We start from the raw sequence: 72089 nt of genomic DNA on the forward strand, positions 1-72089 counted from the left end.
GAGCTGCAATTTGGCCCATTTTTGTAGCTGTTCTTTAACGGATCTCCAAAGAGGGGGGATATTAAAGTAGTAGAGTCCAGAGGGATATTTGCGTATCATAACGCCCAAATATTTCACTTTGTGTTTACACCATACAAATGGGTATTGCTTGCTCCGATTGGGCTTAGTGTATTTATTTAAATATAGGGCCTTTGATTTATCTAAATTGATTGCATAGCCCGATTGTCACGGTCCCTTCCGTGACAGAAGTTTGAGGATCTGTCAGACTAGCTGCATGTGTGATTATCTGACAACCTCTTTGGTTTTACTTGTTGCTGTGTTGTTGTTTGTAATGACCACTCCCCTTGTATCAGGTGCAGCTGGGGCTCATTACTGCTCTTCCATTTAGTCTGGCCTCACACTTCATGCTGTGCGGTTAATATTCACTACTGGGATGTGAATAGCTGGAGGAGTTCCTGTTGATTTCTGCTTATAAGATAAGTTGCTGTTCTTTTGGTGTATTGGTGTTTTGTTTAGGTATTTGTTGTTTACTAGGCCTCAGGGAGACACTGGGTCCTTCATAGGGGAAGGGACCAGCAGTCTCAATCAAGACCCTACTGCTAGGGCTGTGCAGGGCTAGCAGGGCCTTGGTTCCTGGGTATGAGTATCCCTACCTTCAGGGGATGCTCATATGGTTAGGAGTCAGGGCTAGATTAGGGTTTTGCAAGGGGTGACCATTCCCTTTTCCCTAGGTATTTGAGGCCTAGTAGTTTATACACCTTCCTGTTACCCTCCCTGTCATTCGTGACACCGATATGGTTCCATATTGTTGCACCAATTCAACAACAGCCGGCAAACTCCTTTTCGGTTAACCACTTTGTCTCCAATCTAAATACCTTCAAAATTCTTTGAAAACTCTGGAAGACGCAACAAAGGGTCCAATACTAGATTAAACAAAATGGGGGATAGTGGACATCCCTGGCGGGTCCCTCCAAGCAGACACCGGGGCCGACAATTTGCCATTTATAAAAAATGTTTTGTTTTTGGAGAGTTGTAAATGTATTGAATAAATGATGTGAAAACCTGACCAAATGCGCAATGTGCCAAAATTGCATACAATAAGGGCCATTCCACTCTGTCAAAGGCCTTCTCAGCATCCAGGCCTAATAGCATTGATTTGGGGGCGTTTGGTTTTGCCTATACTATCGTTGCTGAGATTGCGGAGCAAACCCCTAACGTGGAGTGTTTCCCTTTAACAAAGCCCAGCTAGTGTGAAGTAAGTATAGAGGGCAGGAAACATTGCAGTCTATTAGCCATTATTTTGGATAATATTTTGTAGTCACAGTTGAGCAGGGAAATCGGTCTATAGGATGATACTAGTAGTGAAACCCTGTCCTCCTTAGGAGTAAAAATGGTGTGAGCTTCAGTAAAATCTGGGAAGGGTATATTTTGTGTTAATATAGAGTTATTTACCTCCGTTAGGAGAGGGGTAATTTTTATAAAATTCTGTGGTGTAGCCATTAGAGCCAGGGGTTTTATGGTTTGCTATCGACTAAATTGTTTTATAAATTTCCTCGGCAGCTATGGGTCTGTTTATTAACTCCCTGTGGTCCGAAGATAGTTTAGGGAGCCTGGCTTTTTGAAAAAAGGTCAATCAAAAGATTGAGCTGTGTATAACTGTTTGTAGAATCCTTCAAAAACACAGTTGATTTTATCCTGAGCAGTTAGTGTGTCCAATGTTTGGGGGTCTTTGATGGTCAGGATAAATCTTTTGGATTGGCAGGGAGCCCACTTTGTTACCCCATCTGTAAAACTTATGTTTTAGAAAATGAGATTTGGTTTCTACATTAAATGCCACATGCTCATTGAAACATTTGGTTGCGTCTTGCCAGGCTTGCTTCAAGGGTTCTGTTCTCTGGTACAAATATTCCCTATAAGCTTTGATCACTTTACTCTGCAAATCAGTGTACTGGGCGCTGTATACTCTATAATATTCCCCCTATCGCTTTCATGGTACGCCATAGCAAAACAGGGGTGTCCCAGTGTTCCAAGTTGTCATCTAAACTGTTTGCTCATTGACATTTAACCATAATAATGAAGTCAGATGATCGTGCCAAATAATTAGGGAATCTCCAAAGCTGGGTAGTTTGGAAAGGATCTGGAAGTGTAAGGGTCATCCGGGTCGGAGCATGATCTGACAGAGTAAATTCTGCGATTGATGTATGCGTTACCCGAGAAAAAAGGGACTCCTCCACCAACATGAGGTCAATTCTGGAAAAAGAAATGTGTGCCTTGGAATAACATGTATAACTCCTCTCTGTAGGATTGGGGAGTCTCCAAGGGGTCTACCAAAGAAACTTGGGCTATTAAGTTATGAAATTCCCTTGGAGGCGCGTTGACAGTATTTGCAGTTGAAGATCTATCCATATTAAGGTCAGGTACTTTTAGGCAAATTTTTCCGTAATATAATTGCCACCCCTCTTTTCTTAGATTAAGTGGTGGCTAAGACCTCTTCTATCCAGGAGTCCCGCAAGGTGGCTGTGTCACCTGATTTCCAGTGTGTTTTCTGAAGGAAGACAACATCTGGAGATTTACATTTCAGGTATATTAGCACTTTCCTCTGCTTTTGTGGTCTATTAAGTCCCGCTACGTTCCAGGATACTAAATTTACCTTGGAGTGCAGAGCGGAATTAGGTTGGGACGTATTTGTTTCTGACAGGTTTACAGCCATGGCCTGGGAAAAATAGTATACACATGATCGCTAATTATACAATGTAGTCCAAGTCTCAATGAGTCCAGGCCTAACGTACAACAGTTTGGGCTCCACCCATTGTAACCAAATTTCACAGTCAAAAGAACACAAAAAAAGTACGATCCCACATTCATGGAGCTCGTCTGCAAAACCAATCAAAATAAACCATGACACACATTGCATTTTTCCTCATTTTTAACTTATCTTTAAATGCCATCTGCCTTTGTATCATGGTCAGAGGGCAAGACTTAAGTATAAAGAAGCTTTCAATTATCAATATAAATACTAAAAGTAAAAACTTCAAAACATTCAAAAATGTATTGCACAAAATAACAAATTCCACATTGACTGAAACAATCAAACAATAACCAGGAAGGTGCTCCGTAGCTGGTGTCAGACCAAGTAAACAAATTGTTAGCAGCATGAGTGACTAGTATAAAAAGTGCTTTCAAAACAAAACTGAAATGAGCCAACAGCATTAGGGCGAAATTTTGTCCTGTTGCTGCAAAAAGCTCATGACCAAATTTAGGTCGTAAAACACTTTGGTTTCCCCTGCATAGGTCACACACAATTTGTCCGGATACAAAGGCAAACTGTGTTCCTGATTCCACTAAGCGGCGCCAGATAGGAGGGAATAATTTTCTTTATTGGGTAACATTGGCGGAGAAATCTTGAAAAATTAGGATTTTTACCTCACCTACTTTAAGCTCTCTTTGTTTGCGATAAGCTCCAAGTACTGTGTCCTTGTCCAAGCCATGAAAGAATTTGGCAATGACTGGTCTGGGTTTGTGAGCTGCAGATGAGTGATCAGGGCCAATCCTATGTACCCTCTCAAATGCCCTGGCAGTCAGGGAAGGTAGGTTGAGACTAAACATGAGATCAAAATAAAATCACCATAACATTTTTGGAGGTCTGGACCTTTATAATCCTCTGGGATACCAATAAAACGCCAATATATCTCCTGTCGCAATTTTCTAGGTCTTCCACTTTCTCTTTTCTTCTTTCTCTTTGCATGGTTAACTTGCCTTGCGACTCAAGAACTTGGTCCTCCAGATTGCTGACCCGTTGTTCTAGCTCCACAATCCTTGCAGTGTTAGACGATATGTTAGAAATAGCCATTTCAATAGCAAGGTGTAACGATTCAAATTTCTTCTCAAAGTAGGTCAACGACTTCCCTGGCAGTTGAGCCACTCAGTTGGGAGGGGCGCGCTGCATCAACTATGGCAGAGGAGAGATTCTGGGGGGTTGATGGCAATGGCATTTCAGGAGATCCTGAAGATGAAAGGGGGATGCGGGTGCAGATTATTGCAGGGATTTTCCCTTAGTTTTAGGGAGTTGTTTATGTCACTGGGAGGGATGTGATTTGCCCATGTACTTTACCATAGTTGATGTTCTGTAAAATTGCCAACGCACTTCAAAATAAAGCGTGCAAAATAAAGCGTCCAAGATCACAGTGAAAAGGTAGTTAGAATAAAGTTGATGGTGCCCCCATGCACGTGCACACACAGTTTAAAACAAATTTTGACAGATCCAAGCCGAAAGCAAAGTACACTATTTAAGTGAACTCATCCACAGCTTATGTGACAGCATCCAAGGGGGGAAACAGATTTTGTAGCAGCTAAACAAACCAAGGGCTCCCAGGAAAGTCCAGCTGCTGAAGGCGAAAGAAATCCTGTTTGCTTCCTGAAGATGTTTTTCCTTGGAGAAGGTAGAATATTCTTTATTTCCCCTCCCTTAGCTGCAAGATTCCCTGCAGTATGGTTGCCAGGTGCCACGAGGTCAGGACAGAGCTCCGATTGCGGGGGTTGTAATGGAGAGCAGGACTAAAAATAGAACCTTCCTCCACTTTAGATCAGCTCCCGCGCTTGATATGTTGATGCTCTGGGGTTCAAAAAAGCCCGCCAGAGCATGGATGAATGAGGATTCAGATCAAGCTGGCAGGAACTGCAGTTCAGTGCGGCTACCTAGCTCGGCGCCGCCCCCAGAAGTCTTCACATTTCTTTTTATATTTCAATATTTTTATTGAATTTTCACAAAAATAGGTACATGTATTTCAACAAAACAAAAAAAAAAACGAGATAATACAAAATTATCAAAACTAGGGTCAGCAGGGTACAAACATATTCTTGACGACCTCAATGTTCAAAGTGACAAGGAGAAAACCATATACAACAGTGGTGTGAACAATGAATATAACAGTGCCCTGTGCAGCCTGCAAGGAGGCCTGTGAGGGGGGCTGCTGGGGGGATCGTACTCCAGGGGAATCCTGTGTGTCCAGGTTACTAGAAGGCGGGGAGAGAGAAGCATCCCTCTCCCATCCCCTAGTCGCTTCACCCCCCTTCATACCAACAGAGGAGCCGGTTCCATCTTCCATCTCCTGCATGTCCCGGCCTGTTGCCACGTGTAGCTGCTTAGGCGCCGCCATCTTGGAAGCCGGCCGGAGGGCCTGGGATCGTGATGTGCGGTCTTTACTCTTAGTGCCTGACTTTCCTGCCATCCTCCGGAGCTGCAGGGAAGGGAGCAGGAGTTCTTGGGGCCGGACAGTAGTGTGGCTGCTGATCACCGCTACTGTAGGAGCCAAAAGGGATCCAGGGGACGCAGAGCCGGCTAGAACACGTCCATCCTGCTCAGCAACACATGCCCCGCCTCTCACATTTCTTTTTAATGGGAAACAAAGTTATGGTGATGTGCTGACACACTGGTTTTTACTCTCTAAATCATGACTGAAGAAAGTATGCAGATCAGAAAAGCTATATTTTCTTATCTTTACATACTCATTCTCAGTCCGTGATTCCATGTACTGGGACCTGTGTATTAGTACAGGAACTAGGTTTTGGCATTTTCAAAAGGAATGATTAGCAATGACAAATTCCATGTTTTTCTCCTACTGGTTTATTGAAATATACCACATCTGTCCGTGATCCTATGATAAATCTTGCCTAACTCTGGCAGAAGACCAGCCAAACACATTGGCAACTATGCTTTAGTAATGTGTTGACCCAATGGTTTTCTAGTGTTATAACCTATAGCCGTCTGGACCAAATGTTAATTGTTACATAATAGAAAGCATTGGCTGTTATACATTGTATAACACAGAGCCTCTAATTGATTTCCTGTCTTTTTCGTCTTCAGTTATACTTTGCACAACAACAAAGCCTCCAGTTCCTAATGGTGTATATTAGTTATCAGTCAAACCTATGCTAGAAATTTACTAGGTGATATTTTTAATTAGATAATGGTTAGACAACAAAGTCAAAATGATTTAAAGCATTTACAATTATTATAAATGTACAATTTAATTGTAATTACAAACATGTGAGCAGAATGTTAATCTGAAATCTGATAGGAAAAAGCTTTGTTTTTTTATAGGTTAAACATCGAATAGAATAACCATAGTATATGCAATGGATTTGACTGATACCCATTAGTCTGTTTGGTCTTTCATTGGCTGTTTGATGATTGGGTGATTATCTGTGGTGCAGTTCTGGTGGATCAGTTAGCTGTAAGCAGAGCATCCATCAGATAGTACCAGGCTGGTTGTTCATGTCTTCCCTGTTCATCTGTGGTTCCACTGTCTGTTGCTTTTAGTATTGCCGTTCTCCTCAGTCTTAAGCAGCCTTTAAAATTTTTAAAGTGGCACCAGACTCCAGGTCTAGTTGCCCACTGCAGTAAAAAATGCATCTACAGTAATTTTTTTTCTGACCATAGTAAATCTACTATCAATTCTCTTTAAGATGGACATGGCCTGCAGATTCATGTAGCACAGCACTCAACCGTCAATGAAATGATCTACCCCACACAAACCAAAACAGTCTGAAAGAAGTCCCATGACGCCACGGACCCCACCTGCCAATCATCGGTGATGGGTGTAAATATATGACGTCATCTCGGTAGAGCAGCTTTTTGCCGTTAACACTGAAGAGACCGTACCAATTCTGCACAAGGGGTCGTATAAAATATGAGCAAGACAGAACTGATTGCCTGTTAATTATTCACTGCCTGGTGACAGTGGACACAGTTTATTTACAGGTAAATCCGAATTCTTGGCGACGTCCGTAAAGACGAGGAGGATCGTCAGAAAGTACACTCCTCCGTAAAAGAGGTAAGGTTTCCCATCCCGAGGAGCAGGACTTCCGCTGTGCATCGCATATCCCTCCGCCAGGGTCGGAGCTCCCAGGGGAGACAAGAACTCTGCCGCCCGGCTAGCAGTGTTTTATTCGTCTTTCCCGGGGTGATCGCCGTGACATAGTGTGTGGAATATTCTGGATACCAGACAGCAGGACCGCGGCCTCTTCTTCCTTCGTGTCTTTGCAGTTCGGTTGTTTGGTTTCCGGTAACAAATGTCAACCCCGGCAAGACGGCGTCTTATGAGGGATTTTAAGAGGTAAGTTAGCGAATCTCCGTTAAGGTTGAGGTGGCACGAAGCGAAAGTTGTGTAAGTAGTGCTGACCGGGTGTTTTGCTATGTTTTTGTACAGGCTGCAGGAGGACCCCCCTGCTGGAGTGAGCGGTGCCCCATCTGAGAACAACATCATGGTGTGGAATGCTGTCATATTCGGGTAAGAATATCGGCACTGGGCCATATTGGGGTCTTTGGGTACAAATGTGGGAACTACCTGGTATATTTGGGTAGAAAGGCCAGCAATCGGCCATAGTGAGGCCATACGTCAGCAGGTACAAATGTGGGAATGTCCATTTTATTCAGGTAAGTGTGCCATCACTAGAGCGTGTCTGGTTCTATGTCATGGGGTGGAAAGATGGCATCCTCATGTGATAGGTTCAATGTCTGGGGAGTCAGGGAACATTTACAGACCCCTCATCATATTCCAGTAAGGACCACTGCTTGGATTTGTTGGGGTTATCATGTACAAAAAGGGGGCAACTACTTCCTCCCCCCCCCCCCCCCCCCATTCTATCATATGGCCCAGGGATAGCACTCGTACCCAAATTGGGTACAAATGTGGAATTCTCATTTCATAGTCGGGTAAGAGAGACATCACTTGGACATTTTGGGGCATCAGGAAAAAAACGTAGGAACCCCTTATATTCTGGTAAATGTGCCATTGCTAGGATGTGTTGGGCTTATCAGGTACAATATTGGAGCTCCCTCTCCCCCCAGGTTATATGATTGTGATCTTTGATGAACAATAGGTTATACATCTTTTGGTCTGGCATGGATGTTAAATAAAACCCTTTAATTTTTTTTTCTCCATAGCCCAGAGGGAACACCATTTGAAGATGGTGAGTAATAACTAGCATTGCATTATAAATGTGTTTGATGTGAGGTTTTCATGAACTTTATTTTATGCTCCCATTTGCTTTTAAATATAGCTGCATTTTCAGTAAAAGGGAATTGTAAAAATGATAAAAATTGCAATCAGACAGGCAACGTCCCTTCTGCAATAACATAAACTTAACTGCCTGATCAGATTTTTTTTTTTTTTATTTTCACTCCTGTTTGTTACATCACCGGTGCCGTCATCATCTTCTCTTCCAGGATACTGATCTTTGGCCATCTTGATTGGCCAGGTTAGGATGACATTCATTCCCGGCAGCATTTTTTAAAGACCTTGAATAGGGCAGTAGGTATGTTTTTTTTGCAGAATTAACATCGCCTGTCCCTTTTCCGGAATAAAGACTTGCCTGATTTTCAAAGCAAAACTAAAAGCCCGCTTGAGGTTTTGTGCAAGCTAAAGTTAAAAAAAAAAAAATATAGAAATATTAGGAGTATGTTTCCCAGTTAGAAAGAAAGAAACTTCCCAGCGGGACAGAACATATTGAATAGAGGGGTTTTCAAGGTACCGCATTCAATGTTATCCTAAAAACATTTTTTATTTACAAAATTATTATTATTTTAATAAAAACATCATATATTCGCATAGATTCAACAAATATAGATCAGTAATTCAATAAAAACAATTAATAGCTCGATATATGTACTAGACCAGTGATTTTCAACCACTGTGCTGCGGCACACTAGTGTGCCATGAGGGATCTTTAGGTGTACCGTGGGAAATTATCCAATTACCATTGTCGAGTGTCTGTGCTGTAGTGACTGGCAGAGTAATGTAATACTCTTCCATGTCAGTGGGTGGCAGTAGGTAACAGTTTTCTTGTTCATTCTTAGAGACAAAAGAATTAGCTACAGAGTGTCATTTTGATTTGTGGTGTGCCGCAGGATTTTTTCAATGTAAAAAAATGTGCCGTGGCTCAAAAAAGTTGAAAAACACTGTACTAGACCGATGACTTCTGATGTTGTTTTATAAACACATAATATATTGACGACTGGTAATGGTAGGTACTTAGTAAGGTTACTCCCCAAATTGGAAAAAAGTTGGGGAGTACATCTAGAACTCTTATGCGTTTCGCAGATCTGGTCTGCTTCCTCAAGACTTAATGACCAAATTTTGGATGTTACTATACGATCTTTGACAGGAGTCAAGGTTATAATACGAATCTGCAAAAAAAGTACATAATGTTTCCTTCAGAATCCAAACGTACTAATTATTTCCAATTGATAAACAAGCATGAAGTAGATTAAGTAATACAAGTTGTGCATAATTGTGCAGAACTATAGTCATTGAAAACAAGTGTACAATAAAAATTCGTCTGGATCCCCATTTTGAAAGTTGTTAGGTTTGTTATATAGTGTCTGAAAAAAATATTCTCGCAAAAAGGTGTAAATCTTTTACAAATGTACATTTTTTTGGGTGGGACAAAAATTTAGTCTCAATCAAAGTACTTCTGATTCTGCATTCGTTAATTCATGATCCGACAAATGAATTACATCTAATTGGGTGTTGGGGTAATCTTGGATAAGTACTGGGTCATTAGGCCTGTTTTGCTTGTATTGGTGTGACCTAGTGGTGACTGGGCTCCTAAAAAAGGCACTATTGATAATCCTACATATATGTTTTTACAAACCACTCACCCCAAGACTCCCACATTCTTTGCCCTCTCTAAGATACATAAAAATAGGACAGATCCACCGGGGAGAACCTTCATTTTGAAAATCCATAGTCTTACCAGTAGTGCAAGTCATTTAGTGGATTTAACATTAAGACCGCAAGTTTATAGTCTACCTTCCTTTTTGTTGGATATGCTGGATTTACTTAAAATTATTGAGGGAATATCCATACCATCAAATGCCTTATTGGTTACTATTAATGTTGAAACGCTCTACTCAAGTATCCCCAACAAATTAGGTATTCAAACAATAAGAAAGTTCCTAATGCAGAGACATGTCAACATAGGAGTTTAAAGAATTAATTTTACTACTATTTTTTTTTTTTTTTTTTTTTTTTTTTTTTTTTTTTTTTTTTTTTTTTTTTTTTTTTTTTAATAATCTAAGAACTATTTTGTGTTTGACAACTCCACCTACTTATAGGTTCAGGGCGTAGCTATGGGCACTAAGTGTGCCCCTATTTACGCCAACCTGTATTTAGGTGGATGGGAACGTGAGATCCTTGCCCATGAAGCTCTCTCGCCGTACCTGATACATGTCCTTATATGTAAACACTTCATAGACCACATTTTTGTTATTTGGACTGGCATGGTGGAAGAACTTGTGGGGTTTCTGTTGCCTTCAGAGTTACTCCAATTTAAGCTTCACCATGCAATTTAATTGCAACCAAATTCCTTTATTTGTCTGATAATTCTTTAGCATCAACTTTATACCGTAAATCTACAGGGGGCAATACCATCCTTTTATGCCACGAGTGGACACTGTTCTCTTATTAAGAGTGATCCTTGTGCGCAATACCAATTTCACAGAAATTGGTCAACAGATTGTAAGGCCCTGGTCAGCACCGGTCCTCACCAGACAACATTTCCCCTATCTAACACCGCAGTCTTGACCTATAGCAGCCCCCGCTCAGCCTTGGGAGACTGGTTGTGTCCCAGCACTCGGTTGCCCCCAGGACTTAATGCGCAAAGGATGGTGTCTGGGGATGGGCTGGCAGCAAGCCAGGAGCCCACAGATAAAGCAGTACCAAGATTCCAACATAGACAAGTCCAGAATACAGCGCAGAGGTCATACACAGGAGATCAGTCCACCAAATGAAGTACAAGGGAAAAGGCACAAGCAGGATCGGGGTCACAGGCAAAGGTCGGTCCAAGCTGAGTTCAAGTGGGTTGTCAGGAACAGGCAAGATCAGGAACAAATTGGACAAAAACAAACTTTAGCACAGATTAGCCCAGCTATACACTACAACAGGCACTGGTGACTGGGAGCAGAGAGGCTATATGGTCCCAGCGAATAGCAGTGCAGGGCTGAGTCGGGAGCTAAATGTCTCTGAAATCCCCTTCAGCTGTGCACAGCCCCAGAGTAGTGCTGGAGATGTGAGAAATACCTCAGGTTGCATAACTAAGGCTTAGTCTACATGGACTGTTTCCCCAGCGTTTAACCTGAGGCTTTTTAAAGCCCATGTTTAAAGTCCCCATGCATTCCAATGGGCTAATCTACACCAGGACGTTTCCTTCAGCCACGTTTATGAGCTTTATTTATTCCGCTCCCCTGATTGCTCCTGCAGCCCTAGAGGAGCTTTGACATGTTCTGTATTTGTAGCACATACTACAGCTCCTCTAGGGCTGCGGGAGCAATCGGGAGCGCAGCTGTCAGCATAGCAGAGCTCTGCTGATTCCTCTGCTCCCTGATTGGCTGAGGAAAGGGAAATCCTGATGATGCTTGAGCTGTCATCAGGGTTTCCTATTAGCCAATCGCAGAGTAACGTCTAGTGCTGAATGGCTGAGAAACGGAAAAACCTCAGCCAATCACAGAGCACTAGAGGTGAATGGAGAGCCTTGTCCTCATTTAACCCCTAGTGCCTGGGAATCCCTCACTGTCAGGAGGAGCTCATGTCATGAATGCAGCCATGGAAATCATCCTGTCATTAGGATAACCTTTACACAAACACACACATTTAATAAAATAATTTAACATTAAAGCCTCGTCCAATGTTTTACACATATTTTGACCCTTTCAGGGAATAAGGGGTTTTATGTACCCCTATACTCATTCCCTGAAAGGGTTAAAAACGCGTCATAGGCGTTTTATAAAAGTTTTTTAGCGTTTTAAAGTTAAGCTTTAAAACGCTTGTAAAAGTGCATAAAAACGCGTATAAATGCGGTAGGAACATTAATATGGGTTTTTAAAGCCGTTCATGTAGACCCAGCCTAAAGGGAAGCAGAGACTCCTGCTATCTTAGTTTTCCTGGCTGCTGCAAATGACATTGCGGGACAGAATAAACAGTGTTTTATACTGTGATAGCAACAGCACAGAGTCCCTGGACAGATGCGCATTTCCTAACACAGATACTGAATTTATTTTTCAAGCTAAACAATTACAATTGCGTCTCCTTTTTTCTAAAAAAAAAAAAAAAACTTACCGAAAGGAATAAACAGAATATACCGTATTTTTTTGCCGTATAAGACGCACTTTTTCTTCCCCAAAACTGGGGGGGAAAAGTCTAGATTTTCCTCCTTTAAAATTGGGTGCGTCCTATATTCCGGAGCGTCTTATACGGCGAAAAATACGGTAGTTAGATTTATCACGGAGTATAATGAAAACCATGTGGATATCTGTAAAAGTTTCAAAGCACTGGCCGCTCCTAACCTCCCTGGTGTGTCAAAGCGGTACATTTAAATATAATTTTAAATTTCCCTGGCCATTTAAAAATACTTATTTTAAATTTCCCACCTGGTCCCGCCCCCCAGCGGCAAGACCGGCAACTGCGTCCCCTGGCCTCGTGTCCCCAACGTTCACACGCTGCGGACGTAAATGTCGGGCAGGCATTGCCAAACTTCACAGATGCCGGGTTGGCACCGCTGGAGTACGCCGTGGGGACCAGGTAAATTTTAAGCGGGGTTGCCGCTTTTAAAATTAACCCTGAGCCACACTCAGGAATACCACTAGGGAGGTGATCCCACCATACAAAAATTTAGTCTGATAGATGGTAATCCGATTCCAAAGTGCCAACAGTACCTTGTCAAACATGTTCACAATGTAAGTATATCCAACCTAGCTCCTATAGAAACCACAAACTAGCTGTAAGGCCCAGGTCAATACCAGTATTCCCCAGACACCAATCCCCCAATCTATCAGTCTTGGCCTATAGCAGCCCCCCCTCGGCCTCGGGAGACTGGTTGTGTCTCCCAGCACTCGGATTCCCCCAGGACTTGGTGCACAAGGGATGTCTGGAGATAGGCCCAGTACAGAGCCCACAAATGCAGAGTACAGAGTGTCAGGAAATCTAGAAACAAGCCGAGGTCAAAACACAGGAAATCAGTCCAGCGAAGTACAAAGGTAAAGGCACAGACAGAGTTGGGGTCATAAGCAGAGGTCGGTCCAGGCAGAGTTCAACGGATTGTCAGGAACAGGCACAGGTCAATAACAGAGACTACTCAAAAATCAATCCAACACCGTTAAGCCCAGCAGACGCTATAACCAGCACATCTGACTGGGAGCAGAGAGGCTATAAAGCCCCAGCAGCCAATGATAGCATGGGATTACACAGGAACCAATCAGCTGCACACAGCTCCAATTCCCTTCAGCTGTTTAGCCTCCGTGCAGAGGTTGCTGAGAGACATCCCAGCTACAGGGATGCACCAACCCTCAGGGCACTGATCCTGAAACCCCTGTGCTACAGCGAGCGCAACCACCTAAGGAAATAGGCTGCGCGTGCCCTCCTGCGGTGAGGCATCGCCTGGGATTGTAAGTCCAGAGGGTGCCTCCAAACAATAGCTTTTTCAATTCTGGATACTATTTGAACATTCCATAGAACAGATTGTAATTCAGTAGCAATATCATATATAGCTATTTGTGAATGTGGAAGCTTTTACATCAGTAAAATGAAACGGCAACTTAAACATAGAATTAATGAACACATATATTTAATACAAAATGGAAAAATTACAAACCCCCTCTGATCAGACACATCAATCTACAGCACAACTTAAATGCTGATATGGTTCGTTTTACTGCTTTGGAACAAGTCCCTCCCCATGCTCAGGGTGGCGATTGGGACAAATTAATATTACAAAAAGAATCCAAATGGATTCATACACTAAATGCTACAACTTTCCCAGGACTAAATGAAACACTTAGTTTTCAACCATTCCTGTAAACCGTTTTGAAAAACATCTTTTGCAGTGGTTCATCTTTATAGCATGTGTTAATCAGTGTATCTTTAGCATATACAACATTCCCAGCTGTTAGAACAATACATTTTAAATCCCAATAATTTAATAAGTAGCTCACATAAAGATTGCTGTGTATTCAAAAAACATTGTAACAATGAATTGGATAATAAACATCATTTAAGGTGAAATGTAAAAACCCTATTTTAGTAATAAGCTAATTTTGTAATTTTTTTATCATGTTTCGACATTAGGATCCTTTGTGTCAAAGTTAACGGTTATTGAAGTAGTAGCTTCATTAGCTACTATTTCCCATTCTATGTTAATTACATATTTGTTATATAATTGATTCAAAGTACTTTTAGAGTTTAAACCATTCTGTGATTGTTATTATATGGCTTGTATGATTGGATGGTATGCTCCCCCTGCTGATGAGACCTGTTGAGACATTTGGCCTAATTCATCAATGAAATGCGCGTACGTACGCGCCAGTCAGCAACCTCTATTAGTGCGAGTTGGGCCCGAGTTCTAGTGAACTCGCCTGCCGGTTTCCTGCAAAGATCTCGAATACGCCAATTAAGGCGATTAATTTTCAGCTGCGCGATTCAGGAGGAGATGTTAGCCCCAATAGTGAGGTGATAGCAATTGATTAGCGCACACCTGCGCCCTGTTCTAGATACTAATTTCTATCTAGAAACTAATTTCTATCAAGCTGGATATATACTAAGTTGCACTTTCAAATATGTCATCACACAATAGTATGACTAAAAACATTTGTGAACAAACATTTGTGACCTGATAAAAATTTCATTCTAGTTTGACTTTAGAGAAATCAAATATTTTAGTAAAAATTATAGGCAAACATGTTATAATACATGTATTAAGGAACATTTAGTGATTTCACGTGTGTGTGTGTGTATGGGGGGGTTAATCAAGTAAGTTTGCTTGGATGGTATGCATTGATGTGATATTTTTTATCCTCATTATTTTTAGTTTCATCTGTTGCTGCAACACACACATTTGGCTTTATGTGCATTCATGTCTATACATACATGAGTGCATATGAAGCAAAACAAGCAATATACACAAATAAAATACAAACTTACCTTAATGAGGACTGTGCAAAAGTTCGGTGCATTTTTCAACTCATAAAACAGTTCAGGCGCACATAGCGGGTCTGTGGTGGCGCACAACTATGAGCTACACGCGACTGAAGTTTGGCGCACAACTATGCGCATCAAACAACTGAGTTTTAAAAACAAGACAATTGTGCTGTTTTTAGCCTTACAAATAATTCAAAGAAAGAAACAGCTGGAAAACAATCACAATTGTCTTTTTAAACGGTGTGTCCTGGGAGATTGGAAAGGGGATCACCTAACCCCCAAAAAACAAACAACAACATTTTACAAACAACTTTATTCAAAAGAAACATTTGCTAAAAGGTCACAATAAAATATCAAAACCAAAAAACAAATTTTTTTTTTTTTTTTTTTTTTTTTTTTTTCCCCTCTGATGAAAAAAAAAAAAGTCTGCTTATGGGTGTCTTTGGAACACATGTTTGGGTTCTGGTATCTCGTACCTAGACTTCTGTCAGACTCAGGAGTGACATCTCGGCATTCTTCACAAACAGAGACGGAAACGGACTGATAGGTCCCTCCAAGGGACTTTGGAATAGGCAGAGGCATATTTAAGCAGGCTAGTTCTTCTATTTGGTGCCTTGATCACCACATGGCAAGGATTGCCCTATCCCTTTGGGAATTGTTTGTGCTTATTTCCTGAATTTGATCTATTTATTTTAGGTTTTTGGCGCTAATTTCGGATTATAGGATTAATTGGGCTCCTCACTAATAACCAAACATTCTATAAAAAAACATCCTCCAGTGACTCTGAACTTTTAACATATTGGTGTGGACTGGTTAAATCCACTATATCTACTATTGTCTCTTTCTTTGTTTATTTTATTAATAAAAAAACACTATATAAGGAATACACTCATTAACCTGTTTGCAATATTGTTCCAGTCTCTGCAGTTACTTTTAACCTAGCTTGAAGGTATTCCTCTGCCAGCCCATGGTTAATGTGAGCTACCATTTATATTTTATGATTATTTATTACTTTAACTACCCAGGGCGTGACTCAGGGTTACCGCTGGGGAGTTTAAAATAAACACCTGTTCCCTCCCGCGTCCTGCCATCCTCTGGCCACGTCCTCTCCCTCGATCTGTCCCCCGGCGAGTGTGCTAACGTTCCCCGGGAGTTCCTGTGACCTCAGTGCGTACAGCTGTCGTTAGGGGCGCGGCAGGAATTTCAAATTATTTTGTATTGCATTCAATACAAAATAACTGTATTGAATGCAATGCACTGAATTTATATGTCTAAAAGCAGTACATGGTCTTTCATGACAATTTTACAGTATAATATAATAGTGGAAGTATAATAAAGTTTGAAACCCAAAATAATGTCAAAGTTTATTAAATTTATTTTTATTTAATTTTGACATGATTGTGTTTCAGACTTTTTATTATACTCATACTATTAAATTATACTGTAAAATAAATTTTCATGAACACAATGTACCGCTTTTAGACATAAAAATACAGACAGAAATGAACCGCCCAGGAGGTTAAACTATCTATAGTGGATAATTCAATATTGTTTCACAATCTTGTTTGTAATGACTATAGTTCCGCACAATACACAACTTTTATATATAACCTTAATTCACTTCATAATGCTTGTTTATTCATTGGAAATAATTAGTAGTACGTTCGATTTTTGAAGGAAACTTTGTCCCTTTTTTGCAGATTCGTGTTATAAGCTTGACTCCTGTCAACAAAGATGTAGTAACATCAAAAATTGGTCAATATTTAACTCCTGAGGAAGCGGACCAGATCTGCAAAACGCATAGTTTTAGCTATACTCCCTATTTTTTTTTCTAATTTGGAAAGTAACCCTACTAAGTACCTACCATTACCAGTAGTCAATATATTGTGTTTATAATACAATGGCAGAAGTCATCTGTCTAGTACATATATCTGCCTATTGATTGTTTTTATTGAATTACTGATGTATATTTGTTAAATCTATGCAAATATATGATGTTTTTAATAATTTTGTAAATACAAACATTTTTTAAGACAATATTGAATGCAATACCTTAAAAACCCCTCTATTCAATATGTTCTGTCCCTCTTGGAAGTTTTTCTTTCTAACCAGGAAACATACCCCTTCTATTTCTACCATCTAAATCTGGCTTGATCTACTACTTGAGGGGTTTCATCATCATTCAATTTAAAGAGCCTATTGTAAAAATGGAATGGTCTATTTGCCTTGCCGCGGTCCTTTTTTTGGCACTTGTTAGGTTAGATGTCTAGCAAGCATCTGCTTCTAGCCAGGTGCTAAATCTCTGCACTTTCCTGCATTCTCATTGCAGTATGAGGTTCCAGCAGAGTGGAAGATCCTTCTAGTGTTCGGCCGAAACCATGAACCTGTAGAGCAGTGTGGACTTGTAAGGAAAGGAATTTGTTCCTAAGCTTATGTACAGGTTGGCATTTAATTCAAAAAGTTGTGAGAAAAGAATGGCTCTTTCAGGCAATGTAGATTCATAAAGACTTTATAAATGGTTATATTTCACATCTGTTCAATAAAGAGGCAAAAACTGGTGAATTCTAGACAGTTCTGCTCAAGTTATTTTAATGAAAATATATACGAATCTAGACAAAACTCAACTGAGTGGTAAATACAAGTGATTTTCCAAACATGTTAGATTAGAATTGAACAATGAAAAAATCACTTTTTGTGACATCTCTATCTTGCATGATTACATACCATAATAAATATGACATATAATACACAAAGCACCATGCAAAGGACAGAGTTTTTAGACGTAGCATCTGTGTCTAATACACTAAATAAAGCGAAATTCAATCACAGAAAGTATTATGTAATTTCAAAGACTGTAACCTGAATGGAATCTACTTACCAATGTAATAAATGTTAATGGATAGAGAATAAATTAATAAATCAACCAAACTTACTTATTCTTGAGTGAGATGTTGGTATGAGAATAGAAAGATTGGGCTAGCTGTAATATGAAGGGTTGGCCTGGGGGTAGAGGTAAGTGTTTACCGTGATATAACCAACATTGATGAAGAAAATTCAGTGTAAATTTCAAAGGAGAATATATGATCTTTTTTTAGGAAAGTAATGATAGAAGAAGCAAATTCTACTTTTAAATAATAAAGATTCATAAAGACTAAAAGTATCTATTAAGTACCTGGTCATGGAGACGCTTATGGTGTCTTCATAATGAGGTATGCAAAACCAATTACTTTTATGTAGGCTGGATGACACCATTTCCAGTGAGATACTAGGTCATAGATAAAAGTTCCATTTATGACCTATGATGGGGGAAAAATATTATAGTTAATTACAGTATAAGATAATAGTATCAATATATATGAATATAAAGTTTGAAACACAAAATCATGTCAAAATAATAAATTAAATAAAAAAAAAATTATACTCCTACTATTATACTGTAAAATAAATGTTCATGAAAGACAATGTACTGCTTTTACACATATAAATCCACTGTATTGCATTCAATACAGTTATTTTGTATTGAATGCAACACACAGATTTGAAATTCCCACCATGCACCGACGTCATCGGGGACTCCGGCTGCCGGCTGGAGGAAGCAAGAAGATGGGGATTGCGGAGAAGGATGTGGGTAGATCAGGTAGGGAAATGATCAGGCAAACTGATAAAATAGTTTGTCCTCGGATCCCTTTAACCGAATGGTTTGCGGTCTTCCTGGTGCCAGGGTTCGGCATGTGGTGGACCGAGAGGACAAATTACTGCGAGTGGCTGGGCATGACCCAACTGTCTTGGTCCATGTTGGAACCAATGACAGGATAGATGGAGGATCCTTAAAAAACAGTTTAAAGAACTAGGTTTCAAGTTGAGGGAAAGGACCTCCAAGGTTTTATTCCCTGGAATATTGACTGTGCCATGCGGAACACAGGAAAGGCAGAGGGAGCTTAGACTGCTAAACGCATGGCTTAAGTCCTGGTGAAAAAGGGAAGGGTTTGGGTTCTTAGAGCACTGGGCTGACTCTTTTTTTTGGGGTACAACCTATATGCCAGAGATGGTTTGCACCTAAATGGAAGCGGGTCCGCTGTGCTGGGGAATGGTGGAGGGATATTTAAATTGGGACAGAGGGGTGTGGGACAGTTAAATAAGACAGGGGTGGTCACTATTGGAGGGCGTATTGGGGATAGTTGGGGGGTGGGAGAGTTATGGATAAATATAGGGAGCTTCCCATGTTACACACACATTGGATTGTAGATACTATTTATACTAAAAAAACAAAAGGATTTGGCAAACGGTGTTGGTAAATGCAGCAATGGTTTAAAGAGTGTTCACAAATGCTAGAAATCTGGCAAACAAAATAGGGGATTTGAAAGCCTTAATGAATGAAAGGCATTATGACTTCGTTAGTAATGCTGAATCCTGGTGGCGGTGTCTGTATGTGAGAAGTGATTTGAAAGTGATTGTGAAAGAAGAAATTGTTGATGGAGTATCTGATGAGTTTGAGACATTATGGGTGGATTTGAATGTGGGGATGCATTATACACAGTTATTAGCGTCTGCTATAGTCCCCCAGTGTTATTTAGGTATATTTTATCTGCATAAATATGGAAATTATATCCCCTATCAATGCATATAGATATTCAATTAAAGAAGGTTCATGCACAAATAATAGCTAGTCATTCAATCAGTTTAATTAAGAAAACAAGGCAAGACAAAGTGCACAGCAATATTGTCAGATATTTAAACACATAGGAACTTCAATCAATGATACATATATATATCACATGGACATAGTTATTAGTAGTAACCCCTGTAAGAATCTAGTAACTTCTCAGTACACAATACAGTAATTATAAAACCGCAAAGTAATGCAGTAATACTATAGACACCCATAGGAATATATTCAGGAATATCTTATAGCTACCTGCTAAGAGGTTAATGGGTATCTCGGGAGCCTACTTCCTTCCCAAGAGGACCCCATAACAGCTTACCTAGGGAGACCCTCAGGAGACAAAGAGGACCAGCCCGCCAGAGAGAAGAGCAAGAGAGCAAGATTCTCTCAGTTCCCCTTTTTACATAGTTAGTTCTAATTAGGTAACATTGGGCCTCCTTGATTGGTTAGTGGGTGTGTTCGGTACGCTGACCATCAGTTGGGGCACACCCCACTAGATTGGGATTGGTTAATGTAATTTGATGGACCTCCCAACTAAATTTGGATATAAAAATCTCCATCTGGAATCTATGTTTAGGGGTCTATAAATGTCCAGCTGGGTCATCACCCCAGTCCATCTGTTCACTTCCCCCTCCATCTCCTGTTTCCTCAGGCGGATGGATTTATGGCCCTTTGAAGGCCTAATTGGTGGTCTGTTTGTTATAGGAAAATAGGTCTTGTCTCCTGGCAGCTGTTGTATCACCTGTGTGTTACTCTGTGAAGTCCTGGAATTGGAGACCCCCTAGGCGGGCCAGAGGCCAGTACAAAGATACAACAGGTTTTCATGTTTACTTAGATACAGTCTCACTATTAGGATATCTCCAACAGGGTACTATATACATAAATCCCTGAACACATATCTATACACACATTATATATACATTTATATCTATTCACATATATTTATAAATAACTATAAACAATCTTGAGGTGGAACACCCAGTGCTAAGGAAGAAATGGAGAATCAACTACTAGCACAGATAGAATCATGGGAGAATTTAACTACCCTGACATTGACTGGAGTAATGGCGATACAGAAACAGCAAAAGGGAGGAAATGTATGAATTTAATACTATAATATTAAAGATAATTTTTATGGTAGTTTTTAGAAGCCCCAACTAGAAATGATACTCTGCTGGACCTAGTTCTTTCTAACAATGCAGAGCTTATAACCAATGTGCATATAAAAAAAAAAAAAACCTGCGTGTGACCATGATATGACTTCATTTCATGTAAGCTGTAAACGGGAAGCAAAAGCATGAAAGAAAAACCATTATTTCCCTTGTGCACACAAACCCCCCAATTTTTTTTTAAATATATTAATAGGAAAAAAATCAGATCTGAGCATGCAGTTCCTTTTAAAGGATGTCTCTGGGTTGGTAACTGGGGATAAAGATTAAACACCTTTTTTTTTTTTTTTTTTTTTTTTTTTTTTTTTTTTTTTTTTTTTTAGCTCTGTGTACACAAAGGAAAATGGCAGAGCTCAAGTTAAAATTCATAATGGCTATGTCACTGCCTTAAATGGTTCACAATCGCTCAAAATTGATATGATTGAGAAAACAGTTGAGCAAAATTACGGTTGACAAAGCAACAGGACCTGATAGATTACATGCATGTGCCCTCAAAGAGATGAGCTCAGTTATTTCAAAGCCATTTATTTGTAGGGACTCTTTAATCACTGGCATGGTACCACTGGCATGACGTTGGTGTATGGCGGGAATTTCAAATCTATTTGTGTTGCATTCAATACAAAATGGATTGGTGTAAGGCCAATGTGGTTCCTATCTTCAAAAAGGGACCAAAGTTATTACCAGGTAACTACAGACTGGTTAGTTTAACGTCCATAGTTGGAAAGGTCCTAGAGAGGAGTTTCTGCTAGAAAATAATATTATAAGTGATAGTCAGCATGGCTTCAAGAAAGACCAAAGTTAACAAACAAATGTACTTTTTTTTTTTTTTCTTATGAGGAAGTAAACAAAACAGGTGGTGGTAAAGATGAATGTATTTCCCTTTTGAAGGAACAGAGACTTCTTGCTATAGAAGGAGCTTTCTTAGACATATATGTGAGAACAATCAAAAGTGGTTATTATTCCGATTTATTAAAAAAAGATGGTGGTATTTATACAATGTAAAGTAGACAGTACAGAAAAAAATAATTATAGGTTTGAAGTGACTCTTTAGGAATCCTGAGTTAAACAATTTATGACCCTGATATCCTGGGAACCTTTTCACATCTCCCCAGGTGACCATTCCCTTTGTTCTTAAAATTAACAAATTAATAGTCATTTTCCTTCTCAAGTGCCAAACTACATTTGAACATCCCCTAGAACAATGGTCATTTGGTCACAAGCCTGGACCCCAGAGATCCCCCTGGGGCAATAGGGAAGAAAAAAGGTGTGGATGACAAGTCTTTTGATATGAGGCAAAAGCCTTTATATATAGTAAATGTTATGATTCCTTCTTGTATAAAATAATTAGGTCCACATCATTTTCCCCCTCAAGTTCATTCCCTGAACTTATATCACCTTCAAGGACTTTGTACTCGGATAAGAGACTTGAGGAGCCTGCCACCCACGGCACTTATTTGCTGGCAACACCGGCTTAGATTTATATTGGTGTTGCATAAGCAAAGAAAATAAAAGGTATTCAGCATTGGTAACAAAGATGACTTGAACTTTGATGTAGGTCTTAGGTGCCAGGAAAAACTAGGCCTGGAGCTTGCACTGTGCATCACGACTTTCATGGTGGTATTCACAGGAGTACTCTTTCAACCTTCTGCATTGGAAGAGTGGAGTAGCGTCATCATACGTGAGATGATGGTCTATGGCTCAACCGGGGTTGTCTTAAGGACCTCCTGGAAACTTTTTAAAAGGGTAATGGGTCCCTTATAGCAACATTTATCCAGACTTTGGTTTGAGTAACAATCTTCAGATGTGGGTATAACTGGGTCAGGTATTCCTTAGCCATCTTGGATGAATGCAAAATCTACAAAACAATTAATGATATTTTCCAGGATAGATGAGGTCAGCATTGAATAAAGGTGATTTAGCATGAGATGAAATATATGATGAAAAACAGAACCACAAAAACTTTTAAGGATAAGAATGTACATAAGCAACATTTTAGCAGTTTCATAAGCAAATTGATACCCAAAACAAAGGAAGGTTGCCCCTTAGACGTCAGGAGTTGGGGAGTCCCGCTGAAGGGTTGCCCCTACGTTATTCATCTCTTACTGTTCAAAAGGAGGTATCTAGTAGAGGCTTTTTTAGTTTTACACTTAATTTTAAAATACATGATTATCATATGCAAAACCGTGAAAAAAAGTAATATAATTATTGGATGAAGCATATTTTTTTTTATATTTTTATTAATTTTTCGAGAGGAAATACAATATACAAAACAAATACAGTAAGGTTGCAGCATAGTAAATATCACAAAAAATGGAATCGCTGGTTGACAAAGTTACAATCAAATTTGGCTAGTGTTACAAATTATAAGAGCATAAAAAAAAAAAAAACAATCGGCAAACAATTGAAGGATCATTGTCCAAAAGACAGTAGGCATACATACCATGCTGTTTGTTCAAATGTCTTGCAAACTCTTTTTCTCGTATCCAAAGATAATGTAGCTATGTATAAAAAACCCTCCACACGTGTTTCCTTGTCCAGAGAAGCTTCAACCCATTCCATCTCAAAAACAAACCACAGTATTTCCAAAAATAGTGCAAGTTAAAAGGGGTTTGCTGTAATCCAGTTATGGAGAATAGTTTTCTTTGCTACCAGAGAAATTATCATCAAAAGTTTCCTGCAACCTTTGGACCAAGAAAAAACATTTATCCATTGCACCAAGAAAAAACATTGTCCATTTAGGGGTTAATGAAAAATAGTTTACCAACTTTTGGAGTGCATACATCGCAACCTGCCTCCAAAAATAACGAATTCTACGGCAGTCCCACAGCATATGATATAAATCTGCCTCCAAGACGCCACATTTTAAACATTGCGAGGAAGGACTGAGACCCATCTGGTAAGAATGCTTAGGTGAAATGGATGCATAGTGGTAAAGTTTCAGAGTCATTTCCCTATACATTGAAGATGACTGCCTTCCAAGCTCTGCAAAAATATATTAATAGATCATGTGGGGGTAAGCTCTGGAAAATGAACCATCAACACAGCCCAGTATTTCTGTTTTCATAATCTAACACAGTTCTATAGGCGTTGTATGTTTCAGTGATGGCTTTTTTAGCCGGGTTAGGCACTGTCTATAATTTTTGTCCAATAAATTGGACCAATCTGTGGAGGATAGATTTTTAAGCACTGATTTTACATAAAAAGTTCAGCTGTAGATATGTGAGGGACTGTAGTCCTAGAGAGGGAAACGGTGTAGCAATAGCTGACTTGCGAGGTGACCTTGCAGGTCAAAGTATTGACTATCCATTTCACTTTCATTGCTCGCAGGTCACCCTGGTCCTTCCCTTGGGGTTCTCAAAGTATCCAAGGGAAATACCCATTTCTCCACAATGGGAGGAAAAGGAATGCATGGCTGTTTTAATAAAAATTTGTATCTGATTTTGTACCAGACATACCAGCAAGAGTGAAGTAGAAGGTTTTGGACAACTTCTGGAGGAAGTAGTTCTCTGTGGATATGCAGAATATAAAGAAAGATGGCTGTTTGGGATCAATTGTTGTTCTAGGGAACAATTAGCGTAACAGACAGTACCATGTATCCAGTCTCCAATGTATCTGGAAATTGAATTATATATTTATATTGAATTATATAATTCATTGAATTATATATTGAATTATATAATTCAATATTTGGGAAATTAAGCCCTCCATGATTAACCTTGTTGGAGTATACACATAGCTAACTTTCTTTCCTGCCCAGATAAAAGCCCGAAAGGCTTTATAGATATCTTAGAGATCTGTTTGTCTAATAATAATTGGTAACATTTGCAGTATGTATAGAATTTTGGGAAATATGATCATTTTATTAAGATTTATATGTCCTACATAGGGAGAGCTGCAATTTGGCCAATTTTTGTAGCTGTTCTTTAACGGATCTCCAAAGAAGGGGCAGTGTTCTCCCCAGCCCCTTTTAGCCGGGCGCACCACCCAGCATTTTTCAGTAAACACCTGGCTGTTTTGGGATGGTTACTGATGGGGTTGGGTCACAATACAGGGTCTGCCACCCACCTACAATTTCTTCCCACCCAGCTCCAAAAAATTTCTAGGTTGAGCACTGGAGGGGAGATTATAAAGTTGTGGAGTCTGAAGGGATATTTGAATATCCTAACGCCCAAATATTTCACTTTGTGTTTGCACCATGCAAATGGGTATTGCTGGCTTCAATTGGGCTTTGTGTATTTCTTTAAATATGGTGCCTTTGATTTATCTAAATTGATTGCATAGCCCGATATGGTTCCATATTGTTGCAGCCGTCAAACTTCTTTTCAGTTTACTAATGTACAGAAGTAGGTCATCAGGAAAGGCCGTTATTTTAACCACTTTGTCTCCGATCTGAATACCTTCAAAATTCTTGAAAACTCTAAAAGACGCAACAAAGAGTCAAATACTAGATTAAACAAAATGCGGGATAGTGGATATCCCTGGCTGTTCCCTCTAAACATAAACACCGGGGCCAACAAATTGCGGTTTATAAAAAGTTTTGTTTTTTGAGAGTTGTAAATGTTTTGAACAAATGATGTAAAAACCTGACCAATCCTGACCTGCCAAGATTGCATAATAAGGGCCATTCCACTCTTTTAAAGGCCTTCTCAGCATCCAGGCCTACTAGCATTGATTTGGGGGAGTTTGGTTTTGCCGCTACAATCGTTGCTGCTATTGTGGAGCGTACCCCTAAAGTGGAGCTCTTCTCTTTTACAAAGCCCAGCTGCTGTGAAGAAAGTATAGAGGGCAAGAAACATTGCAGTCTGTTAGCCATTATTTTGGCTAATATTTTGTAGTAGTCAAAGTTGAGTAGGGAAATTGGTCTATAGGATGATACTAGTAGTGGATCCCTGCCCTCCTTAGGAATCAAAATGGTGTGAGCTTCAGTAAAATCTGTGAAGGGTGTATTTTGTGTTAATATCGAGTTATATACCTCCGTTAGGAGAGGGGCAATTTCCATATTGATCATTTTATCAAATTCTGCGGTGTAGCCATCAGGGCCAGGGGTTTTATGGTTTGCCATCGACTTAATTGTTTTATAAATTTCCTCTGCAGCTATGGGTCTGTTTAATAATTGAAGCATAAGATTTAAAAAGGCACTTGTTTTAGGACTGTATAAGTTTACTTCGATCATGAGTGAGACGTATGGTTGCTTGGTTTTCAAGAACCCTTGGTGTATTCAATATTTTGTTTTCTTTATCAAAATTCAATAACCAAGCTTTTAACTCCCCTCCAAATCCCAGATTTATTTTCTGCAACCTTACAGGGGTATCAGGTTTGATGTCTAATTATTTTTTCTGGGGTGATAGGAATGCATCCTTGTTTGTCTGGTACATCCATACTATCCATAATATCCACTAGCACCCATCAGTGTCTATAATTCTTGGCTGCCCTGACTCATAAACCATCACATCATGATCCAACCTAGGAAGGACAACATCATCTGCCGAGGTGGTACCTAAATTGATAGCAGCGTTCGGTCCCTGTATAGGCACAGCGTTCGGTCCCTGAGATGGGTACTAAAGAAGAAACCATGCTAGTTGCAAGTTAGATTAGAGCAACCATGAAAATGTGTTAACCACCAAATTTAGGCACCACCTTCCTAGCTTGTTTCTTTAAATTGAGTGAAAAATGTCCTTCATAAAGAGAGGTGATCATAATCTTGAGATCTTGTGACAACTTTGATTTTATTTGGGTGCAGAACAAAGTTAAATTTCTTCCTGCTGTTTTACCAGCCCAGCGATTAACCCATTAATTTTCATGGTATCAGACAAAGAAACAGTAGCATCAATATAAGCATGTTGTAGATTTTCTAATATATGATTTGTCTAATTGTGTCTTCACTCCCATCACCTACATGTTGAACCTTTTCTCCTTGAATTATTAATACTTCCAAATCTATAAAGTTTCAAGTCCTCAAATCCTCATTCATTGGCCATCCAATCATTCACTCATTTATTCAGGGTAAATCTATACCATTACATAAAACATCCCACTTCCAAGGATATATGAAGATTGATTTGCATACCAATATACTACTTCAAAGAATAATGTCCTTCAATGGTGCAATTGTCTCATACCGTGTATAATGAAACTACCTATGGACCCTCAACCCCCCCACCTTTTGTGTGCATGTTTTTCCCAGACGAGTGTCTTTGCATACTTCGTCATTCACATGTATGTTGTTTTTGATTTCCCCACATTACCAGTAACATAAATAATATACCAAGATGCATAATTTTCTCCATTGGACTCCTCAGGATACAATTTACCTTGTTTTATCTTGCCAAAAATGGATCCGTAGCATTCACAGAATCTACACTAATGGGTGAATAAGTCATGTTTTTTTAGAGTCATCACTATTAACCATTTCAGGAAAGATTTCTAGAATAGGACGAACCTCACACTCTGGGATTGTCTCATCTGGTTGATATGTCAGAAACAAGACAATCTCAGTACTACTTTTAAACACGTCTTTAAATTTTCCTGGTTGTAGGTGGTGTGCTAGTGAGTTGGAGATCTGGAATAGAAAAAAAACTTTGACATGCAACTTACTAAGCGGTTTAGCAACTTCTCTGGACCCCTAGAGGTATGTCTAATAGACTTTAACATAAGGGGAAGGATTTTCACCCATAGGGACAGGTATGTTCATAAATCTCAGCAAGACGCTTTTATTATCCCATTATAACTTTCTTGATATGGTGTGTGAAACTTCTGTTCAATCTGGAGGCCATCCATAACTTCTGACATAACTTCCAGGGTCTAATTCTACTGATTCCTCAAGGCCATATCTGCACATAATTTATTACAACAGTTCTTGGCTGTGATTGAAGCAGTAGCATAGACAACTTGCCAAGCCTCTATCCATCCAGGGAACATACACACATCAGAACATACTCAAACTAGTGACATTTTGGTAATTAATCAACCTGCAGCCTCTAAAAGGGGGTGCAAAGCTTTAAGTAAATTGTTCATAGGGTTTTTACAAGTTTTCCAGGATTATACAATTGACACATCTCACATTCATGACCAAATTGTTCTGCAACAGTGGTAAATCCTAGGACAATCCAATGTGTGGTTACTGATGAAATCATAGATCCTTTGGACAGATAAGATGGGCCATGCATTGCCTCAGCTAGATATGCATACAGCATAGGATGCGCACAGAATCTACCATCCTCATGGGTACAAAGTCCATCTTTCTCCGTACATCCTTGATCATTTGGTTTATTTTTTAATTTCTCATTAGTCTGCAATTGCAGTTTCTTTAAGACTGTAAAGTCTACCTGATCAGGTTCCTCAGGAGAGGAAGTGGCCACAAAGATTTCTGTAGGTTCGGTACGATTTAATGCTGCTAATTACGCCATGACATTAGCTTTTTCATTACCAAATAAAATGTCATCAGTGCCTTTAGTATGGGCTTTGCATTTTATTATGGCTACCTTGTTTGTAAACCAAAGTTCCTTTAAGAACTTTCTTAAAGGAAAGTTGAGCTCAACATGTTTTATAGGCTTTCCACTAGTTGTCATAAAGCCCCTCATTTTCAACAACTGGACCAAATCATGACATATGCCAAGATATACTGTGGGTCACTGTACACCATTACTTTCTTCCCTTTACCTATTATGCAGGCCTGCATCAGAGCCGTTAGCTCTGCCACCTGGACTGATTGATTTCCAGGTAGTTTCCCCTAAATTTACTCTTAAGTAACAAGAGAATAGCCAGAAAATGCATATTCCTCCTCAGTATAGCAACAAGACCCATCTATGAAAACAGTAAGAACAGCATCTTTGATTGGGGAATCCTTCACCCTTTATGCTTCCTCATAATTACATCCCATTACCTCATCACAATCATGACCTCCCATTTCCAAGCTTAAGCTGCGTACACACTTCCAATTTTTATCGTTCAAAATGAACGACGAACGATCGATTGGGCAAAAATCGTTCGTAAAAAAAGTAACCAACGACGCCAACGAACGAGGAAAGTCGTTGGAAATGAACGACCGGACCGGCGGATCGGATTGGACGACGATCGTTGACCATCGTTCGTGTGTACGATCGTTCATTGATCGTCCATGGTCTGAGCATGCGTGATGAACGAACGTTCCTGTGGTGCACGTAACTTCCTGTATCGTTCAAACGATCGCATCTATTGTGTGTACAATATCTACGAACGATTGTGTCGTTATCTGTATGTACAGGATCGGTGCTATACGATCGTTCGCAGATATCGTGCAGGATAGTTCGTCGTTCGTTTACCAACGATAATAATTGGAAGTGTGTACGTAGCTTAAGTCACTGATAAAAAAAAGGTAGCTTGATTTGAGGTTGAATACCTTTGAAGTGTAACCAAGTTTCAATTCTTTACTGGAGCACAGTTTTTCATGAGTCCTGTGTTCCCTTCTTTGGCCTAAACATCAGAATTTGTTAACATTCACTGGGTAAGCTCTCTGTGGTTCCTGAGTTTTTCTCTTGAGGAACAACGAGCTATGATGCTATCCCAAGTTTCCTCCATCTCACTCTGTTAAGGATCTGAAGGTATAAACAACATTTTTGTGGTATACTAGTGGTACCACTCTGAGAGAGAAAAGGAGGGTTTTTTTGCCTTAATTATGTAGTGTTCCAAAATGTATACAATATTTTTTTTTCATAATAGGATAGTAAATTTACAATACAAACTTTTTATTGGATCACATATATGACCCTTATCCCAGCTGCATTATATTTATGCAGTGGGGAAGGGTCTTGTTCTACAAAGCTATACAATGCCGTCTATGAATGCTATATATTACATACAGTATGTTATTTCATATCTCATATATTTTCAGACGCATTTCTCCCTACTGGGCATCTTCAGGGGATTGAGGAACCTTAAAAGTTAGAACAATGGAAGTGGTAGATATATGCGTTCGACTTAATGTCATTAAATATATTATACATGTGTACATTATACGTCTTTTTCCAACAATGGGATAAAATCCAATTATGCTTGTGTGCTATTGACATATTTATAAATTAAGTTATTTGAACCATGACATACATTATATTATTAGATCATATACTTTTAAGCGAATAGTCATTGTAACCTTGTTCCAATATGTTCCATATTAAGGTAGAAAATAAAATACAACAAAAATCAGAGTAAGATGATTACAACACAAATTAGAGTAACATAATTATAATGGAAAACTTGGTGTTTGTTACTTCTTAGTCACAAAAACCATAGGAGCATACATAGCTTCTGCTTGTTTCAAGTGGGAATGACTTATTGAACAGGTAGACCGTTCTATATGTAAGAAAGAGACCCATTATAGGGGAAATATGTTAAGGGTTATATATGAATAATTTGTTGGTCTGACAACTTGTGATCAAGACAGCGGTTCCCAGATTTGCACTCACTCTTATTTGGTGAAATGTACCGTTATAAGCATCCAATCAATTGGTTATCATGCTTGTAAAATCTGTAATAAATTGTCATAAATACCTTGATGTTAATGTTTTATGTTTGTTATTATGGAGTAGGTTACATGACATTGGGGCAAATAAAGAGGGACAAAGGGGGTATAAATACCTGCTTATGTTTGTCTTGGTATTTGTATATTATGTAGGTAAAAAATGTACACATACCTGAATTGATTAAGGCCATTTAATACATCTTGTGCTTGGTATAGGGTTATTGCTTTTTACTGTTTTTAATTGAGCAAAGCGACAGGTCTATAAAGAAATATGTATGACATTAATGGTGTATAGTACATGTTATAGTGATGGATTAGGGAAGGTTAGGAAAGGGGAAAAGAACCTACCTCCTATAAGTGGGTAGGTGTTCACATTTGTGGCAGAACAGATTTAAACGTCTATAAAGGAAGTGTCCTCCTAGAACAAATGAATAGGAAAATACATTTATAGATAGACCTGGTATAGCAAATATGTTATCAGCTGCTAGTTTAGCTAGATCAAATAATTGGATAGGGATAATATGCATTTTTACCTGTTCAATCAAAGGGTTAGTGGTGGGCCAGTTGGCAGCCTTTCCAGTAGGGGCTGCTGCAGTGTCTGATCCACCCTTATATACACCAGGCTTAATAGGACTGAAAATGTCAAAACACATGTCTGCGTGTGCGCAGTGTCAATGAGGCAAGCTGTGTCTAGGGTGGGCCTAATTACCCATACGTTGTAGTGATGGCGATCTTAGGAGAATAGTATCTCCTAGTAGTATTCTAATAGTATTCTCCTGATGATGTGGTATGCTTTGGATCATGAGCTGTTCCACGCCTTCTCAATACTTTTTTCTTGCCATCATTCTGGTAAAGGTTGATCTTGGTTTCATCTGTCCAAAGAATATTTTTCCAGAACTGTGCTGGCTTTTTTTTTTAGATGTTTTTGAGCAAGGTCCAATCTAGCCTTTCTATTCTTGAGGCTTAAGAGTGGCTTGCACCTTGCAGTGCACCCTCTGTATTTACTTTCATGCAGTCTTCTCTTTATGGTAGACTTGGATATCGATACGCCTACTTCCTGGAGAGTGTTGTTCACTTGGTTGGCTGTTGTGAAGGGGTTTCACCATGGAAATGATTCTGCCATCATCCACACTGTTGTCTTCCATGGACGTCCAGGTATTTTGGCGTTGCTGAGTTTACCAGTGCTTTGTTTCTTTCTCATGATGTACCAAACTGTAGATTTTGCCACTCCTAATATTGTAGCAATTTCTCGGATGTTTTTTTCTGTTTTTGCAACTGAAGGATGGCTTGTTTCACCTGCATGGAGAACTCCTTGACCGCATGCTGTCTGTTCACCGCAAAATTTTCCACATATAGGCACCCCCTCCTCCCCCCAAATCAACTCCAAGCCTTTTATCTGCTTAATTGATAATGACATAACAAAGGAATTGCACGCACCAGCCAATGAAATAGCCTTTAAGTCAATTGTCCAGTTATTTTTAAGCCCCTTAAATAAAGTAATTGTAAAAAAAAAAAAAAAAAAAAATTTCTATGCAATCTTTTTGTTTAACCCATTGAATTAAAGCTGAAAATTTGCAGTTCAACTGCATCTTGAGTTGTTTCATTTAAAATTACTTGTGGTAATGTGCAGAACCAAAATTAGAAAAAAGTTGTCTCTGTCTAAATATTTATGGACCTAACTGTATGTCCATGGGGTTTTATATCTGGGATATGTTTACTTCCCTGGTAGTTGGACTTGATAAACTTATGTCTTTTTTTCAACCTGACCTAATATGTAGCTATGTAACACTAAATTTGCCGTGTCTTGCCCCACCCTCTTTTCACTACCCGGCTGAAAAAAATTTCTGTGGAGAACACTGTAGTTATTAATGATTTATACTCTGAATAATCTAAGGTTATTAGTGGTGTACTCCAGGGTTCAGTGTTGGGAAGCTTACTGTTTAACTCTGATACAGAGTTTAGGATTAAAAGTACCATTTCTGTGTTTGCAGATGACACCAAACTATGTAATGGAAAAAAGTCCATACAGGATGTCTATAATCTACAAGCAGACCTGGACGTACTGTTTGATCATAGACTTAATAACAGCTTGCACTGCCAAGCTGCAATATCTAAAGCTAGTACTTTCTTGTATTAAAAGAGGAATAGACTGCAGAGATGGAGACATAATCCTACCCTGTACAAAGCATTGGTAAGACCTCATCTGGAATATGCAGTCCAGTTTTGGGCACAAGTCCAAAAAAAAGACCTTGTGGAAGTGGAGATGTAGAGTGCAGAGACGGGCAAATAAACTTATAAAAGGAATGGAGGAACTCCACTATGAGTAGATAATAGCTGATTTGAATCTATTCTCCCTTAAGAAGAGAAATTTAGGGGGGGATATGATCACCCTGTATAAATATATAAACGGTCCATATAGAGAACTCTCTTCCCAATGCTTCGCTTTGAGATCATTACAAAGAACAAGAGGGCACTCTCTGCATCTGGAGGAAAAGAGGTTTAAGCTCCAAGTAAGGAAGGGATTCTTCACTGTAAGGTCTGTGAAAATGTGGAATCGGCTCCCTCAGAAAGTAGTTTTAGCAACTACTATAGATTGCTTTGGGAAAAAGCTTGATGCTTTTTTATAAGCACAGAAAATAACTGGGTATTAGGGCTTTAAAGTAAAGATAACCAAGACCGTTGATCCAGGGAACATCCGACTGGTGACATACAGAAAAACGGGATGCCTCCAGTTCAGTTTAGGAAATGCTGATCCTGTGAGGCTCCTGCCTTATATGATAGAGAGCCATCATCCTCGTGTGCCAATGCACAGATCAGGACCCGAGGACGCCAGCCCCCTAACTTCCGCCCTAAGATGACGTGGGGAAGTAGGTTGGTTCTGCACACCTACGTGAATTACGTAGGTGCGGGGAGGTACGGAGAGAGATGATGGGAGGATCCATTGATTGCACGTTCCTCCTAGTGGGCAACGATAGACGAGTAATAGTACCACCCCTCTTCATCATCACTCGCTGTCATCGGGCATGGACAGCCCTTATTTGCGAGCCCTGAGCGCCGGTAGATTTTGTGCTTCAGACGAGGGACAGAGGCTAATAGAACCCGGTATTGCCTGGCCGAAATAGGCACCTGTGTTACCAAACGCCCCTGTCCCTCGTAAGATTTTTTTTTTGGGGGGGTACTTTTTGATGTGTATGCATAAAACTTTTGATGACTGTATGCGTGAAACAGATCTATGGATACAAGTAATAAGGTTAAGGTAAGATTGAATAGATGTAAGTGAGAATGAATGGGTGAGCCTCTCTAATTATCATGAATTAATGTAACAAGATGTTTATGGTTTGATTGAGTGGCTAAGATTAAAGGTGTGGAAATATTAAAAAAAAAAAAAAAAATGGCAATCGAAGCATTAGCCACTTACTAGGACAACGATTGTCTGAATTCTGTTCATCGTTACGGTTTTTCCAAATATCAGCATATACAATAAACTTCCTTTGAAAAGTTAGTCCATCAAAAGTTTGTCAAAACATCAAGATTCCTTCTCCCAAGTTGAACAATACAGGATTTCCATTTGTTACCTCCAGATGTTGATTACCTCCACAAATTAGGTTTCTGATATGCTAAAGATATAAGGGCAAATTATGCAATTCCCCGCAGTCTAGTCAATCATTTTCTTAATTGTGGTAGAAAAGTTTAATATTGTATATTTATAAGATTTATGCCCAGACACTCACAGCTGTAGGTTGGTAGGCCTAAAGGATACATGGGGCACATGCATTAAAATAAGCACATATCGCTTCCAGGAGAAGCATTTGTCGGGCCTATTGGGCATTTCAAAAATCTATGTCCATAATAAATTTGTTATTCAAAGAGTATTGCTAACCCTGCCACTTGTACACATAGGTAATACCCCCAATCAAATTGGTTAGGTGCCAAAGCCTTTAACATCCAATAGTTGGGCTATACCATAGAAACAGAAGAAGAAAGGAAAAGCAGACTTCTTTGATAGGCACAGGAGAATTATATATAATATCAATGATAATTTTTATTAGTATACAAAAACCTTAAAATAAAGCATTCAATAAAACAATATTGAGAATAGGCAGGCTATACAAATTATCCACACTGTACTGATAGTTAAAAGCATTACAAACTTGCGTGTGGGCAAATAGCCACAGACCAGGTTTCAACCTGACGCGTTTTGCCCGTCTGGGCTTCCTCAGGGGATGGAGAGACCCTGGAACTACAATAATAACTTATTTAAGTAAGCAGCTACTAGTACAGGCACATATGTATATGTTCTTTATAGTGTGAATAATATTTAGAGCTACAACCACTCTTTTATATTATTAAAAATGATTCAAAGAAATTGAATATCAACTTACTTTATACAATAATCAAATACCGCCAATTCAGAAACCGAAAAGTAACAATGATTGGGCCGAGGTGGATGTTCCAATCATACTATTTGGAAGCTCTATTAGAGAAAGGAAATATATATAGGAAACACCATATCGTTAGGGCAAATATATGTGAGAGGAATTAATAATAGAGGATGTTTAGGGTCTTATATAGGGGACGATGGTATTTGTACTTGTGTGTACTTATTTCATTTCATCTATGTTTTAATTTCTAATTTAATTTTTATGCGTGGAAAGAAGTAATAAGTACCATTGAGTAATATAATAATTATTGAGGTTGGATACAATAAATAAAAGGGCCACAAGAATAGCGTACCTTGTATATGTGTTTGGTTGATAAATAATTGGATTAAGTGCAATATATGAAAAGGCCAAAAGATGGCTAAAAGTAAAACCTTGATGTATAAATTTAAGCAAATGTTTGACAGAAAATCTACTATTTATTGGCATATTAAATTCATGGAGAAATATATCCAGGAAAAATGCAACCCAACTAGACTTCGTATCCAAATATTTCCTACCTTTAGGAATACATAGTGGATCAAATCAGATTGGGAAGCAGCCCTAAATTTATGTTCTGAAACCTTGATGCACATTTTAATCAATTATTATAACAAAGAACTAACTGGTCTAAATGCAGACCATCCATCCTTACACCTGCAAATAATTCCATCCACAAAGATGGTCTTTCATTAAGCACAGACACCTATTGCCATCTGCCTATTACAGCCTCCCTCAATGCAAGAATTCACTGAATTTAACACAGCAGACTCCAATCCTCCCCATTTCACATCCTACTCTGACTCTGGAATTTCTCCAGCTCCCCCCACATCAACTTTGGGGGCTATCCCAAGGACAAAGTCTTTTTTAGACCTTCATCTACCTCCATTCCCATGCCCAACAACAAAGATAGGTCCAATGGACATATATGTGACCAAACAAACATAAAGAAGGACAATTTAGACATTATTATTCTATCCTCCTACACCCTCTCACCGGAGAAAAAAAGACCTATTGGAACTTGGCCTGACCTTTTGTCCATCAGCCAAACTAGACAAATTCGAATTGGTAAAGGACTTGAACCTATTCGTTAGAAAACTCGCATTGAAAATGATGTATGATAAGACATCCTTATTAGATCAACTTAAACTACCCTCAGAATACAGTTATTTCAATATTCAAGACTTTAAGAACCTAAAAATACTACATGAATTACTGATGGAAAACATGGAAACTAACCCTATTGAGGACACCACAGAGGACCCCATATCAGGGCTCCCTACACCTACTAGTCCTTAAAGACCATCTAAATCTACATTCTTCTCTCCTTCCAAACAATAGGCACATCTTCATACCTTTTTAAACCTGGTAACTCAAGAGATCACCAAATTACAAACATCCCATTCCTCAACGACTGACAATCTATTGCCCCTGCAACGGAAAGCACTGGAAAATCTGAGAAACACTAAGAAAATCATTATTAAACCATCAGATAAGGGGGGAAACATAGTGGTCCTAAATAAAAACCACTATGAATCCATCTGTTTTAGGATTTTGAATAACGCAGATTGGTACAAAACCATTCCATGTACAATTACCAAACCATTTTAACTGAGTTTTACTCTACGATCAACCAAGCCTATCAATCAGGAATCATTGATGAAAAAATGAAGGAATGCTTGACTATCAAATTCCCCATGACACCGACTTTCTACTCGCTCCCTAAGATGCACAAAGACCTTCATAATCCGTCAGGTTGTCCCATAATATCTGGTGTGGGATCTATTTCATCAATTGCAAACGAGTTAGTAGACGCTTAAAAGACCTGTTGTCACCTTTCTTCCCTCATATCTGGGGGATACTTTAGAATTATTAAAGCTGATTTCCCAACTACATGTTCCCCCCCAACTCTACCTTCGTGACAATCGATGTGGAGGCCCTTTATTGTAGTATTCCCCTTAAGAAGGGCCTTGAAATCACAGGAAATGCTTTGGATCAATTTTATCCTACCAACACACAATTTAATACCTTTATTGTACTCCTTGAATACATATTGACCAGAAACATCTTTATTTTTAAAAACCAGTACTACCTCCAAATACAGGGGGTAGCAACGGGCACTTGTTGCGCTATCTCTTATGCTAATATTTATCTTGATGATTGGGAATGTAAACTCTTTTTGAATTCCGAACTCTCCCAATATCAAAAGTACATCTTGATATGGAAGAGCTATATAGATGATGTTTTCACTGTATGGACAGTTCCAATTTCTACCCTACAGGAATTCTTTGATAAATTACAAGTGAATGAATACAACCTTAAGTTTCATCACTCCCACCAGGTTCCACTCTGGATACCTATATTTGCACACCTATAGTCACACAGATGGTAAGATTGGCACCACTTTTACACAGAAAAGTCACTGCAGGCAACACCATCCTGCATATGAAAATCGCTCCAAGCATTCCACTATCACAGTATCTGCGACTAAGAAGAAATTGCTCCAATTTATTAGATTTCAAAAAGGAATCCAGAGCTTTGAGAGATAGACTTCTCAAAAGAGGATATAGTTGCAAACTTCTTAAGAAGGCAAACCTTGGCATAAATTGCTAAGTGACCCTTGTACCTCAAACTTTTTGAAGAAACACCCTAACATCACCTTTCGGAAATCATCTTCTCTCAGGGACAAATTAGTACATGGCCACCACTCCGAGACTAAGGCTACAACACTGATCTGGGCACCCAGAGATGTGGGAAATGCCTTCAATGTCCCTGGCTGAATGAACAACCGAGTTTTACACTCCCTAAAACATAAACTGTTCATCATCAGGAGTCATTTATATATTTTTTTGTATATGTGGTAGATTTTATAATGGAAAAACCAAGAGCGCACTAAGAAAACGCATAAATGAACACCAATATCTTATTACGGGCAAAATGACTACACCTGTACGCCACCATGTCGGTATGGCTTGCAACTTTGATAACAAAGCTATCTATTTCTCAGTTCTGGAACAACTATCTCCTAATCTGAGAGGAGGGGACATGGATAAGACCCTTTTGAAACTTGAAACTAAATGAATTTACCAATTAAATGCTACATATCCTTCTGGCCTAAACAATATGATTTTGTAAAAACCATTCCTATAATTTACCTATCTTTCACTGCATCAAACTTCAATTATGTTCATTGATTCTTGCTATTACATTTCCAACTTGATTAAAGCTATTATTCATTTTCAATAGTATTCCCTATGTTAGGTTTTGTTTGTATTTTTTGCTCCCCTCTACAATGGATCTAGGACCGCCACTTAGGTGACGGTCACTGGGGTGAAGTGAATCCTTTAATGCTTGTCACAAATCCCCCCACGTTAGGGCTTTGTGTGGTTTCACACACAGCCCTGGGCCCACTTGGTCCATTTTGGGGATTAGTCTTCCGCGATTTATGTGGGTGAGGACATAGTGACAGGGAGCTAGAAGGTATCTCTATGTACATTTATATGTGACTAACTCTTTATCATACGTTTTAGTTAAACATTCTTTCCTTTATGTTCACTATATATGTTGGAGCAATGATATTTACTAAACCTTGACATAATGATTTGATACAATGGCCAGTGGACCTTTAGCACTTTCATTATATGTAAATTATATGAATGTTTCATTATATGTAAATGATATTTATGGTTAATAATGTTTACACAAAAACAGTACGTCGCTTTTTTCCATATGTCGGTTTATATGTAAATTATTATGTAACAACATTATTTGTTCTTTTGATTATATGTGAAATAACTGTCCTACAACAGCTTTTGTTCTATTTTTGGTTAACTTCACATCACCAGTGTTATCTTATGTTCTTATGACTAAATTATATATGGAAATCACCATTTGTATCCTTGCGGTCACCTTATCCTAAGTATTATTTTCTATCTAATTATATCCCTTTATTGTAATTATACGGTCCTCTTTATACACATTGAACAGCCAAATATTAAACTACATATCAGTCATTACACTGCTTTAGACTCCTTTTCCCATCATCCTCTGTATCTCTTATGTAATTCGCTGTATAACTAATCGTTCTTACAGGTCAGCAGCAATAATAGGAGTGTTTAAATCACCCTAAGCCCCCACAGCATTACCATATTGATCACAATGATAAACTTCCCACATGTTCCGCACATGCGCAGCGGTGCCATTAACTATATCTAATACAGCACACAGAGGAAAGGCAGAAGCTGCCCTCATGCGTGTTCTGCTCACACTACTCTCACTGCGCATGCGTGGTTAGCCGCCCATGCCCAGGGGGATCAAACACCATAAATCAGTTAACCCATTTAGGAGCGAACCTGCGGCAGCGTCTGTCCTCTGCTTGGACGGCTGCTGCAGGTTCGCCCTCTGCACTATACCACAATGTCTCTGCCATTGTTGTAAGTCCTTCTTGTTTCCCCTATTGTCATATTAAATACTATTCCTACAACCAATCATAAACTGTTGCTTGTTATAATATTTTACTTTAGGATCCTTCCACAATTGTATTCTTCTTAATAGGTGTTACTTATCAACATCTTTATAACCCCTTCTTTTTGAAGAAAAATGAATTTGGACGGTTCTGAAAATCCATTCAGTTATTTATCAAGCACACATGGACAAAATACTCCATCTTTTGTCCTTTTCAGTTATTGCACTTAATTTAGTTCTTTATCAACCAAATACATGGACAAGGTCCGCCATCTTGTTGCTTTTTTATGTATTGCACTTAAATTTTAAACACACATATTAGGTACGCAATCTTTTGGCTTTTTCATATATTGCACTTAATTCAGCTATTTACTAACTAAATACATTGACAAGACACGTGATCTTGTGTTTTTTTTTTTATATATTGCACTTAATCTTTAAACACATATATAATGTACACCATCTTTTTTCTTTTTCATATATTGCACTTAATTTAATTATTTATTAACCAAACACATAGACAAGGTATGCCATCGTGGGGCTCCTGTTATATATTGTACTTTATTTTAAATACATATACAAGGAACACCATCTTGTGGCCCTTTTATTTAGTGTTTCCAACCTCAATAATTCTTAAATTACTCAATGGTACTTATTACTCCTTTCCACGCAAAAAAATTGACATTACAAGTTAAAACATAGATGAAATGAAAAAAGTACACACAGTACCATCGAATCCCACATAAGATCCTAAACATCCTCTTCTATTATTAATTCTTCTAACATATATTTGCTCTGACGATATGGCTTTTCCTAAATATATTTCCTTTCTCTAACAGAGCTTCCAAATAGTATCATGATTGGAACATCCACCTTGGACCAATCATTGTTACTTTTCTGTTTCTGAATTGGTGGTATTCGATTATTGTATAAAGTAAGTTGATATTCAATTTCTTTGAATCATTTTTAATATTACAAGAGTTGTTGTACCTGTAAATATTATTCACACTATAAAGAACATATACATATGTGCCTGTACTAGTAGCTCCTTACTTAAATAAGTTATTATTGTAGTTCCAGGGTCTCTCTATCCCCTGAAGAAGCCCACATGGGTGAAATGGGTCGGGATGAAACCTGGTCTGTGACTATTTGCCCACACGCAAGTTTGTAATGCTTTCAACTATTAGTACAGTGTGGATAATCTGTATATTCTGCCTATTCTCAATATTGTTTTATTGAATGCTTTATTTTAGGGTTTTGTCTACTAATAAAAATGATCATTGATATTATATATAATCATTCTCCTGTGCCTATCAAAGAAGCCTGCTTTTCTTTCCTCCTTCTGTACCTATGTCAATAATACTTTGAGTACTCAGGATCTTTGTTGTAAATTATAAAAATAAGACATAATACGGAGTCCTGTCACATTGATTATTATATATATATATATATATATATATATATATATATATATATATATATATATATATATATATATTAGTGGTTGCTCATTGTAACAGGATGCTTACAGGGCAGATCAGAGACAGCAGACTCCTAAAGTCCAAAATAACAGCAATTTTTATCTGTTTAGGCAAGTGTTACAGCACACTCCTCAGCACTTCACAACAAAACAATAAACAGTATTAGCCTCTGGCTACCTCACTTAGGTGCCCTCTCTTAATAACACACACTAAATCAACACTGTTTCACTCACAGTTCCAATCTGGTTTTGCCCGCTGGCTTTCCTGGAGCTCTGCCTTCTCAGCCCTGGAAGCCTCTGGCTGCCTTCTAAACACACTCCAGCCTGCAACACAGTGGCTGATCCTCTTTGCTCAGCCACTTGCTGATCAATTTCCTCTCCAGGTGCACATTTACCCAGTCAGGATTGGGATGGGGCAAGGAACCCACCTGTTCACTCCCTTGGCCGGCTCCAGGGCCCTATCTGGGAACTGGCCATTACCGTGTGCTGCAGACCGCAATAGTGTACATACCCCATGACTTGGGCCCTCGGATACACTGAATCCTCCTGTTCCAAACTAACAGTTCTATACGAATTGTGGGGTTTTTCTTTGCTTCTTTTCTAAATGCTATGTAGGTAATGAATTTCTCTGTATCGTATTTTGATATTCTTATTGTAGGCAACCAGCAGGAAGGTACTAGAGAGCAGATAGATTTGCACAGGATTCCTCTCCTCTCATTTGTATCTTTGTAATATTTTTTTTTAAATATATATTCCCCTTCCTTTGATCTTACCCAATTTATTAAACCATATACGTCTCGTTACATTCATTCATGACAAAAATATAGTCACCTATTCATTCTCTCTCCTACAATCTTACCTTAACAACCTTGTTACTTATATCCATAGATCTGTTTCATGCATACACTTATCAAACAGTCCCCCCCCCCCCAAATCTTACGAGGGATAGGGGGCCTATTTCGGCCAGGCAATAGTGGGTTCTTTTTCACCTGGTCTAGCCAGCCTCTGTCCCTTGTCTAAAGCACGGGGGCTCGCAACATAGGGGGCTGTCCATGTCCAGATGACAACAATGGAGAGAGCCTATCTCTGCTCACTGAGAGGAACGTGCAATTATTGGATGCTCCCAGCATCTCTCTCAGTACCTCCCCACACCTACGTAATTCATATAGGTGTGCAGAACGGTTGGTACCCACGTCATCTTAGGGTGGAAGTTAGGGCGCTGACGTCCTCTGGTCCTGATCTGCGCGTGCCCAACTTTCAGCACACGAGGATGCTAGCTGTCCTCCATATAAGGCAAGAGCCTCACAGGATCAGCCTTTTCAAAGTTGACTGGAGGCATCCCGTTATTCTGTATGTCAGACACTAGTCTGCCCATCTAGTAAGTCTGACTTTATTTTTATTTCACTGTTCATCTCTATTCTTTTCTTCTGCCAGTCTAATTGTCAAGCAATTTTTAACCGACCCATTACCCAATTTTATCTTTAACTACAGGCATAATCTATACTAAGCCACTCAAATACCACCTATTATCAAACATATTGGAGGTCATTCTTAATGATCAGAAAAACTAATTCAAATTTAAAATAACTTGTGGTTCTTCCTATTGACTTACTATTATCATGTAAGTAATTTTTAGGTTCCACTATTATAATTTTTCTTCCTGATCTATAGCATACATAGATACATTAATCTATAACTATCCTAATAAATATTTTTCCCCCATCATAGGTCATAAATGGAATTTTTATCTATGACTTAGTAGTATCTCGCTGGAAATGCTGTCGACCCCATATGAAGACACACCATAAGTGTCTCTACAACCAGGTACTTGATAGATACTTTTAGTCTTTATGAATCTTTATAATTTAAAAGTGACATTTGCTTCTCTATCATCAATACTTTCCTAAAAAAGATCATATATTCTCCTTTGATATTTATGCAGAATTTTCTTCATAGATGTTGGTTATATCACGGTAGACACTTACCTGTACCCCCAAGCCAACCCTTTAGATTACAACTACTCTAATCTTTCTCTTCTCATACCAACATCTCACTCAAGAACAAGTAAGTTTGGTTGATTTATTTATTTATTCCTCATCAATGGATTAACATTTCTAATATAATAAAGTAGACTTCCATTCAGGTTACGCTCTTTAAAATGACATATTATCTGTGATTGAATTTCGCTTTAAGTGTATTAGACACAGATGCTACTTCTAAAAACTCTGTTCTTTGCATAGTGCTCTGTGTATTATATTATATGTCATATTTATTATGGTATGTAATCATGGAAGATACAGATATCACTATTTTAATTGTGCATTATATTATCAGTTATTTTTTAGTTGTTTTGTTACATACTGTTTGACATATTTTTCCTATGTATTTTTAGCTACAAATTTAGCTAGTCTTACTAGTCCCCTGAAGAAGCCACATGGTGAGACGTGTCGAAACAGACATTGATTTATTCATTCATTGTTCATTTCTAATCGAACATGTTTGGAAATCCATTTGTATTTACCACTTAGTTGAGTTTTGTCTGGATCCGTATATGATTTTCACCAAAATCATTTGAGCAGAACTCTGTCTAGAATTACACCAGTTTTTGCTTCTTCATTGTACTGGCGTGAAATATATCTATTATAAACTCTTTATGAATCTACATTGCCTAAAAGAGCCATTCTTTTCTCGAGACCTTTTCAATTATGTACTCCTCAAAATTAGCTTGGCAACCTGGGCAATAGCCTATTATTGAAGAATTTCTTTTTTGTGTTTTAAGAGGTTGGCCTTTAGATTAGATTTACATCTCTTTTTGAGCATGGGTTAGCACTCCTTCTAATCAACTTGATTGATCTACAATCTGATGTGTTGTAATGAGGTGTGTGTAGTGTTTTGTTTTCGTCAACTCACACCAGCATAGCACGTTGTCACCCGGACCCAATGAAAACAATGGGTCCCTCCTTGGAATTGGGTTTGGCCTGCATTAGGCAAGTGAGTGAGTGGGTCTTGTGGCCTAGCTGACAAGTGCATACAGTGGTGATAGGATGAGGAAAGAAATCTTGCAAAGTAGTAGAAGTTTTTTTAACCTCAACTTTTTGTTTATTATCCTTTAACCCCCCTAGTGGTATTCCCGAGTGTTACTCGGGGTGGTTTTTACCTGCAAATAGCCGTAATCCCGAGTCACTCAGGGTTGCTTTAACCTTAAAAAAACACTTACTTTGTTCCGTCGCTGTCCCCCGGCATCCTGCTGGTCCCCGCAGGTACTGGGGACACGTCCATCTTCTTCGACCTTCAGCCGCGAAGTGCAGAGACATTTCTCTGGGGTTTCCCGGTAACGTCGGTGCAAGCGTTGGTGCTGGCGGGAGGATCGGCAGGAAATTCAGAATATTTTGTATTGGATTCAATACAAAATACCTGTATTGAGTCCAATACAAAGATACAAAGAAATTTTCATATAATATATATATATAGCCTCTGCTGGAGTCAAAGGACACTTGTCTGGTTCATCCAACTCGGATCACACACCAAGGTATCAGCCTTAAGCTGGCCTGCAGCCAGGTTTATTGAAGGTTGCAGGTTCCGCACTGTCTGAACCTGCCGCAGTACACACCACCTGCACAGACATAGACGTGCGTTTTTTTAGAAAGGCAACATCACATTGCAGCGAACTGTCCTATGACTACCAAACATATGCAATGTGTCCCAACTCCTTACACCGAAAACATCTAGGCCCTTTGTTTACTCCAAAATTATACACTTTGGGCTTTCCTGAGCCCACAGTCTCATTATCTTCTTTACTTAAAGTCTTCACATTTCTCCCAGCTCCCTTAAGCCCCAGAACAGTCGTACCAGGAACTCTTGGAATCCGTGGGGTGAGGGCTTAGAGTTATTTAGAAGATCCTCAACCGCTCCACCAGATCCACAAGCTGCATCACTTCCTGCAAGACTTGGCATTTTCTATTCGTGGCCTCTCTCAGGGTGGTTAGCTGCGCAGACAGTAAGCGGTTGGCCTCTTGCTGGATTGCATTTGTGCGCTGTTGTTCTCTGGTTGCCTCCTGCTGGGCTGCCGCAGACTGTATCAGGGCCTTTACCACGTCATCCATTTTCAGACGTTAATGTGTTGCCGCATCCTCCACCACTTGTGAGGGGTTATGCTCAGGATCGCCTTTGCTGGGGTCAAAGGACACTTGTCTGGTTCTTCCAACTCATATCACACACCAAGGTATCGGCCTTAAGCTGGCTTGTAGCCAGGTTTATTGAAGGTTCCAGATAAAATAAAAAAACGGCAAAAGAAAACCTTGCCTGTCCGGCACTTACTATATATCAGACGTCCCTGTCTATCAGCTGGAGGGCTTCTCCCTGTCAGCTCAAAACCAAGCTTTCAGCAACCTTCTACTCCCTTTTGAGCTCACTCACCCAGACCGACTGTATGCGTCTCCAAGCAGAGCTCCTCACACAGAACCCCTATCTGTGTCTCCAGCAGAGCTCTCTCACACAGAACCCCTATCTGTGTCTCTCCAAACAGAGCTCACTCACACAGTCCACCTGTTTGTGTCTCCAAACCGACTGGCTTTTAAAATATTATTTACAAATATTGTACCTTTGTTTTTGTAAAGGCTTTTATGTTCTATATTGTGGTAAACAACAGCTTTGCTTTCTTCCGGAGAAGAACACAGCAGTGTGCTGCCTGCGTGTTCTCCTCTATCCCCACTCTATAGAACAGTACAGATCTGTGTGCACAGCATTTGTTCATTCATCTATCACTATAAACTATCATGAAACATCAAGTTAGAGGAACAGCAATCAGACGTCTGTATGGGGTTTAAAGCAGACCTAACTATGCTTGGTTTGTGTATGAATCCAGGGCTTATAATAATTTCTTGCTGTTCACATTCCCAGAAACTTTAGATTTTTGTGTTGATGCTCAGAGATCCAACATGATCAGCCTGTAACTTCAAGAAATCTGGCTAGTCCTTTTAAAATGCTCCAAGTTGTTAATGACAGAGGCTTCAAGGTACTAATGCAGTGAACAAAGTGTCCTTGTGCCTGGATGGTAACATCTCACTGGTAATAAAAAAGTACATTTTTTTAGAGCCCCCACAAAGTAAAAAAAAAAATCACCATTTCCCTTAGCTTGTCTATAGACTTAAGTTGTCTGTGTAATCTATGGAATCACAGAAATATTGGTTATTTTACCTTTTGTGTACCAAATGTACCCATGTATACCAAAGTATCTAAGGTGTGATAATGTGCATCAAGTGGAAAAATGTGTCTTGATTGTTTTCTTTGGATTAGAGGAACCAAAGTGCCACCAGAACCACTGTAATGGTGGGTTTGGTGAGGCTTACTAGATGACCATCTGATTGTGCTCCGAAAGATAATTTTGGGCAGCCTTAAATTAGATTATCAGGGTGGTATTAACTGGACAATCCAACCTTGGTAAGCTGCTTAAGCAATGATGTGCAATATAGGGTCTGAGTAATTTAGTGGCCTTTTACCAAGCTGGAATCCTGTATTTTAAATCTATATTCAGTATAACAGCTTTGCTTATAAAGCCTCTTCTTCCACATGGTGTGGTTTGTATGGAAACAATCATCTTTGACTAAGCCAAATGATATACATGTACCTAGAAAATCGATGTTTCCAGCTTCCTCATTAGTTTTTGTTCTTTACAGTGATGTAATTATTCCTTTTGTATTGCTATAGTAACCTTCACTTCTAGAACTCACTTGGGAGGACTGCATATTGACTTCTAACCATGCCTTACTTTCATCCTTTAGGTTCATAGCTGCTTTGGATAAGATATTTTGTTGTCTCTCTGTCTGTCAGAGCTAGACAGAATTTTAAATGGTTGTTCTAAAAAGCATTGTTTATATTACCCTAAATGGAAGGTGTCCATTTCTTTTCAGTAAATACACATTGAGCTAGCAGATTTACTTCATTAGGCTGGGTCTACACGGACGGTTTTAAAAACGCATGTAAACGTTCTGACCACGTTTTTATGCACTTTTACAAGCGTTTGAAAGCTTGTCTTTAAAACGCTAAAAGACTTTTATTACCGGCTATGACGTGTTTTGCTGCGATTTTGCATAAGCGTTTATGAAAGTTTTACTTTTAACCCCTTCAGGGAATGAGTACAGGGGTACATAAAACCCTTAAATAAAGCTGTGACTTGTGACACATACCACAGTTCCGCTAGGGCTCCAGGAGTAATCAGGAGAGCGGAGCTGTCAGCATAGCAAAGCTCCACTGATTGCTCCACTCCCTGATTGGCTGAGGAAAGGGAAATCCTGATGACGCTTGAGCTGTCATCAGGGTTTCCCTTTTCTCAGCCAACCACAAAACACTAGAGGTGAATAGGAAGCCTTGTCCTCATTTAACCCCTAGTGCCCGGGGATCCCTCACTGCCAGGAGGAGTCCCACAGCTGTGCTCATAATATGAATGCAGCTGTGGAAATCATCCTTTCATTGTAGGATAACCTGTAAAAAAAAAAAAAAAAGTTTAGTTGCACAAAACACACATTTACCATTAAGGTCTTGTCTTATTTTTACACATATTTTAACCCTTTCAGGGAATGACTAAGGGGTTTTATGTTCCCCTGTACTCATTCCCCAGGGTGGGGTGGTGGAGATCTGGGAGCCTTCTTATTAAAGGGGCCTTCCAGATTCCAAAGTCCTGCTAAAAACGCTTTTAAAAGCCCCTATTGTTTTCAATAGAAGCTTTCATAAAAGGCTTGTAAAAGTCTCCATTGAATTCAATGGGAGCGTTTTCCCACGTTTTCTCTGCGGCTTAATTTTTTAAATGTTGCAAGCAACGTTCAAGATAAAGCTCCTAAACGTGCCTCAAGGAAACGTCCTGGTGTAGATTAGCCTATTGGAATGCATGGGAATTTCAAACATGAGCTTTTAAACCTCTGAAGACACCCATACTTGACTTCTTCTGTTCCCCGATACTCCAATCAGTAGCTGTAATGAAGAAAAAAAAAATCCCTGTAAGCTACAAGTCCCTGGGGTAGTAGCTCACACATGAACTCTCCTGTGACAATTCTGAGTCAGGGCAACCACAGGAGTCACATCATCTTCCATATACAAATGTATTAGTTATTTGCTTCAGGTGGAGTGGTCAGTCAGTGAAGGAATTGTAGTTAAAACTAAACTTAAGTCACTGCCTTAAAAGAACCCACAAGCCTCCCTCCCCTTATGTTCCTTGGGGCTTTAGTACTTTCTTAATTTTTTTTTTTTACCCTTGGAAATGATTACAGGGGCTGTAAAATGTATACCTAGAGTCCGCGCAACTCTCTGCGTGTGTTGAAATTGAATGCTGAGCTCCAGTTCTCCCTCCCCCCTATCCTTGAACTCTTCTCCAAAACCGTTTGTTAGCTTTATCAGTTAACCTCTACCACGGTCAGACTGTACAATAGATTGCAATCCTTGGCGTGTGTGCGTGTGCGCACACTGTTCTACCCTCTGTGTCAACATTCTAACAGCCTCATTGTGTACTATGACTTGCTGAACTGTTTTGTGACTCCATTAATTGGAAGCCTATTAAAAGTTGGATTCCCCAGTTTACAGCACTGACTCGCACACTGTATCAGCATATAGATATATGGCGTATAGGCATTCATAGATGGACTACATTTGCATGTAGATCTCCTAGGTGATTCCCACACATGACACAAATTGACTGACAGAGTGGATGGCAAATTGCTGAAAGGGGGAGAGCCGTTACAACACAGATGGAAGGAGTGGGCTCGATGATCCCTGTAGTCCATCAGACAGGAATAGAGGGTAGGCTAAGGACACCTGCTGCAGCTTCTAATGCCAGTGTGGAAATCCGTGTTCAGGGAAATGGGACTAATAGCTTCCAACACAGGAAAATTAAATATCTTTCTAGACCCATAAGGAAGCCACTTTACTGTAATGTATTTGGTAGTTTGTATCTCTTGATATATGTGGATACGTCTGTAGCACCTTTACCCGACCTAGATTTATTTCATTCATTGCCTGAGTTCCACTAATTTTTAATTTAATTTTTTTTCCATCTTAATGAATTTGTGTGGCTTGATTTGCTGAAGCTTGGGGGTGGTTAGCGCCTGAACAGTATGGCAACGTTTAAATACCAGCATTTGGAGAATAAGTATTTCATGTTTATTTTTATTCTTGTTCTTAGGAACATTTAAACTCACAATCGAATTTACAGAAGAATATCCTAACAAACCACCTACAGTTCGATTTGTATCTAAAATGTTTCACCCTAATGGTAAGTAAAGATGTATTCATCTGTACTAGGACTATAACATTCCATCCATATCTTATTCATTTGTATCAAGATCGTTGTGTGAGCACAATACACTTGTCCTTGAAAATGTATACAGTCTTGTAATTGGTACTCAGCCATAAATAATCAGAGATCAATCCAGTCCATCTAGGCCTATGTCATACTATTGCTTTATTTCCAGTTATTCTGTCACTTCGTAATTCAGTACACTTTCATTTTTCATAATATAAATATAAATATATTTATAGAACACATGATCATCAAATAACATTTTGCTATGTATAGCATACAATTAGGAGACATTTAATAATCATTGATAAACATTGAATAATCAGACTGGTAAAACTGGTATTTATTGTCCTATTTAACCTCTTATTCATTCTTAATATACTGCCCCCCCCCCCCCCCCTCACTAGCTTAGTACTACAATGATAATGTTGGCATTTGGATAATGCCCCCCCGGTCTACACTAGCAGCTGAAGCAGTTACAAATGATCACAAACATATTTTTTTTTCCTCTTGTATTTTAGTGTATGCTGATGGCAGTATATGTTTGGACATTCTTCAGAATCGTTGGAGTCCAACTTATGACGTGTCCTCTATTTTAACCTCTATACAGGTAGGTTAAGGCAAGATGTATTTTTTTTTTCCTACCATATCTGTGAACTGCAGTGTACAGTTTCAAATGATCTTTCTTGCGTTTTTTCAGTCCCTGCTGGATGAACCAAACCCAAACAGTCCGGCAAATAGCCAGGCAGCACAGCTGTACCAGGAAAACAAGCGAGAATACGAGAAAAGAGTTTCTGCAATAGTGGAACAAAGCTGGCGTGACTGTTGACCCTTGGCCTTGTATATGAACACTCTGCACATGAGGAAAATTATATATAATAAGTGTTTGGGTGATCTTCCTCCTGCTAGAACCTTTACATTTACATCGACCGCAAATGCTGTTGTGCTGTGGCTGTGCTTCTTTGGCCCCCAGCTGACGCTTTCTCCCATCTTTGGATTCCTGAAAGCATTTGTGTTGAAATCCAATGTACCATACGTGGGTTACTTCCAAAGCCTTTTCTTTTACTTCCTTTGTGGTATACCATTGTTTACTATTTTGTAAGAGCAATGGATAAACAAATTGTATACAAAACAATATACAACGACATCAAGTTTGGCGATCGGTGTAGATGATGATCATTAGGTTTTATTTTCATTTGTTTTACAGAGTTTTTTTTCTTAGAGTAACATAAATAGAAGTTGTTTAGATTTAAAGTGAAATTCCTTTAGTTATGCATAGCATGGGAAATGGTAAGAAGATTTTTATTGTTGTCTCCTGGACCGTAATATTTGCCTTCACTTACTATCACGGTTATTGATGTAAAGTGAGTGAAGTGAAATCCAACAATTTAGAGCTGTTACTAGAACAAGAGGTTTGGGAAATACTTAAGAGCACAGGTCACTGACACAGTTCTTAAACTGTTTCCTGTTCCCTCTTATTGTTACTTCCTATTGTCGAAAGGAAATGAGAGTGAAACATCTAAATGGAGACACGTTACAATTCAAACCTGAGAGTTTGTAATTTTTACTCTTTCCCAAACCTTACCTGGAGTTTGCCATTATGTCCCATCCAACATCTCTCCTCCAATTAGGGAGTAAAGTTGTAATGCCACACAGATGGTGTTTTTGTGTATTTACCAGACCAAAACAATTTGGAAGTGAAAAAAGATGGCCCTACTTATGTTTACTAAAGTTGGTTAATGTCAGAAAGAATTGTATTTTTTTAATGTGCTTCGCCAAAAGTTTAACCACAATCAAGCGACCCCTATATTTCAGCCATTCATTAGACTAAAGAAATCTCTTCACCTTAAATTTTTTTGACTCTGTATAAACATAAATATAGTAACTCTGTGCTTGTTTTCTTAAGCCTTTTTAGGTTCAATTTGGTTACATTTGCATAGCGAATACTGACCCCGTTTCATTTTGTACATGTAACCCATGTAAAACCGTACATCATATAAACTTGTAAATAAAAAGAAAATAACCTGTAACCTTGTAGCCATAATAACCCCCTACTCCTTCCTTTTTCATGGATATTAGTAATAAATATTCCTTGTTTATAGATGTCAGTGGTAGTAATACCCCCCACTCCCTCCTACCTAATAAATAGACTGTTCACTGGTAAAACAGAAAGATCTGATCTTCCTGCCACCAAGCAAGCAGGAGATGTAATTATTTTCATTGATAAATGAAGTGTCCGTTAAAAGGGCTTCAGTTTCCTCCCTAAAGTACAGTCTCTCAGTTTATGTATTATCAGTCAGTGTTTAACTAAACATGCACCCAAAATGTTTTATCATCTGCCAGAACTACAGCCATTCAGTGCCAGCATCATTCAGGTACTGCGATGCACAGTGTTCTGTTACTCTGCAAGGGCTGTACCTGGGACCTAACAAGCTGAACAGAGTAAAGCAATGTTTCAAAGAATTCTCTAGTTTTCAATGATTTCACCAAAATTGGTGTCTGATCTGTTGAAAATATTGCACACTGTATGGTAGCCTTTACGCCAACATTTAGCACAATTTCAACTTGATGCGAAAGTGGGACATTTTTATGAGCCAAGTTAGTTTTTGTATTTCTTACATGGTAATTTCTTAGCAATTACTTGTCTGTAGGGTGTAATAGGATTATTAGGCCAGTATTTAAAAGCAGAATTTGTGTACTGATCTGACTCATGTGAGCCAAAATCTGGTTGTCTGGGCTGGAAATGTCAGATTAGCTGAAGATGCTTGTTCTCCAAACATTGCATGTTAGGGTTAAAAAAAACTGTTTTACATGCATTTTGATTTTCAGTACAAAATACATCAGGCAGAAAGCAAAGGTGTGTTGCCGACCCTAAAGTAGAACCCAAGATGGCTAAGAATTTTTGAAAGGTTTTCATATATCTTTCAAGAAAATTTACTTTAATTTTTTTCAGAAGCTGTAACAAAGACGAAGGGAGAAAAACTCTTGAAAGTGAGGGTACATGTACAGTAATAACATCTGACAACCCTGTCCTATATATAGTGAGAATAGTATCATATTTATAGTAGGAACTCTACAGTTGCCTCTTTAGCCCACTTTATCATCATTTCAACAGAGTTTTAGGTGGATCTTCTAGACCAGAAGCTTTAATTACAATAATACAAAGCAAGAGTGGTGTGTATGTAGTACATATTTTTTCTTCTCCAAGAACAGCAGCACCTGATGATTCTCCTTACAATTTTTCCTTTGTTTGTTTCCTGCTGGACAGTATAGCTGTTGGGTACCTCTAGGTGCTGGTGAATGGCCAGGAATGGTCCTGTTCATGTTTTTGTAGTTCAAGAACCATCTGACAAGTTTAAAAAATTATAAACGGAGATGGAAAGCATCTTTTCGATGTGCAAATCTTTTATAACATTCATTTATGATAACCCTCGTCCTTTAGAATTCATATCTGCACATCCCTATCCATCCAGCTCACCAGAATTTTGTAATTCATTCAAAATAGGGAATTTGGCACTGGCAATTTAGACCCTTACATTTTTGCCCCGCTGCAGCTTCAAAAATCTTTACTAAGGTTCTAGCAGAGGTATTTTTTTTTTTTTTTAATCAAATCTCCCGTAGACGTGATTCTCTAAACATGAACGCTGTGCTCGGAAAAAAAAGTGCAAAAACACCACAGAAAAAATGTGCACTGGGGTACTATTGTGATCCCTCTTCTAAAGAGGAAGGGCCACCCAGTTTCCCCAGACCACAAAGCTTCAGACGGGGGCTGGGTACCAAGACCATCCAGCCGAAGCTGGAGAGGGCCTACTAGCCTGTCTGACCGAAGTCAGCCAGGGTCCTTTCTCTATATGGGACTGCATAGGCCATCCCAACTGATACTAGGCTGGGAGATCTCCCGGGGGAAAGACTCCCAGTAAGGGAGAGTACCTGACCATAAGGCCAAAGCACTCCCCAAGACTTCAGGGCTCCCAAGGGAATAGCACCCTCCTTTAAAAGTGGCACACAAAAACCACACCAGTGACATAAAAAAAAAAAAATAGGTGCACAGTGCATAACACACTGGGCAAAGAATAAAAAATTGCCCATCTGTACTAGAATAAAGGTGAAGTGCTAAATCAGCATATGTGACGTGCCTGTGTACGCTAAATCAACAGTGGGTTCACCACTCCAAAAGTAATTTTAGGATACCCCTAGTTTGCCACTCCAGGGGGACGACACTAGTGAGATTCCGACACTCTAGACCTGATGGGCCAGTCCAAGGTCCGACCAGCGGGACAAACTGCAATCTGGGAGCTCCTTACCAGGGCAGGCCCCATGCCTGTCTCTGGTGGACGCTAACCAGAGGAATTGGCATAGGGCGGCCCCTTAATAGAGCATCACCATCTAGCTGTCCATCCTAGCAGGCGTACTAGTCCACTGCATTCTTGCCAGGAATACAGTGCCATTCCTCTCCTGCACACTGGAAGGATTAGGTTTTTGTTTTGTTTTTGTTTTTTATTATTTTCAGAACCTTAACCACCTGAGCGTTACACTGAGGTCTAGATTTCTGTACCAAAAGTGATCCACTGTTTTTCATGAAAATTTTTTTTAAATGGTAGACCTGTAACTTACAGAAATATGTCCGAACAAGGGTTCTAGTAGATATTATGAATATAAAAAATGTTTGAAACACACAATCATGTAAAAAAAAAAATACTTTTTATAAAATTAAAGGAAATTAGGCGAAGATCAGCAAAGGTAAGATAAGACACAGTGTTACACACTAGCCATCCAGGGAATACCTGGCAATTTTTAAAACTTTGATTCTGTATTTATTGGGGGTTTGTTTTGAATTATTTTGTATTGGATTGAATACAGGAGTTTGTATTGAATCCAATACAAAATGAATGAATGAGTTTCTATTTGAATTTCCCACACACGCGCCGACGTCATCACGCACGCAGGGAGGAGCCGTCCGGTTTTTTTTTTCTCCGCCGGACGGCTTCTCCATTCAGAGATCATCCGGCGCTGGAACAAGGAGGACGTGAACGATCAGCGGGTCCAGGTAAGATGCCGGCCGGTATCTTACCTGGACCCGCTGGCACCCGACGGAGGGAGATCGACGGAGGACGACACTGGAATTGGATAACGACGCTGGATGTGCAGCGGGACCATGGAGGTAAGCATGTGACAAAAATACGGGCTTAACCATCCTAGCCTTTTTTTTTTTTTTGCCCGTACCAAGGTCGGGCATAACGGCTACGTGGGTAAAATCAATCACCAATTACCCTTATACCTTTGTTTAGAGTCATTGATTTGAGTCTGGATCCATCATCAAATGATCAAAAAAAATAGCATTTTTAGTGTTCCCATAACTCTCGTTTCCATTCTTTTTTTGCATTCTCATCTCCTATATGTATTTTGTCTCTCCAATAATACAAGTATAGGTAGCTATACCCTGGGTTTATGCATTCTTTAACGCTTATTTCTTCTTTTTTCTACAACAAAATACATCTTGGCTTCCAAAATGCTAGCTTAATAAAATTTATAAAATACCGTTCAAAATTTTTTTTGTTCTATTCCTTCGCCAAAGAAGACAATCTCATAATTTAAGATTTTAGCCTCTCCAACTTTTTTTTATCACTTCCCCTATTTTTGACCATACCCTTCTTGCAATCATAGTTCCATAATATGTGTAATGGTGTTTCATCTCCGCCACAATTTTCTCCAAGACAACTTGTGGATCTCACTAGACCTCTCCTATGTTAAAAACTTCTTGTCTGTAAGCAATCTCTAATACTACTCCAAGATAGGTCTATTTGCTCATTTGTGAGCCCCGCGAAAAAGATTATTTTCCATACTATCTGTGCTCTTTTCTCAGAAAAGTTGCCAACAGGGGCTACATAATCTTTGCTTTTTATCCATGTTATGATTGCTCTATGTTCTTTTAACATTTTTTTCCTCTAAATTCCCCAAGCCAAAATCCCGAACATATTACTCCACAGGGATGTAATGGTCTGGTGGAGTCCATTTATATGGGTTTCTTACAGATGTTTGGAACCAACCATATTTCCTAGCAAAGAACCCCAACTGGTATTTCATAAAACTTGTGATTTTTGACTGGTCTTCGCTGTCTAATTTCCCCATAACGTATGCTACATATTTAGCTCATACAAAACGTCTCACATCTGGGAAGCCCCTTCCTCCTAATAACTTAACCTAGTTTTTTTTTTTTTATCTTTTTCATCACATTTCCTGGAGGAATAAAAACCATGGAGACATATAAAATTAAAGGTAAAATCACTTGCTTAAAAACGAAGACTTTACCCTCCATGGTTAGCGAACGCATCTTCCACATATCTAATTATTTCCTAACCCTTTCCAAGAGGGATCCCCAATTTTTAAAATTGATGCAATTTTCAGAAAACCACTTGCCTAATTTTTAATTCTAAAACTTTTATAAAATCTAGTCTCGGATCTACATAAGTCACCTATTAGTAATAGACTTGATTTGTCTTTATTAATTTTAAAACTAGAGGCCCCACAGAACCAATCTAAAATTCTCTGTGCTCTCATTAGACTTTTGTTTTCTTTCACTACAATTGTAACGTCATCCATATAAGCTATACATTTTACTTGATCCCCTTTACTACCGGGTATAAAAAAAAAAAAAGTTTACAACTTCATCTTTTTTTTTATGGTGCATAGCAAAGGTTCTATGGCACAAATAAGGATTGGTGACAGGGGGCACCCCTGTATAACTCCGCTTTTGACGTTAAAACTTTCCGTTAGATCTTTGTTTTTAGAAACTTTACTCAAACAATCCTGATATAGACTTGCAATTTGTTTCCTTATGATCCACAGACACTCCATTTTTTTCTAAAACTTTAAATAAAAATGTGTGTGATACTCTGTCAAAAGCCTTCTCAAAGTCCACTGACAATAAGGCTAGAGTTTGGCCTCTATCCCTTGACATCCCAGATCATGTCTCGGATGAGGATTAGGGAGTCTGTAATTTGTCTCCCTGATACGGCGCATTATTGGTCTGAGGAGACCACTGAGGCAATAACTTTTTTAATTGCCACCATTTTGGCATAAATTTTGTAGTCCATATTTAGGAGTGTAATTGGCCTCAAATTTTTTATTTCCTCTCTATTCCCTTTTCTAAAATAATAATAAAGTAATCGCCCCTTCGTTCCATGAGAGTGGTAGACGGAACTCGGTTGCCGCCATTTTGACAACCTCCATAAAATCTGTACTTAAAATATCCCAGAAACATTTGTAAAATTTGGCTGGGAGCCCATTCTCTTCCGGGGTTTTTCTATTCTCGCAACTAGTAATTACCTCTCTATTTCCTTTTCTAAAACTGGGCTTTCTAAAAAAAAAAAAAAATTTCTTCTTGTGAGAAGATACTTTGAAGTTGCCCTAGGAAGAACTCTAACAAAGACCTGTCTAAAAAATTTTCTCCATGTAGGTTTTCAAAAAAATCCTTAATCTTTTTCTTTTCTTCTCTTTTTTTTCTACTCTATCTTGTGGATAAAATCTTTCTTCCATAAAAGAAATTGGAACATTTTTCATCTTGTTCCAAGATTTTTACCCTTGAGTTAAAAATTATTTGTCTCCCTCTCTCTTCCAGGATCTTTTTTATTTCCCTCCTAACTTTTATTACCTCCTTTTCTACCTTAATCCCAGAAGGAACAAGGTTTGCAACTTCGCATTTAATTTTAAGTAATATTCTTTCAGTTTTCTACTCTTCTCTCTACCTTTTCTTATAAAAAAAAAAAATCTTTAAAAAAGCCTTTCATTTTGTCCCACCATTCTCCCTTATCTAAAATATCACCTAACTGTAGTTTCCATATTTTATAATTCTTTTTAAAATCTTCCTTAACTCCCTCCTCCTCCAATATTGTATATTCAGTTTCTAGTATGTGAGTTTTCTACCTTCTACTTCACCCCACTTTACCTGACAACTTATCACTTTGTGATCTGAAAACACACATTCTTTTGTATCAAAATTATCCACTTTGAGCTTTTTTGACACAAAGAGATAGTCAGTCAGTCAATTCGGGAGTTCCCCCTGCTACTAGTCCAGGTAACTGCTTTACTCATGTCTTCCCCGCATAACACCCATACATCCTTTAAATCACCTGTGTCGACTCTATTTTTTAAAATTGTGGCTGACCCATCTCTCTTTTTTTCCCGACAAGACATCACAATTAAAATCACCCCCCAGAATTATGGGGTCATCTCCTGTCAAGAACATTTGTACTTCCCTAAAAAGCTCTTTTCTTTTGCTTTTTTTGGCAAAAGCGTAGATATTTATGCATTTGATTTTTTGTTCTTCTTTTTTGAGGACTACCATCAGAGCCCTGCTGGGGTGAATGTCTACTATTTCTGTAATTGACAACTGTCTTTACATAGAATGGCTATTGCGTCTTTTTTATTTTCATTACCTCCAGCTAGGACTACTTCTCCTTTCTAGTTTTCTTTTAGCTCTGCGTAATCTGTTTGAAAACTTATTTGGCATTCTTGTAGAAAAATTATATCATTGTTTCTACATAAGAAAAACTCGTATAAAGTAGCTCTTTTCCGATAGTTGTTAAAACCTCGGACATTTACCGATGCTACCTTACATTTGCACATAACACCTTTACATTAGGGCTATCCCCTCCGCCCTCACTCAAAAAAACTTTTTGCTTTTGAATTTTGTATTATAAGAGACTCATCCGATGAAGAGATGTCCCCAAGCAGCATTTGTTTTTCACTCATACAGCATACTGTTTTTTTTTTTTTTTTATCCTCTCACTTTCCTCTTCACTCATCTCTTTTTATCTATTATACCTAGTTCCTTCACACTCCATCACTTCTCCCTCACGAAATACTGGGGTATCTAGTAGGGGGTTTTCTGACACTTCTCTTCCTCCCTCCGAAGTATCCATAATTTCTAAATTCTCTTGGGGTTTTTCCCCTTCACCTTCTTTTGGGGAGGGGGTTTTTCTTGCTTCTTTTATTGCTTTCTTTTTCTCCACCTGTCCCATTGCTTTCTTTGCTAGGTCTTTCACTACTTCCAACACCCACCCGTCTATTTTCTCGAGCTCTGGAAGTTCTCCTTCCGGCTGTCTTCTTTTATTAGGGCAGTCTTTCCCTTCATGGTCCGCTCGTGGACAATTTTTGCATTTTTTGCACTGCTCTTTGTGTCCGTATGCTTGGCAATCTTTACAGAAATTTAGCATTCCTTTGAAAAAAAAGAAGCCCCGATTTCCATTGATTGAAAAAATTGGAGGGGGATCTTAGAACGCCTCCATAGCACTCTGGGTTTTTTTGGAACAGGACCTTATACTTTCGCTCTGTTCTATACTCCAATAACACTCTTTACATCCATGACAAATTTCACATCTTTGCAATATTTCCATAAGAACCTCTCGATCTCTTGTCGAGAGAGAAATGGGTTGTACATATGAATGTCCAACTCTTATAACCATATTGGAATATGGGTAAGATTTTTATGCCTTCAAAAACTGCCTCCGCACATCGGTCTTGGTATATACAGAAAGCTGTTTCACATAGAGTTATTGTACAAATTTGGGTCGTCCTAATGTTTGACCCGAATATGACCGTTCGAATTCGGGTAGACCTGACCTGAATTTTGCTGCATGCGAATACCTGAATTCGACCCTCCCACAATGCATTCAAACAAGTAGGGACCTCCCCCATGAAGCACAGTGCCCTCCAATTAGAGCAGGGATGCCCCCTCCATGTTTGTTGTGGCAGATAGCCGATCAGCTGTCTGTCACTGCATGCCACACAGGCAGCCATTGACCTATATAAAGCCAGAGTGTGCCTCCATTTACCACTCTTGACAGAGATTTGCTGATAGCATCAAAACCTTTCTGTGCTGCTTGGCTTGCTTTCTTTGTCAAGGTGAAAAAAGTGCTTTACTTTGGCAGACTGTCACAGTCACACTATTAGTCAAGAAGATTGTTGGATTGTACTGTATTTGTGCAGTCCTGAAATCTACTGTACTCAGGTAGTGTTTCACTGTTTGCTTGATAGATAGATAAAAAGCTAGACAGATAGATAAATAGTCAGTCAGTGTGTTGCATACACGCAGCCAGAGGCAGGGTCCCCTCGCTGACTGCGTGCACAGTATCACACTTGTACTGAGACAGACACAGTGTATACTGCAGTATATAGTTTGTATACTGTGCTGCATATTACAAGCGTCACCACTGAAGCAAAGTGCTGCATACAACACAGCGCACTTCCATTAAATTGACCTATACATACATCATATATCATATTAGCTAGAAAGTATTTTGCAGGGTGTCAAGCCCCATAAATAAAAACATTTGTACAATGTCTGGCCAAAGAGGAAAGGGCAGCTTTGGCAGGAGTGGCAAGCAAACCAGTATGAGTTTGTTTTTAGCTGCAGACCCAAGAACAAGAAGGGCTGCTGTTGGTGGTGGGCGTCCATTATTGCCACACCAGGCAGAAGACATAGTGGAGTACATGACCCAGCCTGGGTCTAGTGATTATACCCCCTCTTCATCCCAGTCACAGGCCTTACAGGTTTCCCAAGCAGTCCATGATACACCTAATCCTCCTAGTTCCTTATCAGCGGCTGGAAAGTCACGTGTACGGCAGTATGTAGAGGAGTCCCACCGAGGGGTTGGAGAGGCGGAGCTACAATCATTCATTGAAGATGCTCAGTTGTTCGATTCATCTGACCAAGAGAGTCAGTTCACAGGCTTTCCCCCAGTTACTTTTCACCAGAACACCCTCAGCTAGACGAGCCAATTCAAACTGGCGCCAAAAAGGCCGCTGCTTCCTTTCGGCACATATAGGGAAACTGTCTCATCTGATGATGATGATGATGATGCCCTTGATCTGACATGGGGCGAACAAGGAGATCATCATAGGCAGGAAGAAGAGGAGGAGGAGGTTGCAGAGCGCCCTCATAGGGGGGGGAGGGAGGAAGAGGGTAAAAGCTGCCCACACTCTGCAGTCTTCACATACCAGTGAGGCAAGTCATAGACGTAAATCGTCGGAAGCTGTCACCACAGCTATGCCTCAACAACCGCGGACTGCCACCACGACCACCAGCTCCAACTTTCGGCCCAGTTCAATGTTTGCCAGTGTGGGCATTTTTTAATGTCCATAGTGATGACAACACTCATCCTCTTCCACCTCCTCTTCCTGGATTTGTGGTGCACTATGTCTAGTAGGCACGCATGTCCGAGATGATGTTTGAAACGTCTCTTGATGCGGCGTCCGCTCTGTGTCGTGTCCGAGATCCACCATCATCTGTTCCAGCAGACATATGCTGGGGATGGTGTCACTGACACAGGTGTGATCTCTGTTGATCATCCTGGTGGCCTCTTCAAAAGGTGACACAATACAGTGCACATGTCCTCAATTTGCAGTCACTCCGCAGAGCTGAAGAAAGGTAGTGTAGGTATACATCTCAAACGAACAGACTCTGCCACGTAATCCACCACAGCTTTCTGTTGATCAGCCAACCGCTGCAGCATGTAAAAGGTGGAACTCCAACGTGTGGCCACATCACAAATTAACCGGTGCACTGGCAGGTTCAAATTTCGCTTTGAATCCACAAATCTGGCACTGGCTGTGTACGACCAGCAGAAATGCCCTGACAACTTTCTTACCTTCAGCAACAGTGGCTGGAGGCCTGGGTAATTCCTAAGGAAGCGCTGTACTATCAGGTTCATGACGTGAGCCAGGCAAGGTACGTGTGTGACTTTCCCACAACGCAGGGCTTTCAGCGGATTGGCCCCATTGTCACACACGACCTTGCCTGGCTGAAGTCTGTTGGGAGTTAGCCATATGTCCTCCTGCTCCCACAAGGCACATAGAATGGCTGCGCCCCTGTGGCAGAGGGAACACAGGCTTCGAAACCTCAGGACTGCGTGGCAACGTAGGAATTGTGCACCGAAATAGCAAACTGCAGGATCTTGCTGGCGCTAAACAGATGCTGCCGAATAGGAGGTGCTGAGTCTCCAATGCAAAGTGTCCTTGGAAGAATAGTTTAAGGCACAAGAGTCAAAGAAGGAGGTGGAAGTGGAGGTTGAGGAGGAAATTGCATGGCGATGTGCTCTGGGCGGAGGTAGGTATGCAGGCCTTTCTGCATCTTCCCCTGTTGCCACCAAAGTTACCCAGTAAGCTGTATAGGAAAAATATCTTCCCAGTCCATGCTTGCTCAACCAACCAATGCAAAGCAGGAACACATTTTTGTGCAAAATACTGTCGCTTAGGCATAACGTACTGTGGGTTCCTGCAGAGAAATGCGTAATGGAACATATTGGCGTCCACCAGCCGGTAAGGGAGGAGCTCTGATGCTATCAGCTGTGGAATTGCTGCATTGATCAGCTTTGTTTTGGGGTCATTTGGGACATATTTCCTCTTGCGCTCCAGCATCTGGGGGATGGAAGGTTGGATGCTGCTAATGCTAACCACAGAAAGATTGGACGGTGGGGTAGAAGTTGTGAGCAGGAGGAGTAACACAGCCATACACACTATGTCTCAGGGCCTGCCGCTTCCTCCTCATGCTATTACTGCTGCTGCCTGCCCACTGCCCAGTACCCAGCTCTAGATGCCAGACCAGACTCGGGCTCAACAGGGTCTTCTTTCCCCGCTGATTCTGCCAAGCCTGTTCCGTTTCCTGTGGTTTCGCTACATAGTAGGTACGGATTGGAATCTCGTTGATCCATTCATGTCTCCAATAGCTACAGCTTCGACACTGTCCATATGGGTGATGGCCTCAACCTCTAATGCCATCCTTGCTCCTTCTCAGGCCCCAACCCCTCCTCCTCATGCTGTAACTGATGCTGCCTGCCCAGGTCCCAACTCTGGATGCCAGTTACCAATACGGTCCCCGCTCCGTCTCAGTGCCCACCGCCTCCTCCTGCTGCTGCTGCTGCCACCTGTCACTTATAACGTATAACAGAGCTGTGTAGCTGGCTAATTTTTGGACTGAAAGACCGCCCTCAGTGACCTCTGCCTGTACTCTGAAGCCTGAGTATGGCTTGTAACGGAGCGGTGAAACCTGGTGGCTAATGTTTGGACCAGAGGAACCCCCTCATGTTCCTCTCTGGCTGTACTCGGAGACCGTGTAAAATCCGGTATGTTCCCTTGGCCGACCCATAAAATGGCATGAGCTATTCGACCAAAACTACTTGCCAGCAACAGAAAAAAGACTTCCTTATTTTATTTTTACTTGTACAGTGTTGTGCAGATCTGGGAGAGTCTTGACATGTCTTTTTAAATGTATTTATAGGCTGTAGAAGCTCTCCACTGACCCGAATAACAACTCGAATTTTCCCCCAATTGACTTTAATAGAGTTCGAATTCGATGTTCGATCACCCGAATAATTATGCATTATTCGACCGAATAGCGGTCGAATCAAATAGTGACCTATTCGACCAACACTACCCCTGATGCTGCTGCCACCTCCAGACTGTCATTGTGCCACTCTGTGGTCTCCGCCTGATGCTGCTGCTGCCGCCGCCACCTCTGGCCTCTATCATTGTGCCACTATGTGGCCTCCTCCTGATACTCAAATACGTCACTAAACGCTTTCAACACCTATAACTGCAAAAGTGAACTGAGAATATATTTTTCTCTTTGTACTGAAATAGGCCACTAAACGCTTTCACCACAAATAACTGCAACAGTGAACTGAGAATATATTTTTCTTTTTGTACTGAAATAGGCCACTAAACGCTTTCACCACAAATAACTGCAACAGTGAACTGCGTATATATTTTTCTGGATATATAAATTGATGGAATGACAGAGCTGTATAATGGCTATTTGGATCCCCAAATAATCTTTCCCTGCACTTGTAATTTGCTTTTCTAGCACTGTCCCTAGCACCTTCTGACGTCTCTCCCTGCACTAATGCTGTGAAATGATTCCTCCCTATCCTTTCCCTGCACTTATAAATCGTTTTTTCAGTTTTTCCTATCCTATTAGGTTTTTCCTATCACTCTCCCTAGCGCCTGCACACGTCTCTCCCTGCACTCAGAACCCTGTAAAATGTGACATCACGGGGCTGGCTGGCTGCTGATTGGCTGCATGCATGGCATTATGGGTCATCCCGCCTTCCCAGAGCTCCTTGCCCCATGTCCTCACACGTGTAGCCGCCATTTTAGAAAAAATTTGGATTCGTTGCGAATCGAATTTTCCCTGAAATTCGGAGCGAATTCCACTTCGTCAGCTTCGATTCCCTTATCTCTAGTGATAACTATGTCCCTGTTTTTTTCATATTTCATTTGGTGACCAGCAAAGTGAAAGTGACAAAGGCTTAGAGTACAGATGGAACTGTTGCCTTTTATTATTATTATAATTATTTGTTTTTTGGTTTTCGGCTAGAACAGCTAAAGCTTGACAATCTTGTTTATTCAAATCATTAGCACTCACTTTTGCAAGTCGGCTTGCTTGTGAAGAGTAAAATAAGGCATGTGGAAAGTAAACCCTTACAGAGGTTCTATCAATATCTAAAACTAGAAATACAACTCAGATGGAATTTCCACCCCAGCCCATAAGGTATTATATTTTCAGCTACTGATCAGGATGCCTAGAATTTGCCTCACATATTGAAAATAAAACAATTTCCTGACTACCTTCTGCTACCTATGGCCAGGTTTTCCCTGTACCTTCAATGCACGTTCACAGAGTACATATAACCAATATTACATACCTTCAATATGTTACACTTCTTTTAGGATACAGTGGAGTAAACTCCAATCCATCTCCAGTATCCATAACATCTGGGTTGTCTGGTTGGCAAGAGTGATGACAGTCGGGCATGATCACACCCCCTTCCTTCCTGTACAACCAATTCAAAGCCGCAACTGAATGCAGCTGTTGTTGGCTGGCGTAATAATGTATTCACGCCTTGCCCACAGTTGTACGACTCCTGTACAAAAAGGAAGTCAATTAGAGATTTTCTGCGCCGGGGGACATAGCGCACGGTTGTCTTGGCAGATCAATCAAAAATTGTCTGCCATTAGACCTAAAACCCATGTATCTCCCAAACAAGGGGATTGTGGGGCTTTGCGCCCCCTATCCCCTACGCCCCCTTGTTAGGGAGAGTATCCAAAGACACAACCCGCCGTGTACAAATGGGTGTGTAAAATTCCAAGGGGCGTGTACAATTATGTCATCGGCAGCAAATTTTTATAGCTGTGTGTGTGAATGGTGCATGTCATGTTCTGCAGCCTTACATCTCTGAGTACAAACCTCCATATCTCCTAAACGGTATGTTGTTACGACTTGAAATTTTAGAGTACACAGGAGACCATACTAGCAGTACCCCAAATTTCATCTCCCCACCTTTACAAAGTTTTAAAATATGGGGCTCATGATTTTAAAAACTAGTGAAAATTGAACGTCAGAGTTGCTGTTTTAAAAGTGAGTGTCTAGAAGCCTGAAATTAAACATACAAATTATGGACCCTGGGGTGACTTACATAGCAAGGGGGTGCGACCCCTAAGTTTATACCTAGCTGTCACAAAACTAGAACTGTCATACTACACTACTCTGTCCACTTTCCTACTTAAAACCCCAATTTCTCTGGAACAGGGAGATGTACTAAACTAAAACTGTAGGTGGAAGTGGGGAACACCTGTGGCTAACGCCCACTAAAATTTCATTGCTATGGCATCATCAGAACATAAAAAACTCTGCCCATCAAAACAAACTGCCCTGTTACACATTGCTGGTTGCTTCTATTGCCTGGACCCCAATTTCTCTGGAACAGGAGGGAAGTGGGTAAACAAAATTAGAGGTGTATATAAAGGACACCTGTGGCTAACACCCCCTAAAATATCATAGCTATGGCATCGTCAGATATATTTTATACTTTATAGTATACAAATCACGTTATAATACACATATTCAACTATTGAATCATCCAAAACATTAATTTGGTCTCTCCCACATTGCAGGCATGGGAAGATCGACCAATTGGCTAAGACAGGGAATTCCCTATTTTAAAATTAAAACGCTTCATTAACCTGACACATTTTGCCTTGCGGCTTCTTCGGGGGATTTAGTGACAAAGAGCAGTTTTCAAAGGCTGGTCATAGAAAATAGTGGTATACATTCAGGACAAATTCACATATTAACAAATTAACACTTATTATATTTCAAAAGTACAAAGTAAATATAATACAGATACAGGTAAATCATGGTTAATCGGATTGGTGACAATAACTAATAATAACTAATGATGAATATGTTAATTAATTTTAACAATAGTGGTAATTAGGTCATTTAAACTAAAATGATAAATAATACATGTAGTGTGTAGGTCTTGTAATAAGTACAGTGTGGTAGTGTATGAATTAAATATTTGGTATTATGTATGCCTGTTAGGACTTACTTGGAATAGTTGGAAGTCATCAGAGGCTGGGATACCACCGAGGTAAGTATATCAAGGTACACAAAGCTGTTTCTAAAGCAAGGTAAAAATACATGCATTGCAGATTTGGGTATTCATGTAAACATTAAGTAGAGAAAGGTTAGGGGAGTATTAACAGTAGAATTTAATATAGCAAAAGTGGAGTAATCCATAGAAAGTTAGCAACATAAATAGTGTGATAATGGTATAATTATGAATGGATATTTAGAACAAAAAGAAGAATAATAAGGTGACAAGTTTGGATAGGTTAGTTAAAATGTTGAGGATAATCAAATGAGGTTAGGTAAAGATAAAAGGTTTTGTAAATACCAGTAGATCGTGATAGTTCCATCAGGATAGTTTCACTTTCACTTTGTGTATGAATGCAGCATGTAATCTACTGCAGCTTTACATCTCTCCCTGTACAAACCTCCATATCTCCTGATCAGTATGTCCTAACGATCTCCACATCTCTAACAAATTACTTAATATAATTATATACATAATTATAAAAAAAAGTAAAAATTGAACATCAGGGTTGCTGTTTAGAGTGTCTAGAAGTCCAAAATAAACAAACAAATTAGGGACCCCCGGGCCACTTCCATAGCAAGGAGGTGTGACCCCCAAATTTATACCTACCTGTCAAAAAACTAGAAAATGCTCATAATACAGTACAATTCCATACTTTCAACCCCAATTTCCCAAGAACAGTGCGGTGCAGGTGAACAAATTCAGTGCAAGTGGGTGACACTTTTGGATAACACCCCCTAAAATTTTATCAATAGGCCATCGCCAGAACAGGTGGAACTCTGCCCATAAAAAAAACAAACTACCCTATTACATATTGCTGGAGGCTTCCAGCACCTGAACCCCAATTTCCCAGGAACAGTGCGGTGCAGGTGAACAAAATCATAGGTGCAAGTGGGGGACACCCGTGGCTAACACCTCCTAAAATTTCATCAATAGGCCAATGCCAGAACAGGTGGAACTCCACTCATAAAAAAACTACCCTGTTACACATTCCTGGAGGCTTCCAGCGCCTGAACCCCAATTTCCCAAGAACAGTGCGGTGCAGGTGAACAAAACTAGAGGTGCAAGTGGGGGACACCTGTAGATAATACCCCCTAAAATTTCATCAATAGGCCATTGCCAAAACAGGTGGAACTACGCCCATAAAAAAACCAGAAAAGGGTCCCTAATTTGTTTGTTTATTTTGAGCTTATAGACACTAAATAGCAACCCAGATGTTCAATTTTCACTACTTTTTATAATTATGACCCCCCATATTAAGTAATTTATTAAAGATGTGGAGATGAAATTTGGGGTACTGCTAGCTATGAGGGTCCCCTATGTACCCTGAAAATTTTAGGTCGGGAGGACATACTGATCAGGAGATATGGGGGTTTGTACTGGGAGAGATGTAAGGCTGCAGTAGATGACATGCTGCATTCATACGCAAAGTGAAAGTAAAACTTTCCTGAAGATTAGGTCATTGTACACACCCCCTGGCAGTTATTTTTCACGGATAGTTTTTTTTGTTAGGACACCGGCCAAGGTAGTGAATGGGTGGGTTCCTTGGCCCAACCCAATCCTGACTGGGTAAATGTGCACCTGCACTCAGGTGCAAAAGGGAAGAGAAATTGATCAGCAAGAGGCTGAGGGAAGAAGATCAGCCACTGTGTTGAAGGCTGGAGTGTTTAGAAGGCAGCCAGAGGGTTCCAGGGCTGAGAAGGGAGCCAGAATCTGTTCTAGGCAGGAGAAGGGAGCCAGAGTGGGTTCCAGGTTGCATGAGAGGGGACAGAGCTCCAGGAAAGCCAGCGGGCAAAACCAGATTGGAACTGTGAGTGAAACAGTGTTGATTTAGTGTGTGTTAGTAAGAAAGGGCACCTAAGTGAGGTAGCCAGAGGCCAAGCCGGGCTACTGTTTGTTATTTTTGTTGTGAAGTGTTGGAGAGTGTGCTGTAACACTTGCCTTTTAATCTGCCCTGTAAGCATCCCGTTACCATGAGCAACCCCCAGTAATATTCCACAGTATATATATATATATATATATATACACACACACACACTTTACATAATATATAACACTCTTTACACATACCAAAGGTCATCAGGCAAAACATGATGGGAAACCAAACTTGGTTCTGCATAGAGGTAGATTTTTTAGGACACTGATTGGGCACAATTAACATTTCTGAGCTTTTAGATCTCAGGTCCACTTTAAAGTATCCTACAACACAAATATTAGATTATGAATGCAATGCTATGGCAGCTTTCTTAAGTAATGTGTACATGTGTTTATATTATACAGTCATATACAAAACTCTGTATAGTCCTGTTGTTTCCTGTCCCAGGTACACAACATGGCATAGAAGGTGATATCCCACTAAGACACTTGTTACCAGATTTCCCCTTCATGTGACAACTAAAAGATAATGAATTTCACTTTTTGCCTGGTGACCTTTGCCACTAAATAATGCATACAAATATTTTCCATGGGACTTTGAAGGTGCTCACCAATGACTGATCACAATATTCACAATCCTTGTGCTACTTTATTATTCTACATAGATTTTTAAAAAGTACAAAAAAAAACAATGTAACAAAATTTTCGCTATATTTTACATATACAAACATTTTGTCAATTCCAACAAGTGCCACATTAGCGTACTTGACGCGTTTCACCCAAAGGCTTCTTCAGAAGGACATACCATGGTATCTGCATCAATTTCATTTGTCAACTCCCTCTGATTAACTGTGGTAAGACTGTGATCGAGAGAATCCACTCACAGAATAGCACAGGACATGTAAAATATAATGAAAAATTTGTTACATTGGTTTTTTATTGTACTTTTAAAAAATCTATGTAGAACATAATAAAGCAGCACAAGGATTGTTCTTATAATATTGTGACCATTCATTGGTGAGCACTAGTGATGAGCGAATTTCTCAAAAATTCGATTTGGCCGGTTCGCCAAATTTTTCAAAAAGATTTGCTTCGATACTAATTTATTCGTGGCAAATCGCGATAAAAAACGTCCTATTTCCGGGCTGCAGAGAGCCTTGATAGTGGTGTAGAACACTGTGGCTTGCAGTAACACGCATAGGGAGTCTGCTGTGGTAGTGAAATAATACTGTGAGTCAGTATGACATGCAGATGACATGCGTCGCTATTAGAATCACTGCACACTTCACTTATTTGGGCAGTCACTTATACCCTCGTCAGCTGATTCCACATAGATGCCTACAGAACCTGTTCTATTAACCGCTTATACAAGTAGAGCCCCCCGACAGAGTGAAGAGGGTGTCAGCACTATGTTTGTGTTAACGTCACTGATTATTTTGCCCTTCCTCTGATCCATCAGAACAATAACCCACAAAAAACGGATCCTGTCTGTGGAGCATATGCCTTCACTCGGTCAGCATTTGCTCAATAATCCATCAGTATTGCTAATGCCAAAATCCAAAACAGAGATGACACGTGAATGGAATATTTGCATGTCTTCTGTGTTTTGTACCACTCCTGCTTTTGGCTACCAAATCATAAGCCAATTCTCATGGGACCATACAGGCCTTATAGCTGCTACACAGACAGGATCCGTTGTGCGTCTCTTTTTCCTTCCTTCTGACAGATCAGAAGAAGGGTCAAATAAACAGTGATGTCATCCAGGCCAAAAAAGCAAAATAGTGTCCCAGTCATGGAGTGGGGAGGGTGGGGGAACAGCTTGAGAAGTCCACAGAGTGGCACAATGACAGAGTCTGGAGGTGGTGGCAGCATCAGGAGGCCACAGAATGGCACAATGACAGTGTGGAGGTGGCAGCAGCATGAGGAAGCCACAGAGTGGCACAATGACAGAGTGTGGAGGTGGCGACAGCATGAGTAGGCCACAGAGTGGCACAATGACAGAGTCTGGAGGTGGCGGCAGCAGCAGTATCAGGAGGAGGCCACAGAGTGGTACAATGACAGAGTCTGGAGGTGGCGACAGCATCAGGAGGCCACAGAGTGGCACAATGACATAGCGTGGAGGTGGCGGCAGCATCGGGAGGCCAGAGTGGCACAATGACATAGCGTGGAGGTGGCAGCAGGAGCAGCATCAGGCGGAGGTCACAGAGTGGCACAATGATGGAGTGTGGAGGTGGCGGCAGCACGAGTAGCCCACAGAGTGGCACAATGACATAGTGTGGAGGTGGCGGCAGCATCAGGAGGCCACAGAGTGGCACAATGACATAGTGTGGAGGTGGCGGCAGCATCAGGAGGCCACAGAGTGGCACAATGACAAGACCACAGAGTGGCAAAGTGACAATGTGTGGAAATGGCAGCAGCAGCATCAGGAGACCACAGATTGGCAAGGTGACATAGTGTAGTAGCTGAGCCAGATAGCCAGAAGAAACCGGTCTCTTTTGTCAAGGTTTGGGTGAGGCGGCATGGATCATCTAATCAGATGTATCAGGCATTGGTGGGTGAAAATCCTGGCAGATCCACGCCTGATTCATCTTGACAAAGGATAGTCTCTCCAAAATATGGGTGGACAGGCGAGTCCTTCTTGGGGTAACTATGGCCTCCGCCACACTAAAGCTGCGTACAAACGTCCAATTTTTATCGTTGGAAATGAACGACGAACGAACGACCGATTGGCCAAAAAACGTTCGTAAAAAAAGTAACCAATGACGCAGACGAATGAGGATAGTCGTTGGAAATGAACGACCGGACCGGCGGATCGGATTGGACGAAAAGGTCTAACTGCAGAAAGTAATTGCTGGAAGCAGACATCTGACATACGAAGATAATTCTTGTAGTCATCTGGGAATGAGTGGCGCAGTTCCCGTAGCAGATTCTCATGTGAAATGTTGTCTCGGTCCAACAACCAACCCTTACACCACATTCGACGCTTTTTCTCAACGTCCTCCTCTTCAGCACTAAGCAGGCATACCAAAGCAAGAGCTGCTTTCTTCTTCCTTGAGAACACTTTGAAGGGCATATTGCACATAGGGAGAAAGGAACAGTGTGGTGAATGTCATTCATTTGATCCGAACGTTCGTACACAGTATTCACTTCCGGCCAGGTGCGGCCACAAATCCAGTTTGGCTGCCCAGTAGTCCAGCGGATCTTCAATGACGGCTGGCAGGGTGCACTCCAAGTATGCCACCATCTGCTGGTTCAGGTTCAGGTTCTGCTCTATGTCTAGCCGCGAGTAGTTTCTTCACTATGCGGGCGAAGAAAGCTGCTCATCAGCGACTCTAGACTGCTGCTGATAGAGCTGGTACTGCTCCTGCCACCACACCCCTCTCCAGCAGCCATGGCAGTGGAACGTGAGTGCAGAGGGCCCCCCCGGTCAGACCTGCGAGGCGCAGATAGGCTCGATGGCGCAGATAGGCAGCGGCCAACTGACTACATAGGATGTCTCTGTAGTAGTTCAGTTTCTCCTCCCTCTCAGCGGGTGTAAAAAAGGCCCCAATTTTGGACCGGTAGCGAGGGTCCAACAAGGTGGAGAGCCAGAAGTCATCCCTCTGCCGAATGGTGACAATTCGGCTGTCACTATGCAAGCAAGTGAGCATGCAGCGGGCCATTTGTGCTAGTGACTCGGAGGGACTCTCTGCCTCCATCTCCACTGCAAACTGCCACGGTGTGTCTGGGTCCTCTGCCTCTTCTTCTTCATCTTCCCCTTGCTCCTCTGGCTGCTCCTGCTCCTCCTCTCCTGTCACTTGAGTAGAAAAACCACCAATTTCGCTATACATTGCCTGTGCTCCAATGTCCTCCTCCTCCAGTTCAGCCCCCACAGGGCTCATGTGGCCGTGAGATCTAGGCGCCACGTCTCCAGTCCCCTGACCAGCCAGATTTAGCAGCATCTGTTCCAGGACATGAAGCAGTGGAATGACGTTATTCATCCCGTAGTCCTGGCGACTGACAAATAACGTGGCCTCCTCAAAGGGCCTGAGCAAACGGCAGGTGTCACGCATGAGCTGCCACTGGCTGACATCGAAGTTACACATGGGAGTACTCCTATCCGCTTGGATCATCAAGAATTTGTTGATGGCCTTTCTCTGTTCTTATAGTCGGTCCAACATCCAACGGGTGGAAACGTCACATATCAGCCTATGTTGGGGGATGCCGTTCTGCCGCTGCAGCTCAAGGAGGGTTTGCTTTGCGGTGTACGAGTGGCTAAAGTGCATGCAAATTTTCCTGGCCATTTTTATGATGTCTTGCAGATGGATGGAAGACTTCAGGAACTGCTTGACAACCAGATTGAACCCGTGTGTCATGCAGGGCGCATGGCTCAGCCTTCCTTGACGCAGCACTGACACCATGTTCTTCCTGTTGTCGGTCACCATGGTTCTGATTTTGAGTTGTCACGTAGAAAGCCAGGATTCGATTTCTTGATGAACCACATGGAGCAGTTCCTCCCCTGTGTGACACCGTTCACCCAGGCAAACCAGGTGCAGAACAGTGTGACGGTTATGGTGACGCTGCATACGTTGACGCAGGGCTGTGGTGCCAACATTGGTACCCTGGCCACGCTTCACCTTCTGCCCCCATATTCTACATATGGCCATGTTAACCTCCTCAGGCGGCTTAACAAAAAACTGCCACACCGCAGAGTAGGGGATTTTCCCCCCAACACTCCGCACTGACTGACTGCTACCACTGCTGCTTGGCTGGGCAGTAGCTGCTGACTGTCCACTACTAGCTCGTCCTCGCTGTATAGTGGAACTGAGCCCACAGCATACAATACCTCTGTA

At 40.2% G+C, this 72089-nt stretch overlaps 1 protein-coding gene across 2 annotated transcripts; it reads left to right on the top strand.

The window, feature by feature from the left end:
- The first annotated feature begins 6630 nt into the window (after positions 1-6630).
- LOC140342872 (ubiquitin-conjugating enzyme E2 A) lies at positions 6631-50976 on the top strand. 2 transcript variants are annotated; one of them, XM_072429243.1, is made up of 6 exons: positions 6631-7115; positions 7209-7289; positions 7946-7971; positions 48830-48919; positions 49468-49556; positions 49647-50976. In XM_072429243.1, exons 1-6 carry the CDS (start codon positions 7072-7074, stop codon positions 49773-49775), a joined length of 459 nt encoding a protein of 152 aa, XP_072285344.1. In that variant the 5' UTR covers positions 6631-7071; the 3' UTR covers positions 49776-50976. The 2 variants fall into 2 exon arrangements, with proteins under 2 accessions (XP_072285344.1, XP_072285345.1); XM_072429244.1 differs by lacking the exon at positions 6631-7115 and adding an exon at positions 29671-31452.
- Positions 50977-72089: the final 21113 nt, after the last annotated feature.

This window comes from Pyxicephalus adspersus, chromosome W, assembly GCF_032062135.1.
Source record: "Pyxicephalus adspersus chromosome W, UCB_Pads_2.0, whole genome shotgun sequence".
Taxonomy (NCBI): Eukaryota; Metazoa; Chordata; class Amphibia; order Anura; family Pyxicephalidae; genus Pyxicephalus; species Pyxicephalus adspersus.

What these genes read in the sequence shown, in the direction of transcription:
- LOC140342872 (XM_072429243.1), top strand. Translation starts at nt 7,072, where the DNA reads ATGTCAACCCCGGCAAGACGGCGTCTTATGAGGGATTTTAAGAG. An exon ending in CTTATGAGGGATTTTAAGAG is followed by an intron (nt 7,116 to 7,208) that starts GTAAGTTAGCGA and finishes GTTTTTGTACAG; the next exon opens with GCTGCAGGAGGACCCCCCTG. An exon ending in TGGAATGCTGTCATATTCGG is followed by an intron (nt 7,290 to 7,945) that starts GTAAGAATATCG and finishes TTTTCTCCATAG; the next exon opens with CCCAGAGGGAACACCATTTG.